Below are 53,871 nucleotides of genomic sequence, written 5' to 3'. Positions count from 1 at the left end.
GGGCGCAGCGGGACCCAGTCGCCGGGCTCAGTCTCCAGCCTGAAGGCAGCTCGCCCTTCCTGCAAGCTCTTCAGTTTGGGGCAGTGGTTAAGTGTGCGGACTCTTATCTGGGAGAGCCGGGTTTGATTCCCCACTCCTCCACTTGCAGCTGCTGGGATGGCCTTGGGTCAGCCAGAGCTCTCTTATCTGGGAGAACCGGGTTTGATTCCCCCCTCTTCCACTTGCACCTGCTGGAATGGCCTTGGGTCAGCCAGAGCTCTCTCATCTGGGAGAACCGGGTTTCATTCCCCACTCTTCCACTTGCAGCTGCTGGAATGGCCTTGGGTCAGCCAGAGCTCTCTCATATGGGAGAACCTGGTTGGATTCCCCACTCCTCCACGTGCAGCTGCTGGAATGGCCTTGTGTCAGCCAGAGCTCTCTCATCTGGGAGAACCGGGTTTCATTCCCCACTCTTCCACTTGCAGCTGCTGGAATGGCCTTGGGTCAGCCAGAGCTCTCTCATCTGGGGGAACCGGGTTTCATTCCCCACTCTTCCACTTGCAGCTGCTGTAATGGCCTTGGGTCAGCCAGAACTCTCTTATCTGGGAGAACCGGGTTTGATTCCCTACTCCTCCACCTGCACCTGCTGGAATGGCCTTGGGTCAGCCAGAACTCTCTTATCTGGGAGAACCGGGTTTGATTCCCCACTCCTCCACCTGCACCTGCTGGAATGGCCTTGGGTCAGCCAGAGCTCTCTTATCTGGGAGAACCAGGTTTGATTCCCCACTCCTCCACCTGCACCTGCTGGAATGGCCTTGGGTCAGCCAGAGCTCTCTTATCTGGGAGAACCGGGTTGGATTCCCCACTCCTCCACTTGCACCTGCTGGAATGGCCTTGGGACAGCCAGAGCTCTCTTATCTGGGAGAACCAGGTTGGATTCCCCACTCCTCCACTTACAGCTGCTGGGATGGCCTTGGGTCAGCAGAGCTCTCTTACCTGAGAGAACCGGGTTTGATTCCCCACTTCTCCACTCACAGCTGCTGGAATGGCCTTGGGTCAGCCAGAGCTCTCTTATCTGGGAGAACCGGGTTTGATTCCCCACTCCTCCACTTGCACCTGCTGGAATGGCCTTGGGTCACCCAGAGCTCTCTTATCTTGGAGAACCGGGTTTGATTCCCCACTCCTCCACTTGCACCTGCTGGAATGGCCTTGGGACAGCCAGAGCTCTAATAGAGAGCCAGTCTGGTGTACTGGTTAAGTGCGCGGACTCTTATCTGGGAGAACCAGGTTTGATTCCCCACTCCTTCACTTGCACCCGCTGGAATGGCCTTGGGTCAGCCAGTGCTCTCTTATCTGGGAGAACCAGGTTGGATTCCCCACTCCTCCACTTGCACCTGCTGGAATGGCCTTGGGTCAGCCAGAGCTCTAATAGAGAGCCAGTCTGGTGTACTGGTTAAGTGCGCGGACTCTTATCTGGTATAACCGGGTTGGATTCCCCACTCCTTCACTTGCACCCGCTGGAATGGCCTTGGGTCAGCCAGAGCTCTAATAGAGAGCCAGTCTGGTGTACTGGTTAAGTGCGCGGACTCTTATCTGGGAGAACCGGGTTTGATTCCCCACTCCTCCACTTGCACCTGCTGGAATGGCCTTGGGTCAGCCAGAGCTCTCTTATCTGGGAGAACCGGGTTTGATTCCCCACTCCTCCACTTGCACCTGCTGGAATGGCCTTGGGTCACCCAGAGCTCTCTTATCTTGGAGAACCGGGTTTGATTCCCCACTCCTCCACTTGCACCTGCTGGAATGGCCTTGGGACAGCCAGAGCTCTAATAGAGAGCCAGTCTGGTGTACTGGTTAAGTGCGCGGACTCTTATCTGGGAGAACCAGGTTTGATTCCCCACTCCTTCACTTGCACCCGCTGGAATGGCCTTGGGTCAGCCAGTGCTCTCTTATCTGGGAGAACCAGGTTGGATTCCCCACTCCTCCACTTGCACCTGCTGGAATGGCCTTGGGTCAGCCAGAGCTCTAATAGAGAGCCAGTCTGGTGTACTGGTTAAGTGCGCGGACTCTTATCTGGTATAACCGGGTTGGATTCCCCACTCCTTCACTTGCACCCGCTGGAATGGCCTTGGGTCAGCCAGAGCTCTAATAGAGAGCCAGTCTGGTGTACTGGTTAAGTGCGCGGACTCTTATCTGGGAGAACCGGGTTTGATTCCCCACTCCTCCACTTGCACCTGCTGGAATGGCCTTGGGTCAGCCAGAGCTCTCTTATCTGGGAGAACCGGGTTTGATTCCCCACTCCTCCACTTGCACCTGCTGGAATGGCCTTGGGTCACCCAGAGCTCTCTTATCTTGGAGAACCGGGTTTGATTCCCCACTCCTCCACTTGCACCTGCTGGAATGGCCTTGGGACAGCCAGAGCTCTAATAGAGAGCCAGTCTGGTGTACTGGTTAAGTGCGCGGACTCTTATCTGGGAGAACCAGGTTTGATTCCCCACTCCTTCACTTGCACCCGCTGGAATGGCCTTGGGTCAGCCAGTGCTCTCTTATCTGGGAGAACCAGGTTGGATTCCCCACTCCTCCACTTGCACCTGCTGGAATGGCCTTGGGTCAGCCAGAGCTCTAATAGAGAGCCAGTCTGGTGTACTGGTTAAGTGCGCGGACTCTTATCTGGTATAACCGGGTTGGATTCCCCACTCCTTCACTTGCACCCGCTGGAATGGCCTTGGGTCAGCCAGAGCTCTAATAGAGAGCCAGTCTGGTGTACTGGTTAAGTGCGCGGACTCTTATCTGGGAGAACCGGGTTTGATTCCCCACTCCTCCACTTGCACCTGCTGGAATGGCCTTGGGTCAGCCAGAGCTCTCTTATCTGGGAGAACCGGGTTTGATTCCCCACTCCTCCACTTGCACCTGCTGGAATGGCCTTGGGTCAGCCAGAGCTCTAATAGAGAGCCAGTCTGGTGTACTGGTTAAGTGCGCGGACTCTTATCTGGAAGAACCGGGTTGGATTCCCCACTCCTCCACTTGCAGCTGCTAGGATTTCCTTGGGTCAGCCGTAGCTCTCTTATCTGGGAGAACCGGGTTCGATTCCCCACTCCTCCAGTTGCAGCTGCTGGAATGGCCATGGGTTAGCCAGAGCTCTCATCAGTGAGAACCGGGTTTGATTCCCCACTCCTTAACATTAACATGTGGAATTCACTGCCACAGGAGGTGGTGGCGGCTACAAGCATAGCCAGTTTCAAGAGGGGGTTAGATAAAAATATGAAGGAGAGTTCTATCATTTTCAAAGGGGACTTTATTTTTATTGTTGAAAATAATTTTATATGGAACAATTGCCAAGTCCTTTTACCATAAACGACAGTAATAGATGTTTAGAGGTGTTTTTAATGGCGGATAGAAAACTGGACAACGCAATCAAAAACTCTCTTTAGAAAAGAGGCATAATCTCAAGAGGGGACACTGTACTGCAGAGACCAAAAGCAAGCACTAGCACCCCCAGCTTCCCATGCACACACGAGAAAGCAGCATACTCCCAAAAGAGAAGACCCTTGCAAAAGAGAAGACCCCAAGAGCATTTTCAGGAAGCACTGGGCGACAGGGACTACTCTGGGGTCAGACTTTAATTACCCCCGTCTTCACTCCAAAAAAAGAGCCTACCTCCACATCTGGTTTCCAGCAAGGGAAATGAGGGGATTTTATGTTGTTTTGGTCTTTCCAGTGTCACCAAAACCATCAATATTGTCAAACAGCCTTCTGCTTATTAGGAAGACTCATCACTCAGCTACTTCACGAATATTTTAATGCCAGCCAAATACACAGACTCCAACATTTTACATGTAACAGTGGTATTAACACACACAAGATTGCGGTAATAATGTGTCATTTGGTCAAGTGCCATTTTTTGCCTGTTCTCCAGGAAAATGAGCTTGCCCACTTGCTTTGGAAACAGAAGCAGGCATATATCCAGTACAAAGCCTTCATAAAAATAGACTCCCTTCTAGGTACAAAACTAGGACCCTGGTTCATGTAGCACTCGCTAGTCACATGGCAGGTCTCATTTGAAAGCCCCAAGATAAGTGGGGATGACAAGAATGACAGAAAAGCCGTCAGAAACAGACACACGAATGACACGATTCTCTCTTCTGCCTGGACTTGCCTGAAGCCTGAGCAAACCAGACTCTGCCCCAAAGGCCTAGAAGCCTTATCAGTTCATAAAATTTAACCTGTTTGGTCAGCCTGCCCCTTCCAAACCATCATGAAATCCTTGGGAGAAAAACAAAGCCTTTTGGGATACTCTTCTGCAGAGAGGCCCCTTCCGTCTTGCTGTGGAATCAGGAAGGAAAGAAAGCGCAGGCACTCCAGTCCAATCTGTCTGCACGGAGCACATCGCACCTGGACCCGAGTTTGGTCTAAGATCTTTACGACAGCCCAGTCTAAAACTGGGCTCACCGTGTCCCCCCCCATCACAGGGAAGGCAAAGAAGGCCTGATTCCCATCCCCCACAATCTGGAGGAACGGTTAAGCACTTTCTCCCAATCTGTTCTCCTTAGTGGGTTGGTGAAAGAAGGGAAAACATAGTCATCTTCGCATGAAGTTTTTTTCTAGAGCTGCTGGTGTCCTTTGAATAGAGTGAATGTTCCTCTTGACCCTTTCCTCAAGAGAGGTGGACGCACTCTCTAGCTTCATGTGGCTGCAGAAAAATGGAAAAAAGTGTGGGGGGAGATATATAAGGAGAAAGAAAGGCACCTGACGGTCCTACCTGGTGTTTCTGTTTCTTACCTCCAGCGTGGAGGCCGTGGGAGAAGAGGAGGGAACGGGCTATGAACAGAAGTCAGCTTCATTTCGTGTGGAGGGAGGCAGGGCACAGCATGGCATTCCTGGCCACGTTCAAACGGCAATTCTCACCTGGCTTTGTTCCACATCCCTCCAGTTGGCCCTCCCCACTTTCTCCTCCGAGGCTGCTGGCCTGTCCCACTGCTGGTTACTCTCCGCGACCCAGCCCATTTTGCCTGGGCAGCCACTCCTCCAGCTCCTTCCCAAGGCCAGCGCATCCCCTTGGGGCAAACGGCAGGAGGGCACGGCCATTTCCCTCCATTCCCAGCCAGCCTTTTCTCCTAGTGGCCACGACAAAGCCTGACACTCAACAGCCTCTCAGCAGGACTCCCCTCCCCACCCAAGTCAGGGTGACCGGAAGAGAAACTAAGACCAGCTCAGTCCCTAGCAAGATTTTGCCTTTGGTGCTTTCATGCGCTGCCAGCCTTGCTCGGAAATCTGAAAAACTGGAAGCAGGAGTCACACTAGAGCTCGGCTGCCCATCCTGAACTCCCACAGCCCACTGAACCTCCATATCCCAAGGCTGTTTGGCTTCAATACAATGACGCAGGGGAGCAGCAGGATCGCAGCTACATCCCTGACCTTCTCCATATTGTTGTCATGCTCAATCTAGAAGAGGCCGACCTGATGGAATACTGCAAAGTCCACAGGCTCGGCTGTAGTTTGGGAAATTCGCCGTCTAGTGTGCCACTTACTGTATGAACTTCCCGTCACTTCTGCCCAGCTTCTCCCACTCTTGCTGTCGCGCTTCTTCTTTCTGGTGTTTCCTCACAGCATTTGCTCTCTCTTCTTCCCGCCACTTAGCATTTGCCATCATTTCTTGCCGCTTCCACTCCAGCTCCTCAGCGGAGAGATTTCTGCTTGCAGCAAATACAAAAAAGTTCCAGTTGCCTTTAAGAACAGGAGCTGGGCACAAATCAAATCTGTACAGGTTCACTGTGGGACTCTGAGAAAGTCTTTTCTCATAGGAATAGGGAACTGCAGCTGTGACAGAATTCTTGGAAGAAGGAAATCAGGAAGACAGCCAAGATGTGCCTTTGCTGAAATTAAGCGCTACTGAAATACTAATAATGCCCCCCCATTAACCCGAGTCAGAACTGAGTCACCCCTATAACCATATAAACATCATTCTCTGCACCAGCTTAATTTCCAGTATGCTCGGCACTCTACCGGTTGCCTGAGGCTCATCTGTTAAGAGCATGCTGGAAATTAACCAGTGCGGAGCATGATGTTTGGGTGTTCTTGCAATTTAGATCTCCCTTCTAACAAAGAAAGCAGCCAAATTATTTTAACCAAGGGTTCTCGCTATGCCAGACCACTCCGGCACCTAGGAATGCGGACTGGGCAAAAAAGTGCTTTGAGAACGTCAACTAGCAGTGTCTGTAACGGGGGGAAGAGGATATCAAGGGGTGGACAAAGTCTGTACTAAAAACGAATAAGAGCAAGTCTGTACTTCTCTCCATTTGCGAAAAAAAGGCTTTTGAGGCGGGGAGTGTCCGTAGTAACCGCAGAACTCAAGGCGAGTCTCTGGCTGTCTTTTTCTGCTCCCCAAGCCTCCTCCATGGGTGATGCATCATTTGAGACTTCCCTTTTCTGCTTGTAACACACCTGGTATATCCAGAGGCCTGCTGTCTTCTGTAGCCTTCTTTCTTAGGAGGGGGGCTCCTGCCACCGGTTCTGGCCTTCTCCTCCTTGCTGTTATGCCTGCAATTCAGGAAGGAGCTTGATTCCTCCAAGTGAAGAAGTTCTCAGTCCAGATGAGTCTTTGGCTGCTGACTCTACCCCCGCACCCTCCATTCTGATATGGGCTGGGAGCACGACAACCTACCTTGCAGCACACATGGCCCATGCTTTGCCTTATAATAACATCCTATCACTTGCAATTCACAGACTCACAGCGTGGGAAATGGACATAGAGGTCATCTAGTCCAACCCCTTGCTCGATGCAGGATCAGCCTAAAGTATTCCTGACAAGTGTTTGTCCAGCTGCTGCTTAAAGCCTGCCAGTGAGGGGGAGCTCCCCACCTCCCTAAGCAGCTAATTCCACTGCTGAGCTACTCTTACTATAAAAACTATTTTCCTGCTATCCAGCCAGTATCTTTCCACCCACAGTTTAAACCCATTATTGGGACACCCAAGCTTGGACTCCACAGCAGCCACAAATGAGCTTCCATTAAAGAGGAACAGAAATGGATGTTCCACCCCGGCTTACTGTTTAGTGTTCCCTAGAGGTGATCTTGGCCTTCTGTATTCTGCCTCACACGAGCTCATCTTGCTACTGTACTTCTGCGGCGACTGGCACAGGCTCTCCGACCTGGGACTTTTGGCAGGCTTGTGGGAAAACGCCCTCTCATGGTCATCCCCACGAACCTACAATAGCAAAAAAGCTCAAGATGTGACTGCTGAGAGGGCGTAAGCCTGCAAAGGAATGCCAGAGTGACTTTTCCCACTTGGCTTCCTCTGCTTGGTTGCTGTGGGGTTTGCATCTTCATCTCAGTTCCTGTAAAACGGTACCTCAACAGGTAGTGCATGAACAACTGAGCATACCTGCAAACCATAGCCTGATATTTTGGGATGAAGGGACCACGATGACGAGCTGTCAGTTTTCTCACCAGACCTGAAGCAAAGCAAACCAAAAGACAATCAGTCCCAATCTGTCTGTCAACCTGATAGCTACTGCAGCTTCTCAGATCCATCAGAGCTCCTCCAGTTACTAGCCTGCCTGTCAACTGAGGTCATCTTCCGGAGCTCTACTATGGGTATTCCCACCCTTCTGAGGTAAGGAGGGTGGCTACGCAGGAGACCACATTTCTCCCTAATGTACCTCATCTCAGGAATATTTTCTTGACAGCTTATCAGCCAGGTACAGAATCTACTGAGCTTCTGGAAGTAGGTAAAGCCACTTCTTTTTACCCTGGCCTCTTGTGTGTCATACATTGTATTTATTAATGTTCTATTTGGATTACGTTTTCTGCAAGCAAATACACCTTACATTAATTCTGCACTCTCTGGGTTTTATCCCATAACTTGGTTTTTAAAATTTTAAACTGTGCATTTTAACTGCCAAAATTTCAAGCATATTGCATGGTAAGAACATACAGTTCTGTAGCTTGTGGATGTTGGTAGCATCGCTATGCCTTCCATTTCTTAAAAATGTTATTCCAGTTTGGTTCTTGCATTTCTCAGACAACTTTCTTATGCTGTATACTAATTTGCTTCTTACTGCCTATATGTATGGCCTGACAACTTCCATTTCAATGCATCTGAAGAAGAGTGTGTGCACATAAAAGTTTATACCTTGAATAAAACTTCATCTGTCTTAAAGGTATCAATGGATTCGAAGTTTGTTTTGCTGCTCCAGACCAACATGGCAACCCTTCTGAATCTATCTTAAAAATGATGCGATGCTTTCCATTTCACCTTCGACAGAGAAGCATAACTGCAACAGAATTACTGTATTTTTCGGACGATTAGACGCACCGGACCATAAGACGCACCTTCGTCTACGTGCGCAAATGGCCATCTTCGGTGATGCGGGCGCCATTGCAGCCTTCGGGCCGCCTCGGCCGGGGGCCGCACGCAGGCGCGGGAGAAGCATGCCGGCGCCTGCGAAGTGCTGGATTTGCGGTGAGGGCGATCTCACCGCTTGTCTCCCAGCCAGGCGTGCTTGCCCCGCACTTGCGTGCCTGGCTGGGAGACAAGCGGCGAGATCGCTCCCTCTGCCCCCATCGCCAACCCAGCACTTTGCAGGGAGCGATTTCGCCGCTTGTCTCCCAGCCAGGCACGCAAGCACAGGGCAAGCACGCCTGGCTGGGAGACAAGCGGCGAGATCGCTCCCTGCAAAGTGCTGGGTTGGCGATGGGGCTGAGGGAGTGATCTCGCCGCTTGTCTCCTGGGGGTTGCAGGCCCCTCCCCCCTCATCTTTCAGTATTCGGACCATAAGACGCACGCACTTTCCCCCCCACTTGGGGGGGGGGGGGGAAGTGCGTCTTATGGTCCGAAAAATACGGTAGATCCTGGGGTGCCCCTGGAAAAGTGTGAATGCTGAGGAATAAAGCATGAAACCTAATGAACGTTTCCTTCTATCATGCAGAGCGACCTACTTGGCTTTACTCTGTTCATCTTCACTGATGCTTAGACGTTGGTGTCTGTGCTTCTTGTGCTTCTTTTTCTTCTCTTTCTTCCTCTTCTTCTTTTTTTCCAAACTGCTTTGCAGCTAGAACATTTTAAAAAAGGCCAGCACCACAATGAATGTTTACAGTTTAGAGCAATTAGACCCATACTGTTATAATGCATGGACTGAGAGTGACAAAGCCCTGGGCAACAAGTAAGGTCCCACTGCTGTGCTTCAATTTAGTTATGCTGGCAATAAGTACTTGCCGATGTTGTATGCTCACAACCATCAGAGTTAGTTTGGAGTACAGCTTCTACCATAACTCTGCATTGCAGTGGTGGCGGGAAAGCCAGCTTGCTTTACTTTTATTTTATTTATTTATGATTTCCCACAAGTGGCTCAGGGCGGCTCCCAACAGTTAGTCAAACATGAAATTAAACAATTATTTGAATAAATAAACAATTAAAACATTTAAAACAGATAAAACCTTAAAACCATTAAACATTCCAAGGCTATGTGAACAGGAGTCTGGCAAGCTACATTGAGTTTCTCGTCTCAGCTAGGTATAAGCTAGCCAGAAGAGGGTCGTCTTACAGGCCCTGCGGAACTGAACAAGGTCCCGCAGGGCCCTCACCTCCTCCGGCAGCTGATTCCACCATGTAGGGGCCATAACAGAGAAGGCCCTGTCTCTAGTGGATTTTAAGCGGGCTTCTTTTGGCCCAGGGATAGCGAGAAGATTTTGGGTTCTCGATCTCAGCACTCTCTGGGGAACATGTGGGGAGAGACGGTCCTTCAGGTAGGCAGGTCTCAGGCCATATAGGGCTTTAAAGGTAATGACCAGCGCCTTGTACCGAACTCGGTACATCACTGGAAGCCAGTGCAGGGTCCGAAGACCCGGCCGAATGTGTCCCCACTTTGGGAGACCCAATAACAGCCGGGCCGCGGCATTCTGCAGCAGCTGCAGTTTCCGAGTTCGGGACAGGGGCAGCCCCATGTAGAGGGCATTGCAGTAGTCCAACCTCGAGGTGACCGTAGCATGGATCACTGTTGCTAGGTCGTCGCGCTCCAGGAAGGGGGCCAACTGCCTTGCCCGCCTAAGGTGAAAAAACGCAGACTTGGCAGTGGCTGCTATCTGAGCCTCCATCTTTAAAGATCTTTACTGATCTTTAGCCTTTGGTTGTGAGCAAACAGGGCAGCTCAAGATACCAAGGCTGTGTTGTGAACATTTAACAGGGTATGATATGATGGTACATATAAGCATCTCCCTCTTTATAAAATGGGGAACAGAAGAGTGGGAAGAATGCTAGACTGTTCAAGCCAAGAACTTGGAACTCATTCTCCCCCCCTTCCACCTCCATTAGAAATGGATGGTGTCTAAAATTTAGTAATCCTTGCAAAAAGAATGATACTAAGAATTCAGTTCTGGTAAATTCTAATCTTAACCCTTTCAGGAGCATTAACCTACCAGTTCTTTGATTTTCTTCATTTTTACTGGGTTATTCAGAACTTCACGCTTCTTCTCCTCCTCCCTCTTCCTAGCCACACACAAAGCAGAAGATTTAAACAATGACATTCACATGCACAAATACAGACTTCTTTAAATTACATTACCCCAACGATGTAGTCAAATCTAACTACAGGGTTATAATATCATAGAATTGGATGGGGACAAAGAGGCCATCTAGTCCAACCCCCTGCTTGATGATGGATCAGCCTAAACCATCCCTGACAAGTGTTCTTCCAGCTGCTGCTTAAAGACTACCAGTGAGAGGGAGCTCACCACTTCCCTAGACAGATGATTCCACTGCTGAACTATTCTGACTTTAAATCCCACCCTCCCACCCCCCAAAAATATCCAGCTGGTACCTTTCTGGCTGTAATTTAAACCCATGATTGTGAGTCCTCTCCTCTGCTGCTAACAGGAACAGCTCCCTGCCCTCCTCTAAGTGACTGCCCTTCCAATCCTTCAAGAGAGCAACCATGTGCCCCCTCAGCCTCCTCTTCTCCACACTGAACACTCCCAAGACACTCATAGGGCTTGGCCACCTCTGCTAGATTCTTGAATGCAAAACATCATCTTGGGGCACAGCAGTGATGACACTCTGAGAAAAACCTTGCAAAGTCAGTTTGGAGTACAGGGACGGTGGCTCAGTGGTAGAGCATCTGCTTGGGAAGCAGAAGGTCCCAGGTTCAATCCTTGGCATCTCCAAAAAAGGGTCCAGGCAAAGAGGTGTGAAAAACCTCAGCTTGAGACCCTGGAGAGCCGCTGCCAGTCTGAGAAGACAATACTGACTTTGATGGACCCAGGGTCTGATTCAGTATAAGGCAGCTTCATATGTTCATATGTCATCCCCACATGAACTGTGCTGAGAAAAATGAAGCATTTTGCATATGAGAGCCCCAATACTCTTGTATTTAATAAAAAATCTTGAGCATCAGTTGGCTTCTTCATCTAAAAGTACTCCTTCTTACCTTATCATGAAAAGGGGATCTTCTCGAATTTTGCTGGCCATATCCAAGGCAGAGTTGGCACCTGTTGGGGCAAAGATTGAGCCAGGCAGAAGGCCAGTCTCTGAGGAACAGCCTGCTTCCTTATCGTCCATCGCCTGGAAGACATACTTATCAACTGGGCGGCCCATAAGGTATTCCTCTCTGTTCACCATGCCCCCCGGCCCTTGATACATCCAGTCCAACTTCTCATCTTTTTTCCTAATTAATGTGGAGGGAAAGAAGACATAAAAATACATCTATCAAACAAAGGCAGGAGATAACGGAATGGGTGGGGGGGTTTAATGTTTGTTCAACAGAAAGGGTGAGGAGCGCACACAAGTAAGCCAACAACGGAAGGCAAGCCAGTGTCGCAGAAAGGGCAGGTTAAAAACAGGAATGAAGACGCTAGGTGCTTGCCAATTATAGTTTGGTGAGGTACTTAGAATACTATCAGGGCACCTGTTTCTCAATGACAATCCATGCCCAAGGTGTGAGACTGGAAAACCTCTCCTGTATGTACCGGTCCAACCGCATACAATTTTAGCATACCATTATCATGTATTCCTGGTCACAAACCATTTGTAAATTAGCCTGACTCTAAAGTTAGACTCTAAGTAACAACCGTGGGAAGGAAATATGCATTAACTGATTTCGGAACCAAGTAGTCTTGGCTACAGCATCTCTCTTAGCTTTTGCTTGCATGCTAAAATGCAACCATCCTAGCAGGACAGTGCTACGTGATCTTTCGGAATGTGCAAATCAGTCTGAGGCCCAAGTTCAACATAGATTTCTGCCATGAGTGCACTGTGTAGCCCTGGGGAAGTTATTTTCCTCCTGCCTTGGCTCCATTGTCTGGACAAGAGTAACCCACCAAATAGAGCTGCTGTGAAAGGTAAATGTATTTCAAGCAGTAAGGCTCTAGGAAAACTGAAAGAACTTCTATACAAATAAAGCCAGTGTTCAGGTTTCCAAAATGAGAGATGACAGAAGTATTATATCCTCCCTAGACACAGAGGCATAAGAGTTGGCTGTGCTATTCACTAGTGCAGAAAATACATTCCGTCCATTCTTGGCAGCAACCCTTTTCTGATTCCTTTGAATGTTCCGGAACTGAATCTTTGGTGCTGAAGGATACTTGTTCTAAGGGTTCTTTCAGAGAGCAGATTTTGTGAGCGTTCAGCATCTGAAAGCCACCATGAAGCAGAAAGAAATCCCACCACTATTGTCGCTAGCCCAAACTATGAGCCTTATCAGCAGAGGCGAGCAGCGGTTGACACAAAAGGGATGGAAGGTAACAGTGCGCCAGACCTGTTCCATTTTCCAGGAATGGTAAACATTCTGGTCTCTTGAAGCATCCCTAACCTCAGTTCAACAAAGCCTGCCCAGCCACACAATCGGATTCCTGTTCAACCTACTTGATGGCGCCCACATCCTCTGCGTAACGCTGCATTTCTTCCCGCGCTCGCTCCTCTCGTAATTCCCGCTGCAGCTCTTCGATTTTCTTTCGCTCGGCTTCATGTTTCTGTTCTGCCTTCCAGACTTTTTCCACATTGCGTAGGGTCTGTGGATGCCAGCTCTTCTTCAAGTTCTACAAATGAGAAGCATTTTACAAGTAAGAGATGCTGGAGGAGGCACCTTTGTCCCTTCTACCATTATCAACTTTGTAATTCTGTTTGTTCTAAATTCAGGGCAATTTGCACTATCAGCTTGAGAATGTTTGCTTTGAGCTGCAGGGCTGGCTTTTCTGTTCACCCAAAACATACCTTTAATTTCCCTGTTTGACAGTTTAAATACCCCCAAAACCCCAAGGCCAGTGTTGGCTCGGAACATAACTGCAGTCTTTTTTCGAGGGTGTGGGGGGGGGGTCAAACCAAAGTGTTTCCAACAGTGGCCAACTAGATGCCTCAGCTCAGTAGCAAGTGGCATTTGGAGGTCTCTGCCTCCATAAATCATCTGGCTCTTTTTGTGGCGCCATCTGAGTGAGTGGCCATCCTGAAGTCTTGGGGCAGCAAAGTCCTTTAACACAATGGCGTGCTCTGTGTAGGGTTGCCAATCCCGGGGGGGGGGGGGGGGGGCAAAAAAAATCAAAGGTACATAACCCACCATGAAAACCAGCTTCTATTATTAAAGTATACAAAGTCAACAAAGATAAACATACTCATATAAATTCCACCATCATAAATTACAAAACAACCATAACTTTAAGTCCTTAATGGAAAAGGAAGCATTCGCACCAAGAGTCCTTCTTTTCATCCTGTGGTAAAACTTCCCATCTCATTCCATAAAATCCTGGTGTGGTACTCCAGATGTTTAATGTCTGTCCACAGATGCAGCCAATATTCCAAGTTTCCAAGGACAAGTGTGTAAAGCCCTTAGATCTCCATGCAGTTGAAGTTAGGACTCCAGAGAGTCGAGATGTAGTCTAGAAGCTAAAAAGGATATTGAATCCTTCTTTGTTTTCTAGAAATCCCAGTCAAGCGTGAGCTTCTTCAAGCTGCAATAATCCTCTTAGCAATTTCTCTTAAGTATTAGGCCAAACAGCCAGCATGTTTAAACGAACACCCTGTAGGTTGACCTTGTATAATTCAATAATAGAAGCTGGTTTCCACGGTGGGTTACGTACCTTTGATTTTTTTTGTCCTTTTGCCTTGTTACTCTCTGTGTGTTGTATAATCCCCAGGTGGGGGCGGGGGCTCCCCCAGTTTGGAAGGTCATCAGAAAGCGGGCGGAGGGAGGGAGGGAGGGAAATGCCTGCTGAGTAGGGTTGCCAAGTCCAATTCAAGAAATATCTGGGGACTTTGGGGGGTGGAGCCAGGAGACATTAGGGGTGGAGCCAAGATCAAGGCTGTGACAAGCATAACTGAACTCCAAAGGGAGTTCTGGCCATCCCATTTCAAGGGACGGCACACCTTTTCAATGCCTTCCTTCCATAGGAAATAATGAAGGATAGGGACACCTTTTTGGGGGGGCTCATAGAATTGGATCCCCTGGTCCAATCTTTTTGAAACTTGGTGGGTATTTTGGGGAGGGGCACTAGATGCTATACTGAAAATTTGGTGCCTCTTCGCCAAAGAACAGCCCCCCCAGAGCCCCAGACACCCGCGGATCAATTCTCCATGATTTTCTATGGGGATAAATCTCCCAGCAGACATTTCCCTCCCTTCCCCGCCTCTTTCTGACGACCCTGAAGCGGGGGGAGGGCCTCCAAACCGGGGGATCCCCTGCCCCCACCTGGGGATTGGCAACCCTAGCAGGGGCACCGACGCCACCCTCCAAGTCGGGGCTGCAATGCCGGGAAACCCTCCCTCGGTGCCTGGGGGGCCCCTCACCAGGTCTCCGCCGCCCATCGCGGCCTCCGCTCTTCCGTCCGCCCGAGGAGCTGCGGGATGGGCCGGCGCGCCTTCCGGACTGCCCTCGGTGCCTGCCCGCCCGCCCCCGGAAGCGGAAGGAATCCTCAGCAAGGACGCCTCTCCTTGCGCAGCCGCCCTTGACTGCGGCGCCTCTCGCTCGGCGCCTGCGCAGTGCCCAGCAAAGGCAGACGCTGCTAGGGTTGCCAGGCTCCAGGGGACGGCGGGAGATGCCCGGGATTGGAGGCCTCCCCCACCCCCGGCTTCCTAACTATAGTTGAACCAGTTTGGTGTAGTGGTTAAGTGAGCGGACTCTTTATGGGAGAACCGGGTTTGATTCCCCACTCCTCCACTTGCACCTGCTGGAATGGCCTTGGGTCAGCCAGAGCTCTCTTATCTGGGAGAACCGGGTGTGATTTCCCATTCCTCCACTTGCAGCTGCTGGAATGGCCTTGAGTCAGCCATAGCTCTCTTATCTGGGAGAACCGGGTGTGATTTCCCATTCCTCCACTTGCAGCTGCTGGAATGGCCTTGGGTCAGCCAGAGCTCTCTTATCTGGGAGAACCGGGTGTGATTTCCCATTCCTCCACTTGCAGCTGCTGGAATGGCCTTGGGTCAGCCAGAGCTCTCTTATCTGGGAGAACCAGGTTTGATTCCCCACTCCTCCACTTGCAGCTGCTGGAATGGCCTTGGGTCAGCCAGAGCTCTCTTATCTGGGAGAACCGGGTGTGATTTCCCATTCCTCCACTTGCAGCTGCTGGAATGGCCTTGGGTCAGCCAGAGCTCTCTTATCTGGGAGAACCGGGTGTGATTTCCCATTCCTCCACTTGCAGCTGCTGGAATGGCCTTGGGTCAGCCAGAGCTCTCTTATCTGGGAGAACCGGGTGTGATTTCCCATTCCTCCACTTGCAGCTGCTGGAATGGCCTTGGGTCAGCCAGAGCTCTCTTATCTGGGAGAACCGGGTGTGATTTCCCATTCCTCCACTTGCAGCTGCTGGAATGGCCTTGGGTCAGCCAGAGCTCTCTTATCTGGGAGAACCAGGTTTGATTCCCCACTCCTCCACTTGCAGCTGCTGGAATGGCCTTGGGTCAGCCAGAGCTCTCTTATCTGGGAGAACCGGGTGTGATTTCCCATTCCTCCACTTGCAGCTGCTGGAATGGCCTTGGGTCAGCCAGAGCTCTCTTATCTGGGAGAACCGGGTGTGATTTCCCATTCCTCCACTTGCAGCTGCTGGAATGGCCTTGGGTCAGCCAGAGCTCTCTTATCTGGGAGAACCGGGTGTGATTTCCCATTCCTCCACTTGCAGCTGCTGGAATGGCCTTGGGTCAGCCAGAGCTCTCTTATCTGGGAGAACCGGGTGTGATTTCCCATTCCTCCACTTGCAGCTGCTGGAATGGCCTTGGGTCAGCCAGAGCTCTCTTATCTGGGAGAACCGGGTTTGATTCCCCACTCCTCCACTTGCAGCTGCTGGAATGGCCTTGGGTCAGCCAGAGCTCTCTTATCTGGGAGAACCGGGTGTGATTTCCCATTCCTCCACTTGCAGCTGCTGGAATGGCCTTGGGTCAGCCAGAGCTCTCTTATCTGGGAGAACCGGGTGTGATTTCCCATTCCTCCACTTGCAGCTGCTGGAATGGCCTTGGGTCAGCCAGAGCTCTCTTATCTGGGAGAACCGGGTGTGATTTCCCATTCCTCCACTTGCAGCTGCTGGAATGGCCTTGGGTCAGCCAGAGCTCTCTTATCTGGGAGAACCGGGTGTGATTCCCCATTCCTCCACTTGCAGCTGCTGGAATGGCCTTGGGTCAGCCAGAGCTCTCTTATCTGGGAGAACCGGGTTTGATTCCCCACTCCTCCACTTGCAGCTGCTGGAATGGCCTTGGGTCAGCCAGAGCTCTCTTATCTGGGAGAACCGGGTGTGATTTCCCATTCCTCCACTTGCAGCTGCTGGAATGGCCTTGGGTCAGCCAGAGCTCTCTTATCTGGGAGAACCGGGTGTGATTTCCCATTCCTCCACTTGCAGCTGCTGGAATGGCCTTGGGTCAGCCAGAGCTCTCTTATCTGGGAGAACCGGGTTTGATTCCCCACTCCTCCACTTGCAGCTGCTGGAATGGCCTTGGGTCAGCCAGAGCTCTCTTATCTGGGAGAACCGGGTTTGATTCCCCACTCCTCCACTTGCAGCTGCTGGAATGGCCTTGGGTCAGCCAGAGCTCTCTTATCTGGGAGAACCGGGTGTGATTTCCCATTCCTCCACTTGCAGCTGCTGGAATGGCCTTGGGTCAGCCAGAGCTCTCTTATCTGGGAGAACCGGGTGTGATTTCCCATTCCTCCACTTGCAGCTGCTGGAATGGCCTTGGGTCAGCCAGAGCTCTCTTATCTGGGAGAACCGGGTGTGATTTCCCATTCCTCCACTTGCAGCTGCTGGAATGGCCTTGGGTCAGCCAGAGCTCTCTTATCTGGGAGAACCGGGTTTGATTCCCCACTCCTCCACTTGCAGCTGCTGGAATGGCCTTGGGTCAGCCAGAGCTCTCTTATCTGGGAGAACCAGGTTTGATTCCCCACTCCTCCACTTGTACCTGCTGGAATGGCCTTGGGTCAGCCAGAGCTCTCTTATCTGGGAGAACCAGGTTTGATTCCCCACTCCTCCACTTGCAGCTGCTGGAATGGCCTTGGGTCAGCCAGAGCTCTCTTATCTGGGAGAACCGGGTGTGATTTCCCATTCCTCCACTTGCAGCTGCTGGAATGGCCTTGGGTCAGCCAGAGCTCTCTTATCTGGGAGAACCGGGTGTGATTCCCCATTCCTCCACTTGCAGCTGCTGGAATGGCCTTGGGTCAGCCAGAGCTCTCTTATCTGGGAGAACCGGGTTTGATTCCCCACTCCTCCACTTGCAGCTGCTGGAATGGCCTTGGGTCAGCCAGAGCTCTCTTATCTGGGAGAACCGGGTGTGATTTCCCATTCCTCCACTTGCAGCTGCTGGAATGGCCTTGGGTCAGCCAGAGCTCTCTTATCTGGGAGAACCGGGTGTGATTTCCCATTCCTCCACTTGCAGCTGCTGGAATGGCCTTGGGTCAGCCAGAGCTCTCTTATCTGGGAGAACCGGGTGTGATTTCCCATTCCTCCACTTGCAGCTGCTGGAATGGCCTTGGGTCAGCCAGAGCTCTCTTATCTGGGAGAACCGGGTGTGATTTCCCATTCCTCCACTTGCAGCTGCTGGAATGGCCTTGGGTCAGCCAGAGCTCTCTTATAGGGTGACCATAATGTCTGAAGGCCAGCCAGGGACACTGGGGGGTGGGTGGGTGGGTAGGGGTGTGCGCGCGCGAAGCGCGCGCGTCGCCGGAAACAGGAAGTGACGTCACTTCCGGTGACGTCATGCCACCACCGGAAACAGGAAGTGGCATCACTTCCTGTGACATCATTTCCCCCGCGTCACCTGCCGGAAACGGGAAGTGACATCACTTCCTGTGACATCATTTCCCCCAAATGACATCATTTCCCCCAAATGCCACTGCCGGAAACAGGAAGTGACTTCACAGCACTTCCTGTGACGTCCCCAAAAATCCCCCAAATATCACCGCTGGAAACAATTTTGTTCTCAAATCCTGTATATACTTCATCAGTATATGGGATAAGGCACTTTCTCAACTGTGCTGCATAATGCAGCCTATTTATTTTGTCCTGTTGGCTCTGTTGGCTCTATCTGCGCCACCATCATCACTTTCGGGGTGTGGATCCCCCAGTGGGGTGGTCTCCCGACTCCCTCCGCCGACTGTTTCTGATAGCCCTGCGCCCCCTCTTTCATTTGATATGTGTCCCGTGCGGGTGCCACCCTCCCGCCGGGAGATGCCACAAAATGAGCCCCCTTGAGGCTTATGGCGGCAGGGCTCGGGGGAAGCGAGCTAGACTGCTGTTCTTTTGAGGGGTTATAGAGTGTTTCGAGCCCGTCCCTGTGGCATCGGTCCCATCGTTGAGGGACCCAGGGGGCCGGCGCAGCGGCACGCCGAAGCAGCCTGTCACTAATAACACCGGTCGAGATGCAGGACAGGAACCTGGAAGTGACCGACAGGCTGCTTCAGCGTGCCGCTGCGCCGGCCCCCTGGGCCCCACAATGATGGGACCGATGCCACAGGGACGGGCTCGAAACACTCTATAACCCCTCAAAAGAACAGCAGTCTAGCTCGCTTCCCCCGAGCCCTGCCGCCATAAGCCTCAAGGGGGCTCATTTTGCGGCATCTCCCGGCGGGAGGGTGGCACCCGCACGGGACACATATCAAATGAAAGAGGGGGCGCAGGGCTATCAGAAACAGCCGGCGGAGGGAGTCGGGAGACCACTCCACTGGGGGATCCACACCCCGAAAGTGATGAAGGTGGCGCAGATAGAGCCAACAGGACAAAATAAATAGGCTGCATTATGCAGCACAGTTGAGAAAGTGCCTTATCCCATATACTGATGAAGTAAATACAGGATCTGAGAACAAAATTGCACTAGAAGACACAAACACAAAGCTCCCTTACACTGAATCAGTGCTTGGGTCCACCAAAGTCAGTATTGTCTACTCCAGTCACAAACACAAAGCTCCCTTACACTGAATCAGTGCTTGGGTCCACCAAAGTCAGTATTGTCACATAAGAGAAGCCCTGTTGGATCAGGCCAGTGGCCCATCCAGTCCAACACTCTGCGTCACATAAGAACATAAGAGAAGCCCTGTTGGATCAGGCCAGTGGCCCATCCAGTCCAACACTCTGCGTCACATAAGAACATAAGAGAAGCCCTGTTGGATCAGGCCAGTGGCCCATCCAGTCCAACACTCTGCGTCACATAAGAACATAAGAGAAGCCCTGTTGGATCAGGCCAGTGGCCCATCCAGTCCAACACTCTGCGTCACATAAGAACATAAGAGAAGCCCTGTTGGATCAGGCCAGTGGCCCATCCAGTCCAACACTCTGCGTCACATAAGAACATAAGAGAAGCCCTGTTGGATCAGGCCAGTGGCCCATCCAGTCCAACACTCTGCGTCACATAAGAACATAAGAGAAGCCATGTTGGATCAGGCCAGTGGCCCATCCAGTCCAACACTCTGGGTCACATAAGAACATAAGGAGGGAGGGAGGGAAGGAAGGAAGGGAGAAAGGAAGGAAGGAAGGGAGGAAGGAAGGAAGGAAGGAAGGAAGGAAGGAAGGAAGGAAGGAAGGAAGGAAGGAAGGGAGGGAGGGAGGGAGGGAGGAAGGAAGGAGGGAAGGAAGGAAGAAAGGAAGAAAGGAGGGAAGGAAGAAAGGAAGAAAGGAAGAAAGGAAGGAAGGAGGGAGGGAAGGAAGGAAGGAAGGAAGGAAGGAAGGAAGGAAGGAAGGAAGGAAGGAAGGAAGGAAGGAAGGAGGGAGGGAAGGAAGGAAGGCCACCCCCTCCCGCCAGCCCCCCCCCCGGCCCCCTTACCTGCGGCTAGTCCGGCGGCGGCGGCGAGTCCGGCAGCGGCGGCGGCGGCGGAGAGGGCTTTCCGACGCCCCCCCCCCCCGGCGGAGGAGAACGGGGGGGGAATGCTAGAGGCCCGGGAGGGCGTCGGAAAGGCCCGCGGGGGTCGCTGGAGGGCCTCCAGCGACCCCCGCGGGCCTTTCCGACGCCTTCCCGGGCAGGTAAGGACGGGGGGTGGGGGTTGCGAGGCCGGGGAAGCCTCGGGAAGGCCCGCGGGGGTCGCTGGAGGGCCTCCAGCGACCCCCGCGGGCCTTTCCGACGCCTTCCCGGGCAGGTAAGGACGGGGGGTGGGGGTTGCGAGGCCGGGGAAGCCTCGGGAAGGCCCGCGGGGGTCGCTGGAGGGCCTCCAGCGACCCCCCGCGGGCCTTTCCGACGCCTTCCCGGGCAGGTAAGGACGGGGGGTGGGGGTTGCGAGGCCCGGGCAGGTAAGGACGGGGGGTGGGGGTTGCGAGGCCCGGGCAGGTAAGGACGGGGGGTGGGGGTTGCGAGGCCCGGGAGGGCGTCGGAAAGGCCCGCGGGGGTCGCTGGAGGGCCTCCAGCGACCCCCGCGGGCCTTTCCGACGCCCTCCCGGGCCTCCGCCGCCACCGCCGGGCCCCGTGGGCGGGCGGGGAAAGCGGCGAGGGAGGGAGGGAGCGTCCCTGCGCGTGCGCAGAGCGATCTGCGCACGCGCAGGGTCGCTCCCTCCCTCCCTCGCCGCCTTCCCCGCCCGGGCGCGCGGCCCCCGGCTCTCTGGCTGGCTAAACCGGGACCTCTTAATGGTCCCGGTATACCCAGGCCGGGAGCCGGGAATTGGGGGCCAGAACCGGGAAAGTCCCGGGAGACCGGGACGGTCTGGCCACCCTACTCTCTTATCTGGGAGAACCGGGTTGGATTCCCCACTCCTCCACTTGCAGCTGCTGGAATGGCCTTGGGTCAGCCAGAGCTCTCTTATCTGGGAGAACCGGTTTTGATTCCCCCCCTCTTCCTCTTGCAGCTGCTGGAATGGCCTCGGGTCAGCCATAGCTCTCATAGTTGTCCTTGAAAGGGCAGCTCCTGGGAGAGCTCTCTCAGCCCCACCACGAGAGCCAGTTAGGTGTAGTGGATAAGGGTAATGTCCATAACTCTTTTAGAATGGAATTAGTTTGCATTTAGGCCGTGTTCACCACCAGCAAAACCTTGAATTACGTGAGCTATGATCTGTTCAGCAGAAGGAATGATTGCTTCAGACTAACATGGCTGCCCACTTGGGTCTATATGATCTTTTCAGGAAGCCATACTAGTCTTATGCCAAAAAGAAAATCTATTGATACAAACTAACAACCTCTCATTACTTAATGCCTCTTTAAATCCTGCCGAGAATGTAGCTCTAATCTTGTCCACATATTTGGGGGGGGGGGGGGGATGCTCCGCAGTGGCATGATACAGAAGCATGGGCTTGATCTCTCTCGACCTGTTTCATTAAAATTTAACCCCACGCTTTGGGTCTGCTTCATTGGGGGCCTCAGAGCTGCTAAAAGGATTGTCTTATACCGCTGGAGGCAGCCTGGGTCCTTAGAGCTCTTTGTTTTGCTAAGTATGTGCAGAGAAGACCTTATAAAGGCAGTGCAGCTTCTTTTGTATTTTCTGCCACCACCTGGAATTTGAAACCAGTGTCTGGGCTTCAGTAGGCTAAACGGAGCATGTGCCTGATTTAGTGAACAGTGCTATATATATATAGCTAGGGTTGCCAATCCCCAGGTGGGGGCAGGGGATCCCCCGGTTTTGGAGGCCCTCCCCCCGCTTCAGGGTCATCAGGAAGCGGGGGGAGGGGAGGAAAATGTCTGCTGGGAATATTATTCCCTATGGAGATTTATTCCCATAGAAAATCATGGAGAATTGATCTGTGGGTATCTGGGGCTCTGGGGGGGGCTGTGTTTTGGGGTAGAGGCACCACATTTTCAGTATAGCATCTAGTGCCTCTCCCCAAAATATCCCCCAAGTTTCAAAAAGATTGGACCAGGGGGTCCAATTCTATGAGCCCCAAAAGAAGGTGCCCCTATCCTTCACTTTTTCCTATGGAAGGAAGGCATTGAAAAGGTGTGCCGTCGCTTTAAATGTGATGGCCGGAACTCCCTTTGGAGTTCAATGATGCTTGTCACAGCCTTGATCTTGGCTCCACCCCTAATGTCTCCTGGCTCCACCCCCAAAGTCTCCTGGCTCCACCCCAAAGTCCCCAGATATTTCTTGACTTGGACTTGGCAACCCTATATATAGCCCAATCTGAAATACTTACATTCCTTCTCTGCCTTGACAACACATCCTTTAGAATGCTGCAAACTGAACGTTCAAACCGCTCTCACTCCTCTTTAGCACGTCCAGGTTCCCTCTAAGATATCACCCAGCTGGTATCCCAATTCCCCCCAATGACAACAAACTATTAATGTACAAACAATAGAAAGAAAATTTATTTCAACCAATTTTGGAAAAACCAAGAAAACAAATTCTTAGTCTGGCCAGAGCAAGGCATTTTTGTTGCTGTTCAGTAGAGGGAGAGACACGTGACTTCTCCAAAGCAAGAGGAACGGGTACGGAGATCGGGGGTGTTGCGACGGTAGCCATAACGCCCATTGAACCCTCTGATGGGCTTTGCATCCGACAAGTGCAAATGGTGACCAGCCACTTGCTGTAGAGAATGACCTGCACAAAAGGGGACAAATCTATAGAGAGCAGCACCACCACCAAGGGAAAGGAAACACTTGCCAAGGAAGGATCTTGCACTTCTCACCTGCTCCGGACCAGTTTCTCCTGTTTAAGTACCTCTGACCTGGCCCATAAATATGGAAGTAATCCACTATCCAGCCATCTCTGGAAGTCCCTCCGCGGGTCTGTAGCCACCAAAGGGCGGGGAGAGAACAAAACTCTTAAGTCACAGCAGTGTGCCATACAGAACTCCATTAGACATTTTCCATTATTTGTTAATGGAATACAATAATTTTCCTCTTCTTACATAACAGTCTATTGTGAGATCATAAAGGGCAGCTGAGATTATCAAGCAGTGAAGACCAAAACATTGTGAGGAGCAAAGGATGCCTAATATTCAGAGGAGGGGAAAGGTAGAGAAATGGTCTGACCAATTCTAAGGTTGCTGGCTGAACAGATTGACAGGCCCTGACCCCCCCCCCCGCCCCCAAAGAGCTGGGTCCTCTGTCTTTTTATGGGAGTGGGGACGACGACACATCAGCTCTTTCCAGTGGCTCCACGAAGGCTCCAGTGACGGCTGACTGGCATCACATAGACTGCCTGAGACTTGCCAGAGACTTTTCTAAACCTGTCAGGAAAGAAACGCTGGCGATTCTAGATTTCCCCCCTTTCTGTTTATTTTCAGTTGACTTTGTTTTGAATGGATGGCTAAACTTCAGGTTAGATGCTGGCGAGGCAGTAGAAAAGCAGCTACAAATTTGGAAGCAAGGATTTTTTTTGACTGAAGTAATATTAGAATAATATATATAAGAATATAATGTAATACAGGGTGGCCAGACTGTGGCTCAGGAGCTCTTGAAGCCCCCCACTGTGCTGTTGGGCAGCTTGGAGAAGGTATTCGTCTCTTTAAATCACTCCTCCAAGACCAGCCAACCAGTGGCTTGGAGAACATTTAAAGTTGCTTTCTTTTCATCTCTCCTTTTCCTCCCCTATCTTTTCCTTCCTTGCGGCTCTCAAACATCTGACATTTGGTATGGCACCCTGATATGTAACAGAAGTTTGGCCACCCAGGATATATAACAGAAATTTTAGGGGAAAATTTATACAATACAGGCTGTCCTATCAAACCTAAGCTAATTTTAAACCTAAACTAGTTCATAGGCATTCAGATGCTTTGTATGCTTGGCTAAGACCTAAAATAGCAACAGATTTCTAGGGGCAAGGCATGACTCAAAGTTGAGTCTGGGAACACACCTGTAAGTTAAATTGCAAGGCGTACTACTGCACACCTGGTGTCAAGAAGGGTCAGTTACTGAGGCGACTATCCCCTCAGTGTCCTCCCCAGTTGACTCGCAAGCCTTGGGAAATTTTGTTGGTCCTCAAGCTGCTACTGGACTCAAATTTTATTCTCCTGCTGCAGACGCACACACCTACCCAGCTCTCCAGTCCTGCCCAGGTCCTTTTAAAGTGGATATGAAGGGGTTGAGTTTGCGACCTCCTGCAAGCCAGCCGGAAGCCCCTCCACCCAGCCTCCCAAAGGACTTGGGGGGGGGGGGGCAGATTGCAACTGAGTCTCTGCAGTGATCCAACCCCAAGGGATAACCTACCCCACCCTCCAGATGCCCTTACCTGCTCAGTTTTTTTCAACAGTGACTTGACCACTGGGGAGGAGAAGTAGCTGGCAGCGTGGATGTCCAGCTGAGCGTTATAAGGAGGCAAGGCAGACCAGAGTTTAGGGAGGATGCTGGTGTAGCTGCTGGCAATGGTGTCGACCGCCACCCCATCCAGAATGAACTCCTTCTGTCGCTGAAGGGATCGCCGTGTAACACAAGCCATGATGGCAGAGGCAAGAGGAATTCACCAACCCCAATGACGCCTGCCTTCCTCCCACCCCCCTGCATCTCCTTGGCAACTATCATTACCACCTTACTACATAATCGGGCTCTGTGATGCCATCAGAGAAGACACTTGTTCCCTCACAGCTAAGAAATGATGATGCATTCAGGCTCTTTTTGTCCCAAACAGCAGATCTTGCTAAAAGGGGATAAAACAATTATTTCATCCTTTAGAGTGTGCCAATTCCCTTTCCCAGTCACGGTCTTCGTATCCCAACAAAATAAGGTTTTGTTTAAGCAAAAAGGGTCAGCAGTGTGCGTATTCCTCACTTTGAATGTATGACAGTGATGTGATATTGGTTTTTATAGTAGATTTCAGGAGTACAAAAATACCTACACACAGAAGTAACAAAAAAAAAAATTCACCGGCGGGGGGACACAGATTTTGTTCCTCTCTTCCACCCAGAACCCATGGCTGATCCCTATAAATATTCCTGTGTCACTTTCTTTCTTGCCTCCTTCCATTTTATTGCCCTTGGTTCCTCCTCTTTTTTGCAGTTCTTAGCACTCATGAATTTATGTATTGCTTATCCACTTTTAAAATTTCAAAGCAAGCCAAACGAGGTATTCTCCGCTCAGCAGATCACCACGCTAACTTCGCCACAAGACCAATTAGGAGTTACAACAGAAGAAAACATTCTACGATGGCTCTATTAGATGTGTCGATACGAGGGTATGTTCCTCACAATGTGCAGCTTGTACAGAGAACGCAGCATATCTTTTTGGAATCGTTACAAAACTAGAAACTTGGTTTGTCTTTTATTTATGAATGCAGGTCAACATTTCAGAGATGAGGACAGAATACCAACCTTTACTTTGAAGAAGGGTAAAATAATATTTGAGTTGCAGGCCTATGAGATTAAGGAGCAAGCAACACAACGTTAGAGTGTGCTAATTTCCTTTCCCAGTCACTGTCTTCATATCCCAACAAAATAAGGTTTTGTTTAAGCAAAAAGGGTCAGCACTGTGTGTATTCCTCACTAAGACCTTGAATAAAATGTTGGTGGTCTTGACTCAAACTTTGTTCTGCTATGCTATGCGAGACCACCACAGCTACCCGCCTGAATCTAAGACACACTATGTAATTGCAGACAATTTAGTTAAAAATCAAGTTTCTTCCCTTCAGGGATCCAGAGGTAAGCTTAAAATCATTCCATTGGCCCGGAAAGGATTTCAGGTGACCACAGAAAAGGAATTCATTGCCCTGCATTGGTCTTCAAAATGAACAGATGTAGAACGCAAATAAAATAAGCAAACGTTTGCATTCTTTTTTTCTGATTCCAGAATTTTTAATGCCGAAGTCTGAACAGTAGTCAAGAACTCACAAGGTGGTTTTCAAACTGCTCTACAGTGCCCCGCAGTTTACACTGAAATTGGCATTGAGGCAGCCTGTGCCGTGTAACCAGCTGACCATCAATTCCCCACAATGGGCAGAAACTGGGCACCTTCTGTAAAGTAAAGTAAAATTTTATTTGTATCCCGCCCTCCCCCGCCGAAGCAGGCTCAGGGCGGCTAACAACATTTAAAAGTGAGCAATACAATAATAAGGCATTAAAATCACATTAAAAGCAATCAATAATTAATTAAAACATTTCTAAATCTAACACTATTAAGTCTGGCAGTAAACATTATTGTTTGACGCTATGTCTGTCACATGATGTAGTGGTGATGGATCCCTAGACCAGACCATTTTGGCGTTTCCTTTGTTGTGCACCTATAATTCAGTTGTTGATAAACGCCTGTTTAAAGAGGGTGGTCTTGCAGGCCCTGCGGAACTGGTCTAAGTTCCGCAGGGCCCGCACTTCCTCTGGGAGCTGATTCCAAAGATGTGGGGCCGCGGCGGAAAAGGCCTGAGTGCGGGTGTTTTGAAGTTTAACTTCTTTTAGCCCAGGGATAGTCAATCTGTTTTTTCCTACTGACCTCAGTGCTCTCTGGGGCTCATATGGGGAGAGACGGTCCCTCAGGTAGGTCGGTCCTTGGCCATATAGGGCTTTAAAGGTAATGACCAGCACTTTGTACTGTACTCATCTTCTGGATGAGTGATGTTGCTGTGGCCAAACACAGATGCCAGCATTACCTGGAAATGTGCCTTAGCCATGCACCTCTGACTCCTATACAATGTTCAGGGGCTCTGCAGCAGCTGGGTGGATTTTGTAGACCTGCTTGAACACCAATGCTGCGGAGGAACATGAAGTAAAAAAAAAATCCAAAGTGGAATCATCATAACACTGAGTCACAGCAACACTCCTGTACAGTCACCAACCTTAAACTTTAGGGCAGGGATGTCAAACGTGTGGCATGAGGGACGAATCAGGCCCCCAGATGGCTTCTATTAGGCCCCTGAGCAACTGGTTGTTGCCTGCTTCCTTCTCCCCTCTCTTGCTTCCTTCTGCATCACGGCTTGCTTTGCCAGGTTTGCTCAATCACACAAGAGCTACAGAGCAAAGCCTATATTTTCTCCATTGGCTGAGGCTCCTCCCTTGCAAAGGAAGGGGGGCGGCGAAGGGATAGCTTACTTTGCCAGGCTCTCAATTGCACAGCAGAGCTACTGAGTCAAGCCTCTCTTCCTTCTATTGGCTGAGGCTCCTCCCCCTCCTGGTCCCCTGGGGAAGGAAGGAAAGAGCCAGAGCTTTCTCACAATACAAGAACTCGTGGGCATTCGATGAAATTGCTGAGCAGCCAGGTTAAAACGGATAAAAGGAAGTCCTTCTTCACCCAAAGGGTGATTAACATGTGGAATTCACTGCCACAGGAGGTGGTGTCGGCCACAAGCATAGCCACCTTCAAGAGGGGTTTAGATAAAAATATGGAGCAGAGGTCCATCAGTGGCTATTAGCCACAGTGTGTGTGTATGTATAAAATTTTTTGCCACTGTGTGGCACAGAGTGTTGGACTGGATGGGCCGTTGGCCTGATCCAACATGGCTTCTCTTATGTGACACAAAGTGTTGGACTGGATGGGCCAATGGCCTGATCCAACATGGCTTCTCTTATGTTCTTATGTTCCTTTGACAGTTCCCTGGATCCCACAGGAGAGATACAGAGAAAGGCCCTTTAAGTACAATGAGTGCTAAACGTTTTAAGCAGTTAAAAAAAAAAATTATGAAGTTTATACCTCTGCTCCCTGGCATTACATTTTATGACACTCCTGCCCCAGCCTGACAAGGTCTCGTTTATGTCAGATCTGGCCCTCCTAACAAATGAGTTTGACATCCCTGCTTTAGGGCTTTTGGCCAAGCTCTTTCAGACAATGGCTCAAATTACATCCCTTGTCATCAAACCAAGAGCCCATTCTGCTCCAGTCCACTTTTTTGAATGTTACAAGATGATTGAATTACCATATGAGCCTGCAGGTTTGGTACAACCACTTTTATTGAATTTTTACAAAGAGCACACGATGACTTCATGCAATGCTGCCAGCATTGGAGGCAATCCTGGGCCACAGATCTGCACATTCCTTGGCAACAGGGCCCGTGATAGCAGAACCTGGAAGAAAGGTTTGCAGAGACCCACTGCTAAGGACTGGCAAGGAGCTGCCCACAAAACTACAATTCTCAAGATGTTTCTGTTGACACGATGATGATGATATTGGATTTATATCCCGCCCTCCACTCTGAAGAGTCTCAGAGCGGCTCACAATCTCCTTTCCCTTCCTCCCCCGCAACAGACACCCTGTGAGGTGGGTGGGGCTGAGAGGACTCTCACAGCAGCTGCCCTTTCAAGGACAACCTCTGCCAGAGCTCTGGCTGACCCAAGGCCATTCCAGCATGTGCAAGCGGAGGAGTGGGGAATCAAACCCGGTTCTCCCAGATAAGAGTCCGCACACTTCACCGCTACACCAAACTGGCTCTATCACCACCAATTAAGCATATTCAAGGTAAACTTCACGAGGAAGAATCATCTCTGCATCCTTCACCATACCTTTCATTTCTCCTTTGTTGTTGACTATCACTCCCGCATTGTCTTCAAAATATAAGAACACCCCATCTTTCCTCCTATATGATTTCCGTTGTCGGATCACCACAGCTGGATGGACTGCAGAAAAAAAGAAATTCAGAATCCACAATGAACTGAAGAATAAAAAGCGAAAATTAAAGTACCAACTTCCAAGGGATCAACGGAGACTGGGATTAGAAATGGTACTCCAGTTTCAAGTATTTTAATAGAATCATAGCGTTGGAAGGGACCTCCAGGGTCATCTAGTCCAACCCCCTTCACAATGCAGGAAATTCACAAATACCTACCCCCTAAATTCACAAGATCGGCATTGCTGTCTAGCCTCTGTTTAAAAACCTCCAAGAAAGGAGAGCCCACCACCTACCGAGGAAGCCTGTTCTACTGAGCAACTGCTCTGTCGGGAAGTTCTTCTTAACATTGCACTGGAAACTCTTCTAATCTAATTTCAACCCACTGGTTCTGGTCCTACATTCTGGGGCCACGGAAAACAACTCCACACCATCCTCTATATGACAACCCTTCAAATACTTGAAGATGGTGATCAAATCACCTCTCAGCCGCCTCCTCCCAGGTTAAACATGCCACCTCTTTCAACCTTTCTTCACAGGACTTGGTGTCCAGACCCCTCACCATCTTCGTCGCCCTCCTCTGGACCCTTTCCAGCTTGTCTCTATCCTTCTTAAAATGTGGTGCCCAAAACTGATCACAATACTCCAAATGAGGTCTTACCAGAGCAGAGTAACGGATTCATCAGTGCGCCAGCACTTCCTCCTTAGAACACCTGTAGCATCACTGATTGAGGTTCAACAGCACAAGCTGCCACCTCACCCAAAAGTGGTGCCCGTTATTTTGCCCTTCCACGACATCTCCCTAGGCCACGAGGAACCAGACCCAGCAAGTGCTTTTCAGAAGGGGAAACCCAGGGCCACAGATTGTTCCTTTAGCACTACCATTGGTGCCAGAACTCAAGTGATCTGGACAATATACTTCTGTCAATACAGCCCAAAACTGCATTTGCCTTTTTAGCCACATCACACTGTTGACTCATGTTCAAAATATGGTCCACTAAGACCTCTAAACCTTTTTTGCACATTACTACTGCCAAAACAAGTCTCCCCCATCCTATAATCATGCTTTGGATTTGTCCTACCTAAATGCAAAACTTTACATTTATCCCGGTTAAAATTGATCTTATTGGTTTTAGTTCAGTTTTCCAGCCTCTCAACCAACCAGGAGCAATCCAAGAATGTTTCATAGCAGCAGAATAGTGGAGAATTTTGGCCACCACACACTGGCATTTTGCCATATCGAGTTTTTAATCTGCCTCAAAAGAAGTTCTGTGAAAACTTGAAAGCCTGCCTAGTTCTAAGCCAATGGCAGAAAATCACTCACTCGGGGCTGAGTAGCAACTCAGGCTCAAGTCCTCCTGACCCCTCTCAAGTAAGTACTGCTTGGAAGTAAGGCCACGGGAAAAAGCCTAAATAGGATGCCCCGTTCCACTGGTACACTCATCATCTCCCCAAGCTGGCTCCAACTGTTCAAAAACCATTCTGTCCCCCCTGCTTTAATCAGTACTTCATTAGGGGTCTTGATCTTTGGAGAGCTACAGCAAAGCCCCAACATTGCCTTCAGCTCATTAGAAGCAAGCTGCTGAGTTCTGAAGTCTTAGCACCATTTCTACACCATCGGGAAAATTCTCCTCTCTTAATACACAAAAGTCTCAACTATAAGTTGTCCTGCCCCAGATAGGAACTGTTGGCATCTGTGGTCAGTTTCACCCAGTAGTGAGATGTTTGTGTCTCCTTCCATAACATCTTCAACAGAGACCCAGAAAATGCTTTTAGAGAAGAACAAGATTGCACAACCAGAGCACATCGTGGATAGCGTACGCCTGCTTATTCAGCTGCATGCAGAAGACAGGAAGGACATCACCAACTATTTAACACATTAAAAACTAAACGATGCCTGGAAGCCTTGCTCCCCCCCCCCTCTGAATTTGACAGGTCAAAAAATTGAGGGTACTGACCAGCCATACACTTGATTCAAAGTCTTTAATCACCTTAGAAAATACTACTGAACATATGAAGCTGCCTTATACTGAATCAGAACCTCGGTCCATCAAAGTCAGTATTGTCTTCTCAGACTGGCAGCGGCTCTCCAGGGTCTCAAGCTGAGGTTTTTCACACCTATTTGCCTGGACCCTTTTTTGGAGATACCAGGGATTGAACTTGGGACCTTCTGCTTCCCAAGCAGATGCTCTACCACTGAGCCACCGTCCCTCCCCTTACCACATCAAAGTAGGGGAGAAATGCACAACTATTGAGATCTAGCATTATACAGATGAGAGAATAAGCCATGCATTATGCTTGAGATTCGCCATTTTGTTAATATTTGAACAGTGCCAAACAGCACAAAGATATTTTACTTTCCATATAACAGGGGGGCACTGGGTTGAGCACTCAAGTCTTCAAGTGAGCTCTCTTACTTAGAGTAAAGAGCATACAGAAAGACCTAGAAAATAATCCCTAAATTTCCCAACCGCTCTTTGAGGCAGATTAAAAACTCAATATGGCAAAATGCCTGTCAGCTGCACAACCAGTGGCTTTCGAGTATGGTCTTGGGAGCTCACTTCAGGAAATATAAGAATTGTTAAACTGAGCTGCTAGGACATTGCTTGCTTGTGAAAGCAAGAAAAAATACCAGAGAAATGGGATTGGATTGCTAAAGTTATGACATGTAGTGAAATGGATAAATTAACAAAAACTTTAAGAGACTATGATTTAGAAGTATTTAAGATGGAGTGAAAGAAGTTCAGAAGATATGTAGAAAAAGAACGGAAAATAAAACGACATTGGACAATCTTTCATAATGATTAAGTATAAGTGGGGGAAGGATATGAACTTTGGTTCTTATTAATAAGGGGTACCTTTTATAATGATGTTTTGAATTTAGTACACCGGCGGGGGTCAAATAATGGGGGGAGGGGTAGGAAGAAAGTAATGTATGGGGGGGGAAGTAGTTATTAATGATATAAGAAATTGAATATATTGCCATATATTACCAATAAAAATTGTTTACAAAAAAAAAGAATTGTTAAACTGAACATATGATTCTCCAAAGCCAAGTTAGAAATCACAATCAAGCCAGTTTGACTATAATGATAAAATAAGACTTATCACAAAACAGGGAGGAATGGGAGCAACAGTTCATGTCCTTCAAGAGGGGTTTAGATAAAAATATGGAGCAGAGGTCCATCAGTGGCTATTAGCCACAGTGTGTTGGACTGGATGGGCCATTGGCCTGATCTGACACGGCTTCTCTTATGTTCTTATATTCACTGCCAAGGTTTGTTCAAATAACGCTAACCCTTAGTTTGATGCTGTGCCTGAACCAGTCCAAACCTCTCACTGCAGCCAACACCAGAAGTGAGCTCCCAATCCACAAATGCATATTCTTGTACTAGGACCACTGATGCTGGCACAATCTGGAAATGTACCTTAGTCAGACATCCCTGACCCCTCACCCTTCACTCACCCTTTTTCCGGAGTTCTGGCTTGCCTTTCTTGACAGTGGCCATCACCATATCACCCACGCCAGCAGCTGGCAGCCTGTTCAGGCGCCCCTTAATCCCTTTGACAGAGATTATGTATAGATTCTTGGCCCCTAGGAAGTAAAGGATGCATCAGGTTACTGGCTCTCAGTGCGTCAGCACTTCCTTCTTAGGATGCCTGTAGCATCACTGATTGAGGTTCAACAGCACAAGCTGCCACCTCACCCAAAAGCGGTGCCCATTATTCTGCCCTTCCACGACATCTCCCTGGGCCACGAGGAACCAGACCCAGCGAGTGCTTTTCAGAAGGGGAAACCCAACAATCTGGGCCACAGATTGTTCCTTTAGCACTACCATTGCTGCCAGAACTCATTTATCAGAGCTGTTCCTTCTTCAAGAACTAGAAGGGAGCAAGGAAACAGAATGCCCCCTTTATGTCTCTAAGCAGGACCATGCTTGCCCACAGGGAATAATGGAGACCACACATAACAACAGAGATCATTGGAAAATCCTGGTCACAGCATGCCACTATGCTGCATAAAACTCAGCTCCACCAGCCACCCACAACTCTGAGGAGGCCAAAGGTTAGAAATTAGGGTCCCTTTCCTCCAACAGCACTCAAACGGGACATACCTGTGTTATCTGCACAGTTGATAACAGCTCCAACGGGGAGACCAAGAGAGATGCGGAATTTTGCACCGGACGAACCGCCACGTCCTGCAGGCCACAGAATTCAGAGGAAAGCACAAGCTGTCTTTTAAGGCTGTCTAAGAATTCTACAGTTCAAGAGTCCAGTGGCACCTTCAAAACCAAGTTAAGTTAAACTGTGGATATAAGCACTTGCGTGCATGCACATTTCCTCAGATATCTGATGAAGGGTGCATGCATACAAAAGCTTATGCTTTGCATAAAACTTTGCTGGTCTTAAAGGTGCCTGACTGGACTCTAATTCTGTTCAACTGTTTCAAATCATCAAGAATACTACACCCGCTCCACTCCACTTGGGGAAGGACGGTGGCTCAGGGGTAGAGCATCTGCTTGGGAAGCAGAAGGTCCCAGGTTCAATCCCTGGCATCTTCAAAAAAGGGTCCAGGGAAATAGGTGTGAAAAACCTCAGCTTGAGACCCTGGAGAGCGGCTGCCAGTCTGAGAAGACAATACTGACTTTGATGGACCAAGGGTCTGATTCAGTAGAAGGCAGCTTCATATGTTGGGGAGGGACGGTGGCTCAGTGGTAGAGCATCTGCTTGGGAAGCAGAAAGTCCCAGGCTCAATCCCCGGCATCTCCAACTAAAAAGGGTCCAGGCAAATAGGTGTGAAAAACCTCAGCTGGAGACCCTGGAGAGCTGCTGCCAGTCTGAGAAGACAATACTGACTTTGATGGACCAAGGTTCTGATTCAGTATAAAGTAGCTTCATATGTTGGGGAGGGACGGTGGCTCAGTGGTAGAGCATCTGCTTGGGAAGCAGAAGGTCCCAGGTTCAATCCCCGGCATCTCCAACTAAAAAGGGTCCAGGCAAATAGGTGTGAAAAACTTCAGCTGGAGACCCTGGAGAGCCGCTGCCAGTCTGAGTAGACAATACTGACTTTGATGGACCAAGGAGGGTCTGATTCAGTATAAGGCAGCTTCATACGTTCATATATGTTCACTCCGCAAGACTGCCAGCCTAGGAGAGCGAACGGGAGGCATTCTGCCCATGCTCAAAAGAAGCCTGCAACAGTCTCCAGGCCCGAGCTGCACTAGGAACCACCTTATTCCCATTCGCCTGCCCCAAAGGAGAGGCGACACCTCGGGGCGCAGACCTGCCCGAGTGCCCGCCGCCCCCTTCAACTGGCCTCCCTCCCCGCCATCGGGCACGGGTGTGCTCGGCCCTGCAGGTCTCCCCAGACCGGGACCCTCCCGGGGCAAGGCGGATGGATGAGGATTCTCTCCCCCCCCCCCCCCCGCTCTCACCTCGCTTCGACATCTTGGCTGCAGAGGGCGGAAAAGGAAGGCGCAAGGGCTGCCGGGACGGCGTGCACTTCCTCTCCCCGCCCTCGCTCACACGTGACCGAGACGCCGGGCGATGCGTCGTCCGCAGCGCCCTCTACAGGCTGCGCCAGGGAGTGCCGAGCGAGGTCGCTCCTGCCGGCCTGGAACAGAAGCCGCCGCCTGGGCGGAGTCTGGGAGCACAGAGGGGGCGGTGCGACCTTGGAGCTCCGCCCAGTCCCTGTCGCCTGGCCTCCCCCCTCCCTCGCAGCCTGTGGGCGGGGCGGAGTCCTCCTCCGTGGGCCAATCGCTGGTGGTGCTAAAGGCGGGGAGGTGCCCTGGGGGTGTGGTTGGCGGAGCTGGCGAGTTTCGCGCTGAAGGTGGCGCTGGGAGGAGGCGAAAGGCGAGAGGGGGTATAGCTCAGTGGTAGAGCATTTGACTGCAGATCAAGAGGTCCCTGGTTCAAATCCGGGTGCCCCCTTGGTAGCTTTTTGCCCATTTTGGAGATTCCTAAATTGCGGGAGACAAAAGCTTTTGAAGGCACATCACCAAGCGGTTGCCCATCCACGAGGCATGATAGAAGATGCATGCTTGCCCATAGGGAATAATGGAGACCATGCTTGCCCTGAGAGAGATTACCCATAGACTGTACATGATTGCCAATGAGAATCCATGCTTGCCCATAGGGATTAATGGAGACCACACTGGCCCTAAGGACAGCAATTGTCCATAGACTATACATGATTGCCAGTAGAGAATGCTTGATTGCTCACAGGGAATAATGGAGGGAGACCATGCTTGCCCTGAGAGTGATTACCCACAGATTGTACATGATTGCCAATAGAGAATCCATGCTTGCCCATAGGGATTAATGGAGACCACGCATGTCCACAGGGAATAATGAAGACCACACTGGCCCATAGGGAATAATGGAGACCACATTAAGGACAATGATTACCCATAGACGATACATAGAACTGCTGAGTGGAATTCTCAGGTAGTGACAAAGATGTCGTCATGCTTGCTTCGGTGTAAATGGATGGGTTTCTGGGGTATAGACAGGAACTGTGAATATCTCGATGTAAATTTACCAAGAAGGTAAGATTGTTAATGTTTGCTGATGATCCTTGACAACTGGAGAGATCTCTTCACTAGTTGTAGACCATAATTTCCCCCTAAGAGAACTCTCAGAAATAACCAGTCCTGTTTCTTGACCAAGAAATGTTTAATTGAGAGGGGGGAAAGTACTAAATAACACATGCAAATAGAGAAAAAAATGCCCCCTGGATTGCAATCACACAAGCATAATAAATACAGAGATTTGCAGGAATATGGGTGGTGGGAGGGGGGGGGGGTTACAGGGGTAATAGCTAGCCCTCCTGGAGAGTACATCCCGCTGAGAAGGACTGTGAAACTGACCAGCATTTCACAGGAGAATCCAGATGAGTCTGGGGGTGCAATGCCGGTGGATGCTCTAGAACCGCCCCCCCACACACACACACACAATGGGGAAACGCTAGTCCAGATATAGACAGAACTGTTCTGGGGGGGGGGGCATGATGATGTTATGACCCACTAAAACAGTGCACCGCTGGGATTAGCCTGGAATGACACAATGTTCTTGGGAACTGCTGAGTGGAATTCTCAGGTAATGACAAAGATGTTGTCATGCTTGCTTCGGTGTAAATGGATGGGTTTCTGGGGTATAGACAGGAACTGCGAATATCTCTTGATGTCAGTTTACCAAGAAGGCAAGACTGTTAATGTCTGCTGATGATCCTTGATGGCTGGAGAGAAAAAAGCTGCCTAGTTGTGAGAATGGTCTGTTGATTTGAGTGATTTGATTAGGAAGGGAGGCCCCAGGTGGTAAGGTGCGTTCCATTATAGAGAGAAATACCTCTTTTTTTAGATGGGGAAATTTTTTTTAGCTTAACAGACGCCCTCAGATCGCCTCCCAAAATAACAAGTTCAGACTTGTTTTGTTTGGCTCCACTCCATCTTGGTTTTGAGTGTACGCTTCTAGGCCACGCTCTGACTTACTCCTAAACCAGACGCGGCTGGCACTTGCGCACTGAGAGAATTGGGGGTAAAAGATGACAAGGGACGTCTTTTACCTGCTGTGCCCTTTGTGGGGGCATATAGGGGGCCTCACAACGAGGCTCGCTCGTAGGCAATAAAGGTGACCATGCTTGCCTTTAGGAAATAATGGAATCCACACTTGCCAATACACAATGCATTATTGCCAATACAGAATGCATGTTTGCCTACAGAGAATACTTCACACCATATTGGATTGATGTAATAGGGAACATGTGTCGACTTTTCAGGAACACTGAACAATGTTTGGCCATAAGGAGAGTAGCAGCATAATTGGCAATACAGAATAAAAGGCTGGACTCTCTCATTGGAAGAAGCATCTCAAGGCCCTGCTTTGTTTTAGCATGACGAGGCCCATTACCCATGACAGTTACCCATTTCAAGTCATTTGGACTACTCATGAGTCAGTAGCTCATGTGCCTGATCAAGTAAAGTTGGGATACAACCCAGAGCTACCCATCGACACAGAAGGAAATCTGTTGCTGAGATTAATTGTGAATGTCTTTAACTGGAGTTCCTACGTCTCACTAAGAAAGAGGCAAGCTACTGTGTCCGGGACAACGTTTGAGATAATCTATAATTTCTTTTATGATTAGAACTTCAGGATATTTGTTATTTACTTTCTTTTAAATTTATAGTTCAAACAACTGTTATCGTTCAAACTAAGATAAAGTTGTCGCTAAATGTAAGGAAAAAGTCAGCTGTGCAGAAAAGGACATACTTGGGTACTTTTACAATTTAGAATGTTGGACAATAAACTGCATCTAATGAAGTGGTATAGCCACGTGGGTATGGGGTGGTAGTATCTCTTTCTATGGATGCGGAAGAGCCTCCTACGAGTGGGGTGGTGCTGTCTATTTCTATTGATGTAGGAGAGCTACCTGGGAGCAGAGTGGCGCTGTCTGATCCAGTGATGAGCTAGAGCCACCTGGGCGTAGGGTGGTGGTGTTTCTTTCAACTGATAAGGGAGAGCCCCCTGGAAGTAAGGCGATGGTGTCTGTTTGTATTGAGGTGGGAGAGCCACCTAGGAGAAAGCATTGCTGTCTGTTTGTATTGATGAGAGAGAGCTAGCTGAGAGTAGGGTGGCATGGTCTGTATCTATTAATGTGGGAGAGCCACCTGGGAGTAGCCTCTTCATGTCTGTTTCTTTGGATGCAGGAGAGCCCCCTGGGTGTAGGGTGGTGCTGTCTGTTCCTGCTGATGACTTAGAGCTCCCTGGGAACAGGGGGGTGCTGTTTGTTTCTACTGATGAAGTAGAGCCACCTGAGAGTAGGGCGGTGCTTTCTGTTTCTATTGAGGTGGGAGAGCCACCTGGGAGTAGGGTGGTGCTGTCTGTTTCGACTGATGAGGGGGTGCCCCCTGAGAGTAGGGCAGTGCTGTCCCTTTCTACTGCTGGTGGTGAGCCACATGTTCAAAAAAGAAGGCTGTTCCTGCACCCAGTTCTTTGACGACTGTGTGTTTGGATATTTGCAGATTAGGGTTGCCTTGCCATTTCAGTTGGGGGGATTTGGAGGGCTTTATGGGGCTGGACAGGGACATTGTACAGCTGATGCTCTCTTTTTTGCACAAACTCTATGATTAACCATAGAGATTGCTCCGAAACCAGAGCGCCCCTGATGTGAAGATGTCACTTCTGGGAGAGGTCATCATGGCAGATTTCCCCCACTGGTCTGCAGCAGGGAGAAGCCCCCCGAAACTGGGGAATCCCTTGCTGTGACCTGAGGGCTGGCAGCCCTACTCCAGGTTGAAATCCACACTCTGTCCTGGGTGACTTTGGCCAGCCAGTCTCACAGGACTGTTGGGAAGATAAAATGGAGGAGGGAAGAATGCTAGTGGCCGCTACTGGGGAGTAAGACGAGGATAGAAATAAATGAAGTCTGTCACAGCAAGTGGCAAGTTCAGTGAACACGCAGGAGACCGAGTCCAGGTGATGGAGCCCCCATCTTTATTCTCATGGTAACACCTTGAACAGAGAAGCAAAGTGCACGAACATGTGAACACTGGAACCCTCCTCAAGCTAAGGGGGGGGGGGGGTCTGGTATGAGGAAGAAGCATGCAGCTGAAGATCCTGGGGGCTGGGCTACAGCCAGGGTTCCCTTCTCTTCCAAGGAAGGGACTCAGATCCAGGAACATAGCAGGTAGGGCTAAACTGGAGACAGGGACCACCAAGACCTGTTCCTTATTCCAAAGGTCAGCCCGACAGCTTGCAAAGAAGCCAGAGAAGGCATGGGAGAGGCAGTGCACAGCCAGAACAAGCACACACACCCCAGCTAGAATGTGGAATGAAGTGTCTCCCGCCACAAACAGTGTGATTTGGTGTGGACCGAAGAGAGCTATAGGAGATAGGGTTGCCAATCCCCAGGTGGGGGCAGGGGATCCCCCGGTTTGGAGGCCCTCCCCCCGCTTCAGGGTCTTCAGAAAGTGGGGGGAGGAACGGAAATGTCTGCTGGGCTGGGCACCTCATTATTTCCTATGGAAATTTATTCCTATAGAAAATAATGGAGAATTGATCTGCGGGTAGCTGGGGTTCTGGGGGAGCCGTTTTTTGAGGTAAAGGCACCAGATTTTCAGTATAGCATCTAGTGCCTCCCCACAAAGTACCCTCCAAGTTTCAAAAAGGTTGGACCAGGGGGTCCAATTCTATGAGCCCCCAAAGAAGGTGCCCCTATCCTTCATGATTTCCTATGGAAGGAAGGCATTTAAAAATTTGTGCAGTCCCTTTAAATGTGATGGCCAGCACTCCCTTTGGAGTTCAATTGTGCTTGTCTCAATTTTGCTCCTGGCTCCACCCCCAAAGTCCCCAGATATTTCTTGAATTGGACTTGGCAACCCTAATAGGAGACCAAGTTCAGAAGTGACGGGGAACACACATACAATCCATGTACACTGTGAACTTCACCTTTCTTTAAATGTTTTGAATAATTTTCATGTTACAGGGCTTTTCTGCATCAGGGCCCTAGTCAGCAGGGAGGGCATGGGGGTGATGCCCCCTATAGAATCTGCTGCAGATTCATTGGGGGCACCACCTCTGTGCCCCACCCCCCTCGCCGGCTATAGCCCTGATCCACATTCTCATTTTCCTCGCTTGAGTGTCCCTTTGGCTTCTTCTTCTTTGCATGCATTTTGCTCCCTCTAGTGCTCAATTTCATATTACGTCATTTTATGTCAAGGATATTTTCCTGCAGTTAAACTGCCAGACCTACAGCAGTGTGTGAGAAATGAGCTTGGGGAAGGAAGAGCCCACATTCAACAAATGTACCCAGCTGAATGGATGATTTTTGACCCCACATTTATCCAGGTTCTTCTCCTCAGGTTTCATTTGTAAAGTAAATGTCTGTTGGCTTTTTCTTACAAACGGATGTACACATTTGCTGTAACCTATGAATAGTGAGCTACTGTTGATGCGGAGGGGGGGGTGACTTTAAAGGACTGCTCTTAAGCCCTTGTTAAGAAAGTTACATAAATTATGTCCTCAAAGGAGGGAGAAATGCTGGCATATGTGTAAATAAAATGGCATACATGTAAATTAAAAAAAAAACCCTATCAAGATTGGTACAATGTCAGCTTGCCTCTACTTTGTCATGGGAGAAAAAATGGAGAATTTCAGCTCAGAATTGGCACTGTGCTCTGGTACTGAACACAAGCTTCACGTTTTGAGCTCCCTACAGTTTCCAGTTTGGGCAGTAGGAATACAAGGTGAGGATCCAGAACGGTGCTTTTTTTCCGGGAGCATAACAGTGCAGGGGGGAAAGCAAGAAAGCCCACAGCCGTAGTCTCCTTGGGCCATCTAAAGAAGCTGCTTGGACCCAGCTTTAAGATTCTCAGCATTCGCCTGCCACCCCCTGGCTTTATTTCTAGCATTATTAGCACAGCTAAATTCCTCCTCTAATGGCAAATAACCAATCCCTGAGGGGCTGCTACTTTTCCACATACAGGAGAGTTTGAATGAAGAAGCAGCCAAGCAGAGATTCTGTTCCACAGCTCTGGGATGTGCCCCTAGTAACCAAAGCTATTCTACACAGGCTGGCCATGAGCCTTACTCCTGACAGTGATGTGAAGGAAGAGGAGATGGAGAGGAGAGGGCCTCAGAGCCTCTGCTGGGCTCCTTAAATTGCAGACTGCTCTTGGAGAAAGCCCTCAGCGGTGCCAGGGGCGATGCGCTCTGGTTCAGAGGCCAGGGCAGCCTCACGCAGCACACCCATGTGCTCTTCAGCTGCGGATAGTGACTGGTCGATCCAGTCCATGCCGCTGGGCGAGTGGCAGGCATTGCGGGTAATCAAGACCAGATGGCTGACGGAGAGCAGCAGTGCCGTCGTCCTGCAAAGGAACGGGGCGACTTCAGTTGGGTCAGAATGGGGGTGAGTCCAGCCCCCCCGCCCATCTCAGGCCCCTTACTCTGCCCCCTTTCCTCTCTCAGCAGTCACTGAATTGAGAGGGCCACATTCACCCCCAAAATCCACACAGCAGCATGTTGAGGAGAAATAGTCGCCATAAAGCGGAGGTGCAGAAATTTCAGCGTAAACATTTGTGAAGTCTTTCTTCCTCTCAATATATTGTTCTGCATGCACACCAGAGCTCTGCACTGCACCCAGAAAACTTGGGCTTTTGGCAGAGATGGCAGCCTCAGGGGCGAGCTCGAGATCCCCTGGAATCACAGCTCATCTCTAGACTGCAGAGACCAATTCCCCTGGAGGAGATGGCTGCTTGGGAGGGTGGCATTGTCCCCCAGGCTCCATCCCCAAATCTCCAGGCGTTTCCCAACCTGAGGCTGGTGGCAACCCTTCCCGCTGAACCCACTGGGTGGTGGGGGACCTGGCAACCTGAGCCATAAGGGCTGATTCTCCCCCCTCCTAGGAGTTCTGAAAAGGCAGAAGAGAGCTTGCCAGACAGTGCTCTGCTGTAGTAGCAGGAGCTCTTGACCACAGAGTGGCTGCAGGTCAAAAGTCCAGGCTTCTCCCTGGCCACCCGGGGGTTTCCCCCTGGAGCTGGATCCAAGAAGCAAGCCCCAAGAGGTGGTGGCTCAGATGTCATGCTCAGCCCACACATGATGGGGGGCGGGCAGGGGGCGGGGAGACACTCCCATTGAAAGCAACATGTGAAGGCCCCTCCCCAGTAGAAGCAGCCAAGGAGGTGGCCTGGAAAAGTGGAGGAAGGCGTGTTTTGAAATGACCAGTTTTAGGAATAAGACGGCTCTCTTTTGGGAGAGGGGAGTGTGTGCCTCTCGACTCCTGAACAAGAGCAAAGGACCAAACCAGAATAACAAGAAGTCACTGGAGCCTCCAGCATTTCTTTCTTTTAAACTGTTGAAGTCTGAGATCCTGGTTTGGACTGGGACCACAGGGGATGCCCCCCCCCCCCCCCCATTTGAGCAATCTAATTAGTGAGCATTATCTATCAACTGCTCTTAATCTTTTCCTCTTCACTACCATAAAGGGAGCTGGGAAAAGATGACAGAAAATCTCTCTTTACCTTATTAAACTTTGAGCTCTACAGCATGGGGGGGCTTATGTGCCTTGTTGCTTTGATGCATTGCTTTGGTAAGTTAATTAATAAATAAAGTATCTCTACCTTTTGCTCCTGCCACAGCTTTCTGCAATGAATAGCTTTTTTCAAGCCCATCTTTCCTTTGCACTTTTCCATAGCTGCCTATCCCAGCTGTGACTTCCCCAGAACAGAGGAAAGGCAGAAGGGACCAGTTTCTACTACTTCCTTGAGACAGGAAACGGTCTGCAAGCTGTGCCTTCTACATATGGCTCTAGGAGCCCTAGGCCAGTGTTGCATCTTTGTTTTGTGAAATACCCAGATGTTGGATCCAACCATGAAAATATGGGCAACCTCCCACCATCCTCCCAAGAAGCCCACTCACCTGGCATCCAAAAGCTTGGGGTCCAGCGGTGGGTACATGGATCGGACAACATCGTCTACCCTGGGGGGGACATGGCAGGCTTGGGTGGAGAGGGGGCACTTGGAAGGCCCTTCCTAACTTAAGAGTAACATGAGCGTGGGACTAATTGCCAAGGAAGAAGGATGAAGAGAAAGAGAAAACATGCAGGCAGGAGACAAAGGGGGAGAGATTGGCATCTAGGGCAGACTTCGACAAAAGGGCTAAACAGACAACCACTTGGGGCCCCAAACCTTCCTGGGCGGGGTGGGGTGTGGGCGCTGCTCAGCTGTGGCAAAGGCCCAGCCTGCATTGCTGGGGAAGGCATCTTAGCAGCTCAGTTCCTAGGGTTGCCAATCCCCAGTTGGGGGCAGGGGATCCCTTGGTTTGGAGGCCTGCCTTCCACTTCAGGGTTATCAGAAAGGGTGTGTGTCCCCATAGGGTATAATGAAGAATTGATCCATGGGTATCTGCAGCTCTGGGAAGGGGCTTTTTTTTTAAGTAGAGGCACCTGGTGGCATAGCATCTGTTGCCTCTCCCCAAACCACCCCCCTGCCCCAATTTCAAAAAGACTGCACCAGGAGATCAAAGTCCATGAGTCCCAAAAGAAGGTGCCCCCGATCCTCCATTATTTCCAATGGAAGGGAGGCATTAAAAAGGAATGAGAAGAAGAAGATATTGGATTTATATCCCGCCCTCCACTCCGAAGAGTCTCAGAGCGGCTCACAATCTCCTTTACTTTCCTCCCCCACAACAGACACCCTGTGAGGTGGGTGGGGCTGCAGAGGGCTCTCACAGCAGCTGCCCTTTCAAGGACAACCTCTGCCAGAGCTATGGCTGACCCAAGGCCATTCCAGCAGCTGCAAGTGGAGGAGTGGGGAATCAAACCCGGTTCTCCCAGATAAGAGTCCACACACTTAACCGCTACACCAAACTGGCTCTCTGAGATGAGATGGCCAGAACTCCCTTTGGACTTCAATCATGCTTGTCGCACTCTTGCTCCTGGCTCCACCCACAAAGTCCCCAGATATTTCCTGAATCGGATCTGGCAACCCTGTCAGCTCCTGGGCAGGAGAATCTCTTGGACTGTCTTCTGATCTCCGTAAGACACACTTGTAAAGAAACCACAGTGTAGGGCTGCCAACCTCCAGATGGGACTTGGAGATCTACCAGAATTACAGCATCTCTAGACTACAGATCTCAGTTCCTCTGGAGAAAAATAACTGCTTTGAAGAAGAAGAAGACCACAGATTTATACCCCACCCTTCTCTGAATCAGAGTCTCAGAGCAGCTTACAATCTCCTTTGTCTTCCTCCCCCACAACAAACACCCTGTGAGGTAGCTGAGGCTGAGAGATCTCTCCCAGAAGCTGCCCTTTCAAGGACAACTCTGCAAGAGCTATGGCTGACCCAAGGCCATTCCAGCAGCTACCAGTGGAGGAGTGGAGAATCAAACTCAGTTCTCGCAGATAAGAGAGCTCTGGCTGACCCAAGGCCATTCCAGCAGCTGCACGTGGAGGAGTGGGGAATCCAACTCAGTTCTTGCAGATAAGAGAGCTATGGCTGACCCAAGGCCATTCCAGCAGGTGCAAGGGGAGGAGTGGAGAATCAAACTCAGTTCTCGCAGATAAGAGAGCTCTGGCTGACCCAAGGCCATTCCAGCAGCTGCACATGGAGGAGTGGGGAATCCAACTCAGTTCTCGCAGATAAGAGAGCTATGGCTGACCCAAGGCCATTCCAGCAGCTGCAAGTGGAGGAGTGAGGTGTTAAACCCGGTTCTCCCAAATAAGTCAGTGCACTTAACCACTGCACCAAACTGGCTTTGGAGGGGGGACACTATGGCCTTATAGCCTGCTGAGGTCCCCCCTTCAGGCTCCACCCCTGAATCTCCAGTATTTTCCCACTTTGGAGGAGGCAACCATAGTTAAAAATGAACCGGAGAAAGTCAAGTCCTTCCCTGAGAATGCCCCATGCCTGCATTGTCCTGCTGCTCAGCACACCAGAGAAGGAGGAGGGAGGGTGTGGCAATGTTAACTCCCCTTTGGGGCTAGCAATTAGGGCCTCTCTGAACAACCCCTGCCTGCCTGCATCTATTGCAGGAGACCCCCCCCCCCACCTCCCAGGGCACCATCCAGACAGGCAATGGCCTCCTTCGCTCCTTGTCTGAATCCTGGCCTAAGAAGGGGGAAGATTGTCTTTTAGTGGCGACAAGAACCCACTGGTGAAGCACACATCAAAAGCCAGCTATGCACTGTGGAAGTACCTGACTGCATCATTTCACAGGCAGCCCCTTCCGCCATAGAGTCTGCCTGCATCCCAACAACTCCCACCAACTCCTCACCCGCCCGCTCACACTCCACCCCACCCCCCCAAGTTCTCACCTGGGGCTGATCCGCTTGGCTACCACAATTACGTCACTCAGGCTGGCTGGAGACTTCATTTGGGCCCCTGAGCCCATCGTCATGGCGACCAGCTTCTCTGTGAGGGTGTGGCAGATCTGTCCCACGGAGAGATGCACATCAGTGTTGTTGGCTTACGCTCTCTCGAGCTCCTTGAAGGGCATGCAGCCGCCGTTGGAGCGCCCCCCAAAACAACCCTTACCTTCAGAATGGCAATGCAGTGGGAAACCAGGCCCCTGGAGAAGAGAAAAGCACCACAGGTAGAGCAGCAGATGCTGTCATATTTCAGAGCCTCCCCTTCAGAACTGGGCCCTCTTCCCATAATGCACCTTTGGGTTGCGATGCAAAGGCTGGCCTTGAAAAGCCCAAAGGGTCGCTGTAAGTCAGCTGTGACAGGACCACGCTTCCCAAGACCATCGTCATCACTAGCTGGACAGAACAGAATCTCTCCCTTTCTCTATGCTGCACTATCACCTTTGTGTTCCCTAAACAAATCAGTTCTTGTTTTCTTCTAAGCTGAAGAGTGGTTCTGTGTAGCTCTGCAGCCTTACAAGCTGTCCAAAGCAGCTCTGCTGTGTTCTGAGCCTGGTGCCCTTGGCTAACTTTGAGGAGGCATCTGGACTCACGCACCAGCTCTCCCCAGCAGGTTTGTTGCTGTGGTGGCTGCCATTCTTGGTTGGTAGACCGAGAAGACAAGAAAGCGGCTTGAGAGGAAGGGTTGCTGCTCTTCAGTTGGGGTCTGGAGATCTCCCAGAATGAACAGCTCACCCGTGGACTACAGAGATCCGCTCCCCTGCTTTGGAAGGGAGACTCCACGGCTCTGTACTCTCAGGACTCTCCCCTCCCCCCTCCCAGGTTCAACCTCCAAATTTTCAGGAATTCTCCAACTCAGAGCTGGCAACACTATGACTTACGAGGCGTCTTCAATCCAGTCTTCATTCTCCAGGATGGCTTCAATGTGCGGGTTGGTTATTACCACGTTGTCCAGCTCAAGCTCTGAAGGTTCCGACTGAGTCTCCATGGTGCCAATGAGGTCAACGATGGGCCTGCAAAAGGGTCCAAGAAAGGCATGTTAACTTTTGCTGCCAGCGATATCCTTTAATGTACTTGGGCCTTTTGGACTTCGGCTTTGTTCTCCAAACCAGAGTAGCCCTCTAACTAGGGGGAAATGGCCAGGTCTCTCTTGTTGGGCCTTTACAACAGCTTGATCCGCAGATGCTGACAGACTCTTCTTTCCTTGCCCTCCCTGTATTTCCTAGTGCAAAAGAACATTGATGGAATCTCATGAGCATTTAGGGTTCCCGTTCCCCTGCCAGGTGAAGTCACGTCCAGGTGATGTCGTTGCGGCTCATGCATGAAGAAGATTGAAGATATTGGATTTATATCCCGCCCTCCACTCCGAAGAGTCTCAGAGCGGCTCACAATCTCCTTTATCTTCCTCCCCCACAACAGACACCCTGTGAGGTAGATGAAGATATTGGATTTATATCCCGCCCTCCACTCCGAAGAGTCTCAGAGTGGCTCACAATCTCCTTTCCCTTCCTCCCCCACAACAGACACCCTGTGAGGTAGATGAAGACATTGGATTTATATCCCGCCCTCCACTCCGAAGAGTCTCAGAGCGGCTCACAATCTCCTTTCCCTTCCTCCCCCACAACAGACACCCTGTGAGGTAGATGAAGATATTGGATTTATATCCCGCCCTCCACTCCGAAGAGTCTCAGAGCGGCTCACAATCTCCTTTCCCTTCCTCCCCCACAAGAGACACCCTGTGAGGTAGATGAAGATATTGGATTTATATCCCGCCCTCCACTCCGAAGAGTCTCAGAGCGGCTCACAATCTCCTTTCCCTTCCTCCCCCCACAACAGACACCCTGTGAGGTAGATGAAGATATTGGATTTATATCCCGCCCTCCACTCCGAAGAGTCTCAGAGCGGCTCACAATCTCCTTTCCCTTCCTCCCCCCACAACAGACACCCTGTGAGGTAGATGAAGATATTGGATTTATATCCCGCCCTCCACTCCGAAGAGTCTCAGAGCGGCTCACAATCTCCTTTCCCTTCCTCCCCCCACAACAGACACCCTGTGAGGTAGATGAAGATATTGGATTTATATCCCGCCCTCCACTCCGAAGAGTCTCAGAGCGGCTCACAATCTCCTTTCCCTTCCTCCCCCACAACAGACACCCTGTGAGGCGGGCGGGGCTGGAGAGGGCTCTCACAGCAGCTGCCCTTTCAAAGACAACCTCTGCCAGAGCTATGGCTGACCCAAGGCCATTCCAGCAGGTGCAAGTGGAGGAGTGGGGAATCAAACCCGGTTCTCCCAGATAAGAGTCCGCACACTTAACCACTACACCAAACTGGCATGCAAAGAGGAACCCGAGGAGGAGAAGCAGTGTCCCCCATCGGCAGCTGGGTAAGACCTGACGACCTTATGAGCATCTTGCAGAATGAGATGAAACATCATTTCATCCCACAATGACTAATCTGAGCCAGAGTTCCAGAACCTGCTTTTAGTGCCACACCTGGAACACACAACTTTTGACAGTGATGACTCCTTTCAGCATTCAAAGGAAAGCTACGCAGTCCCTTGAAGGTGGAAGCAGATGCCTCTGAGAATGCACAGAGTGCTGTTTGATTTTCAGCTTGACTCCACTCCTGACCTATTTTCAATGCCAAGCATCAACTTTATAACATAAAAAAACCCCATGTGGTTTATCATTGAGCAGGACTCTGAGGAGGTGGCATAGAACTCTTTTCAATGAATAAATAAATGTGTAGACTACTCTATGACTACTGAAGTGCCTCTGAGACTGTGTAGAGTGCTTTCTTCATCCGCTTCTAAGGGCTCACTACCTAGAACCTATTTCCAATGGCTCATGGTGGTCTCACCACTGTGATTCTAAAAGAAACCCTGATTCGTAGATCAGTGTTCAGCTCCAACATGTGTGAAATCGTCCGGGACAGCAATGCCTTTGAGCAAATACAGAAGTCTCTGCACTACAACACATCTGGGGTTTCAAACAGCGACTGACCCCTCACGGTTCCCCTTTCAGGGGTTGTGCTCACTTGGTATCATAATGGCTCAAGAAGTCCTTGGGACGGCAGTACCGTTGCCTGCACACGACCACCAGGGCCACAAATGATGCCAGAAAGATGGTTGCCAGCACCCCAATGGCCACGATCACAACAGTCTCCATTTGTACCCCTCTGTGGTCTCCGGGAAGGAGGTGGTTAGAGAGACCCACTTCCACCTGCAGCAAAGAAACCAAGGAAAAGAAGACTCAGGAGTTATGGATTGCAGTCGCTTTCTTTTGTTAGAATTTCTCTGGGCTACGATAAACGTATTTCTCGATTTGCAAAACGACACTGTTGACTCTTCCCAGCTAAAATCACTGATCCGTATGCTGATTTATATCTGGACTTACTGTGAATAATTTTCGCCTATGAAGTGATAATGAGCAACCTGCTCAATGGGCCCTTGAATGGTCTGCCAGCCCTGCCAGGCGGGCCTCTTCTCTGCTGCCCTCCAGAGAGGCCGTGTGGTGAAGGGGCAAGAACGGCAGCTGGCGAGGGAGCGGCCCCGGAGGGCTTGTGGGGTTGAGCCGAGGATGGTGAAGAAGAGGACCTGAGGATCAAAACTGGATGCGGCAACTAGATCTCTTTGTGTTGACTGGCGCTCCTAAAAGCAGTCATTTCTCTCACTGAAACAGCCCCTCTCCCCTATTTTTTGCCCTGTTAGGGAGAACCAGACCCAAAGTGGAGGGGCTGAGCTCCCTCTGCCTGAAGCTCAGAGTGCCCTAGAGCAGGGGTGTCTAACTCATTGGTTATGAGGGCTGGATCTGACATAGAATTCATAGAGTTGGAAGGGGCCATATAGACCATCTAGTCCAGGGGTATCAAACATGGGGCCCGGGGGCTGAATCAGGCCTCCTATCAGGCCCCCGAGCAACTGGTTGTCATCTGCTCCCTTCTCCTGCTCTCTTACTTCCTTCTGCATAACAGCTTGCTTTGCCAGGCTTGCTCAATCGCACAGGAGCTACAGATAAAAACCTCTATTTCCTCCATTGACTGAGGCTCTTCCCTTGGGGAGGAAGGGGGGGGAGGCAAAGCTTTCCCCCCCAGGCTCTCTCACTTGCACAGCAGAGTTACTGAGCTAAGCCTCTCTTCCTTCTATTGGCTGAGGCTCATCCCCCCCCCACACACACACACAGTGCCCTGAGGAAGGAAGGAAAGAGTCAGAGCTTCCTTTGCCCAGTTCTCTGGATCCCGTGGGAGAAATACAAAGAAAGCACCTTTAAGACCAAGGAGTGCTAACGTTTTAAGTTTTAAAGAAATCTTTAATTGTGCTTGTGTCCTTTATAAAGTTTATATCTCTGCTACCTATTCAATAGGTATAGATACGTCCCGGCCCGACATGGCCCAGTCTGAGGTCCAGCCCAACAAGCTCCCTTTCACTGGCAGTCTTCAAAATGCGGCTGGATGATTATTTGTCGGAGATGCTTAGGCTGATCCCGCATGGAGAGGGGTGGCCGGGTGGGTTAGACTAGATCAGGGATGTCGATCTCATTTGTTATGAGGGACAGATTTGACATAAACGAGACCTTGTTGGGAAATGCGCTTAAAACGTTAGCACTCCGTGGTCTGATGCTAAGGCCTCCTTCCAAACTACACATAGCCCTCCCCAAATCTTCTGGTATTTCCCAACACAGAGTTAGGAGTCCTGGAGGTTGCCCACCTTATCTAGAGTTGCCAGACCCCACCCCCAAAGCCACTGGAGGGGGGGGGGGGCTAGGGTTGGCCGGTCCAGGTTGGGAAACTCCTGGGGATTTGGGGGTGGAGTCTGGGAAGGACAAGGACCTCAGAGGGGTGCAAGGCCACGGAGTCCATCCTCCAAAGCAGTCACGTTCTCCAGGGGAACTGGTCTCTCTAGGCTGGAGAGGAGGGGAGATATCAGGCCCCATCCCTAACCCTGCTCCACCATTTTTAAAGGTTAATTTGCATTTTGGGGGTTCTGACTACAGGTGCTGAATGTTGTACATAGTTTGTTATGAGGTTAAAACTTGAGCAGACAGAGCAAGCGGAGGAGACAGAGAAGGCACATTGAATGCATCTGCTCAGCCTCACCATGTTTCCCACTGCTCCACTCTGCCTGCTGTTATCGCATTTATATCCTGCAGGCTGCCTTGCTAGTACAGGGGGCACCCCAGGGGCAAAATGCCCCCCCAGATAGGGTTGCCAAGTCCAATTCAAGAAATATCTGGGGACTTTGGGGGTGGAGCCAGGAGACATTAGGGGTGGAGCCAAGATCAAGGCTGTGACAAGCATCATTGAACTCCAAAGGGAGTTCTGGCCATCACATTTAAAGGGACGGCACACCTTTTCAATTCCTTCCTTCCATAGGAAATAATGAAGGATAGGGCACCTTCTTTTGGGGCTCATAGAATTGGACCCCCTGGTCCAATCTTTTTGAAACTTGGGGGGTATTTTGGGGAGAGGCACTAGATGCTATACTGAAAATTTGGTGCCTCTACCTCAAAAAACAGCCCCCCCTAGAGCCCCAGATACCCGTGGATCAATTCTCCATTATTTTCTATGGGAATAAATCTCCATAGGGAATAATAGAGTTTCCGGGGGACATTTCCCTCCCCTCCCCCCGCTTTCTGATGACCCTGAAGCGGGGGGAGGGCCTCCAAACTGGGGGATCCCCTGCCCCCACCTGGGGATTGGCAACCCTACCCCCAGAAACAAGCAAACGCAATTGAATCAAAGGATTTGTAAGCAGATGGGGGGGGGGCAGGAGAGCGGCCCACCTCCAAATCTGCCAACTGGGGGAGATATCTCCACTTTCTCAGGGGCTTGGAGGACACAACCCCCTGGAGCATTTTAAGTCTTGGGGGGTGGGTTATACAGTTTCCCCCTCCCTTTCCCTTCCAGTCACACTTTTAGGGTTGCCAGGCCTGACTCAGGAAATATTTGGGGACTTTGGGGGTGGGGCCAGGAGAAAGGGTGTGACAAGCACAATTGAACTCCAAAGGGAGTTCTGGCTATCACATTTAAAGAGACCACACTCCTTTTCAAGGCTTTCCGTCTATTGGAAATAATGGAGGATGGGGCGCCTTCTTTTGGGGATCATAGAATTGGATCCCCTGGTCCAATCTTTTTGAAACTTGGTGGGTGTTTTGAGGAGAGACACTGGATGCTATGCTGAAAAGCTGGTGCCTCTCCCTCAAAAAACCAGTCCCCCCCCCCAGATACCCACGGATCAATTCTCCATTACACCCTATAGGGACCAGTCTCCATAGGGTATAATGGAGTGCCCAGGGGACATTCAGACCTCCCCCGGATTTCTGATAACCCTGAAATGGGGGCGGGGGGGAGGGCCTCCAAACCAGGGGATCCCCTGCCTCCAATTGGGGATTGGCAAGCCTATCAGGCATTTTTCTGCAGCATCCCCTGAGGCTGTTGAGGCAGCCCCCCCCTTCTGTGAATGGCCTTGGTGCCCCCGTGAGCAAAATAGGGGCCAGCCTCTTTTCCTTCAGAAGTAGCTGATTCATGTCCTTCATAAAGCAGACCAGCTGCAAGATCCCACCCCTCTCCCTTTCAGCACACTTTTTAGCAATCTAGAAGAGCAGCAGCCAGCTTGGGATGGCCGACATGATGCCAAAACTGTTACAGGTGAGAATGTCGAACTTCTTGAAATGATAGTGTGCGTTTGCAATAAAAAAGGCCAACGCCATGCTGGGAATTATTAGGAAGGGAACTGAAAACAAATCAGCCAGTATCATAATGCCCCTGTATAAATCGATGGTGCGGTCTCATTTGGAGTACTGTGTGCAGTTCTGGTCGCCGCACCTCAAAAAGGATATTATAGCATTGGAGAAAGTCCAGAAAAGGGCAACTAGAATGATTCAAGGGCTGGAGCACTTTCCCTATGAAGAAAGGTTGAAACGCTTGGGACTCTTTAGCTTGGAGAAACGTCGACTGCGGGGTGACATGATAGAGGTTGACAAGATAATGCATGGGATGGAGAAAGTAGAGAAAGAAGTACTTTTCTCCCTTTCTCACAATACAAGAACTCGTGGGCATTCGATGAAATTGCTGAGCAGACAGGTTAAAATGGTTAAAGGAAGTGTTCCAGCCCTTTAATCATTCTAGTTGCCCTTTTCTGGACTTTCTCCAATGCTATAATATCCTTTTTGAGGTGCGGCGACCAGAACTGCACACTCCAAATGAGACTGCACCATCGATTAACATGTGGAATTCACTGCCACAGGAGGTGGCGGCGGCCACAAGCATAGCCACCTTCAAGAGGGGTTTAGATAAAAATATGGAGCAGAGGTCCATCAGTGGCTATTAGCCACAAAAAATTTTTGCCACTGTGTGACACAGAGTGTTGGACTGGATGGGCCATTGGCCTGATCCAACATGGCTTCTCTTATGTTCTTATAGCTGGTCTCACCTGCCATGGGAGGCCGGAGAACCAGTCTGCTACTTTAAGGCCTGATCAGGTCTTCAGAGTACGATTTGTTTCATTTCTAGAACACTTGCAGTCACTGGGCAAAGTTCCTCAAGAGACCACCTTGCTCTCTGGCATGAAGCCCCGTTCCACCCCCCCACCCCCCCTCAAAAAAACCCAAACCAGACCAGGGCAAGAGAAAGGGAGCCAAGGGGGGAGGCTAGCAATCCAAATCTGAACCAGTCTGCAGGGCCGGATTAACAATTAGGCCTAAGGGCCCCCACACCTTTAGGGGCCCTGGGGCAGCTTCCCCGCCCCCACTTGCAGCCCTCCCAGCCTGCACATGCAGCCAGCAACTGAGCCACTCTTTGCCCGATTTGCCTAGTGCAGCTGCTGCCGGCATCGTCACCAAGTTTGCTTCTCTCTACTTCTCCCCCACAGCTTTGTTAAAGGGGCTTTTGAGAAGGGGTCTGCCGTGGGCAATGGGGCGGGTGCTCCAACTCTGAGCTAATTTGCAAGGGGCCTCCCAAGGTTTTGACTGCCTAGGGCCCTTCACAGGGTTTAATCCAGCACTGTCAGTCTGTTCCCTCTTCCTTGGATTTATTCCTGCCAAGAAATGTTGCCTCTTGAGAAACGAGTTGGCCCTGCACAAAAACAGCTTACAAAATGTTCCCCAGGTTTCAATTCATGCCACACAGGAACTCGGGCACTACCGTCAGGTTTGGAATCCAAACAGGAAGGAGCAACCCGCTGGTATCGCTGCTGCGTTCAATTAATGCAATTTCAGAAGCAATGTGCATGGAACAGGACCATCGTGTTATCCCACCCCCCCACAACAGACATGAAGAGCATAAAGGCCCTCTCACCTGGACTCCCCAGGGCCCAGCAGCTGGGACTTCCGTGTGCCACGAAAGCAAACACCTCGAGGCGCTGGTGACCTTTATCCTTGCAATTAACTTCCCAGCCCAAAGCAAACAGCACCAAGAGAACAGCAAAGAGCAGGAAATGAGGAGAGCTTCCTTTGCGTTACTCCTGTCCTCACTGATACCAGAACCACCCCCCCCCCCACAAGCCAGCCAGCAACACTTGCAGCTAGAGCGTCACCCATGAGAGCAACTGGGCAAGATACATCCTAAGACGTGTTGTTCCAGACCTGAATGTATTCTCCCCCCAAAGTCAAAATGGGGTGCCAAAAATGTTGAATTCTGCAGACTGGCAAAGGTGATGCCAAACAAAGCAGCCATGTATAGGTTCCTTATTTTACATTTTTCAAAAAGGTCTCAATTCACCCCCAGAAACCCATCTCCCTCTCACGTGCCCCCCAAACCCACCATCTGAATTTGTACTGGTTCAGTGAAGTGCCTACTCTGTCTCGGCAGCTACTCAATTCAGGGCAAGGAAGTGATATTTCCGAAAAGGAAAACTTTTCAGGTTGCTCCATTTTTCACCCAACGGCCACAGCTGCCGAATGCACCCGCCCGTTGTCGCCACCACCCAACTCTTTCACTTACCTTTGTTTGCAGCCCCAGCCCCACCACAGCCTCTGAGGGCATCATCTCTGCCCCTTTCTTCAGCCCCCTATGAGAGGTCCTAGTGTAGTGGAAATGACGTGTGCCAAGGAATACAAGTTGGGGGGGGGGGGTGTTATCTCTGGGTTGCAGGTCCTCCCCCTCTTCCCTTGGGAATCTGGTCTTAGTCGCTAGCAGTAGCCCCCCTCCAAAGAACCACCAGAGGAATGTCTGGCTCCTTTGGGGAAAGATTTAATCTCTCTGCACATCTGACGATTCC

The 53,871-nt window shown here is 50.4% G+C and overlaps 4 protein-coding genes and 3 non-coding genes across 8 annotated transcripts; 1 reads left to right on the top strand and 6 right to left on the bottom strand.

The window, feature by feature from the left end:
- Nucleotides 1–3,758: 3,758 nt before the first annotated feature.
- CWC25 (CWC25 spliceosome associated protein homolog) lies at nucleotides 3,759–14,902 on the bottom strand. Its single transcript, XM_060255335.1, has 10 exons — nucleotides 14,743–14,902; nucleotides 12,829–13,001; nucleotides 11,396–11,632; nucleotides 10,389–10,458; nucleotides 8,913–9,025; nucleotides 7,357–7,426; nucleotides 7,022–7,179; nucleotides 6,418–6,513; nucleotides 5,505–5,666; nucleotides 3,759–4,666 (listed from the first exon to the last, which is right to left on the bottom strand). Exons 1-10 carry the CDS (start codon nucleotides 14,758–14,760, stop codon nucleotides 4,555–4,557), a joined length of 1,209 nt encoding a protein of 402 aa, XP_060111318.1. The 5' UTR covers nucleotides 14,761–14,902; the 3' UTR covers nucleotides 3,759–4,554.
- A 7,811-nt stretch (nucleotides 14,903–22,713) lies between these two features.
- SPMAP1 (sperm microtubule associated protein 1) lies at nucleotides 22,714–24,884 on the bottom strand. 2 transcript variants are annotated; one of them, XM_060255865.1, is made up of 3 exons: nucleotides 24,509–24,715; nucleotides 22,965–23,064; nucleotides 22,714–22,876 (listed from the first exon to the last, which is right to left on the bottom strand). In XM_060255865.1, the coding sequence occupies exons 1-3, from the start codon at nucleotides 24,713–24,715 to the stop codon at nucleotides 22,719–22,721; spliced, it is 465 nt and encodes a 154-aa protein (XP_060111848.1). In that variant the 3' UTR covers nucleotides 22,714–22,718. The 2 variants fall into 2 exon arrangements, 1 of the variants encoding a protein (XP_060111848.1); XR_009556234.1 differs by lacking the exon at nucleotides 24,509–24,715 and adding an exon at nucleotides 24,805–24,884 and having other exon boundaries at nucleotides 22,733–23,064.
- Nucleotides 24,885–28,127: 3,243 nt separating this feature from the next.
- Nucleotides 28,128–34,499, bottom strand: RPL23 (ribosomal protein L23). Its single transcript, XM_060255866.1, has 5 exons — nucleotides 34,234–34,499; nucleotides 32,914–32,997; nucleotides 32,265–32,393; nucleotides 28,695–28,808; nucleotides 28,128–28,259 (listed from the first exon to the last, which is right to left on the bottom strand). The coding sequence occupies exons 1-5, from the start codon at nucleotides 34,244–34,246 to the stop codon at nucleotides 28,177–28,179; spliced, it is 423 nt and encodes a 140-aa protein (XP_060111849.1). The 5' UTR covers nucleotides 34,247–34,499; the 3' UTR covers nucleotides 28,128–28,176.
- LOC132584913 (small nucleolar RNA SNORA21) lies at nucleotides 29,510–29,645 on the bottom strand. Its single transcript, XR_009556288.1, has one exon. It is a non-coding gene; the product is annotated as a small nucleolar RNA SNORA21 (small nucleolar RNA).
- Nucleotides 32,457–32,592, bottom strand: LOC132584912 (small nucleolar RNA SNORA21). The gene has a single exon (XR_009556287.1). It is a non-coding gene; the product is annotated as a small nucleolar RNA SNORA21 (small nucleolar RNA).
- Nucleotides 34,500–34,657: 158 nt separating the features above from the next.
- On the top strand, nucleotides 34,658–34,729 carry TRNAC-GCA (transfer RNA cysteine (anticodon GCA)). Its single transcript has one exon. It is a non-coding gene; the product is annotated as a tRNA-Cys (tRNA).
- Nucleotides 34,730–40,156: 5,427 nt separating this feature from the next.
- Nucleotides 40,157–53,086, bottom strand: TMEM98 (transmembrane protein 98). Its single transcript, XM_060255864.1, has 7 exons — nucleotides 52,950–53,086; nucleotides 47,694–47,878; nucleotides 45,539–45,670; nucleotides 44,827–44,860; nucleotides 44,607–44,722; nucleotides 42,212–42,271; nucleotides 40,157–40,662 (listed from the first exon to the last, which is right to left on the bottom strand). The coding sequence occupies exons 2-7, from the start codon at nucleotides 47,822–47,824 to the stop codon at nucleotides 40,452–40,454; spliced, it is 684 nt and encodes a 227-aa protein (XP_060111847.1). The 5' UTR covers nucleotides 47,825–47,878; nucleotides 52,950–53,086; the 3' UTR covers nucleotides 40,157–40,451.
- Nucleotides 53,087–53,871: the final 785 nt, after the last annotated feature.

The sequence above is a fragment of the Heteronotia binoei genome, chromosome 15, assembly GCF_032191835.1.
Source record: "Heteronotia binoei isolate CCM8104 ecotype False Entrance Well chromosome 15, APGP_CSIRO_Hbin_v1, whole genome shotgun sequence".
NCBI lineage: Eukaryota > Metazoa > Chordata > Lepidosauria > Squamata > Gekkonidae > Heteronotia > Heteronotia binoei.
The sequence above is the reverse complement of the archived record's forward strand: the minus strand, read 5'-3'. Positions and strand labels throughout refer to the sequence as shown.

What these genes read in the sequence shown, in the direction of transcription:
- CWC25 (XM_060255335.1), bottom strand. An exon ending in TGAAGAAAATCAAAGAACTG is followed by an intron (nt 9,026 to 10,388) that starts GTAGGTTAATGC and finishes AAAATGTTCTAG; the next exon opens with CTGCAAAGCAGTTTGGAAAA. An exon ending in CCTCTAGGGAACACTAAACA is followed by an intron (nt 6,514 to 7,021) that starts GTAAGCCGGGGT and finishes CCTGAATTGCAG; the next exon opens with GCATAACAGCAAGGAGGAGA.
- RPL23 (XM_060255866.1), bottom strand. An exon ending in CAACTGTGCAGATAACACAG is followed by an intron (nt 32,394 to 32,913) that starts GTATGTCCCGTT and finishes TTTACTTCCTAG; the next exon opens with GGGCCAAGAATCTATACATA. An exon ending in GCCAGAACTCCGGAAAAAGG is followed by an intron (nt 28,809 to 32,264) that starts GTGAGTGAAGGG and finishes TTTTTTCTGCAG; the next exon opens with TCCATCCAGCTGTGGTGATC.
- TMEM98 (XM_060255864.1), bottom strand. Translation starts at nt 47,824, where the DNA reads ATGGAGACTGTTGTGATCGTGGCCATTGGGGTGCTGGCAACCATCTTT. An exon ending in GACTGGATTGAAGACGCCTC is followed by an intron (nt 44,861 to 45,538) that starts GTAAGTCATAGT and finishes TCTCTTCTCCAG; the next exon opens with GGGCCTGGTTTCCCACTGCA. An exon ending in ACTGCATTGCCATTCTGAAG is followed by an intron (nt 44,723 to 44,826) that starts GTAAGGGTTGTT and finishes TCCGTGGGACAG; the next exon opens with ATCTGCCACACCCTCACAGA.
- SPMAP1 (XM_060255865.1), bottom strand. Translation starts at nt 24,715, where the DNA reads ATGGCTTGTGTTACACGGCGATCCCTTCAGCGACAGAAGGAGTTCATT. An exon ending in TGTTGAAAAAAACTGAGCAG is followed by an intron (nt 23,065 to 24,508) that starts GTAAGGGCATCT and finishes TGGTGGCTACAG; the next exon opens with ACCCGCGGAGGGACTTCCAG. An exon ending in GAGAAACTGGTCCGGAGCAG is followed by an intron (nt 22,877 to 22,964) that starts GTGAGAAGTGCA and finishes CCTTTTGTGCAG; the next exon opens with GTCATTCTCTACAGCAAGTG.